The sequence below is a fragment of the Triticum urartu genome, chromosome 7A (genome assembly GCF_056163025.1).
Source record: "Triticum urartu cultivar PI428250 chromosome 7A, HENAU_Tu73, whole genome shotgun sequence".
Lineage (NCBI taxonomy): Eukaryota > Viridiplantae > Streptophyta > Magnoliopsida > Poales > Poaceae > Triticum > Triticum urartu.
Genome location: NC_141879.1, coordinates 17044329 through 17116417, shown reverse-complemented (window position 1 = coordinate 17116417; position 72089 = coordinate 17044329). Strand labels below are relative to the sequence as shown.

The 72089-nt window shown below is 45.7% G+C and overlaps 2 protein-coding genes, 1 long non-coding RNA gene and 2 pseudogenes across 4 annotated transcripts in view; 1 reads left to right on the top strand and 4 right to left on the bottom strand.

Annotated features, from left to right (window-relative positions):
- Nucleotides 1-45343: 45343 nt before the first annotated feature.
- On the bottom strand, nucleotides 45344-46152 carry LOC147957011 (uncharacterized; annotated as a pseudogene).
- Nucleotides 46153-53588: 7436 nt separating this feature from the next.
- LOC125525450 (putative F-box protein At3g17490) lies at nucleotides 53589-55504 on the bottom strand (annotated as a pseudogene). Its single transcript, XR_015610820.1, has 2 exons — nucleotides 55384-55504; nucleotides 53589-55277 (listed from the first exon to the last, which is right to left on the bottom strand). The product of XR_015610820.1 is annotated as a putative F-box protein At3g17490 (transcript).
- A 6221-nt stretch (nucleotides 55505-61725) lies between these two features.
- Nucleotides 61726-62534, bottom strand: LOC147957010 (putative L-type lectin-domain containing receptor kinase S.5). Its single transcript, XM_087535521.1, has one exon. It carries the CDS (start codon nucleotides 62532-62534, stop codon nucleotides 61731-61733), a length of 804 nt encoding a protein of 267 aa, XP_087391647.1. The 3' UTR covers nucleotides 61726-61730.
- A 7898-nt stretch (nucleotides 62535-70432) lies between these two features.
- LOC125521379 (uncharacterized) lies at nucleotides 70433-71126 on the top strand. The gene is made up of 3 exons (XR_015610822.1): nucleotides 70433-70633; nucleotides 70720-70828; nucleotides 70966-71126. It is a non-coding gene; the product is annotated as an uncharacterized LOC125521379 (long non-coding RNA).
- Nucleotides 71127-71325: 199 nt separating this feature from the next.
- The window catches only part of LOC125521381 (disease resistance protein RGA4), a 4961-nt gene continuing 4197 nt past the window's right edge, over nucleotides 71326-72089 (bottom strand). Inside the window, exon 4 of the mRNA XM_087535518.1 lies at nucleotides 71326-71880. Coding sequence (XP_087391644.1) covers nucleotides 71819-71880 — 62 coding nt within the window. The 3' untranslated portion in view covers nucleotides 71326-71818. The remainder of the gene's footprint in view (nucleotides 71881-72089) is intronic.

The window sequence follows — 72089 nt, the reverse complement described above, 5'->3', positions numbered from 1 at the left end:
GAGCGCTTGCTTTACTTGGGTTGCTCTCTTCATTCTCTCATCCTCTCCAGATATAAACAAGACAGCGGTAATGACATTTTCTCTCTGCTCACCGCTGGTCACAGATCCGGCCGGATCCCTTCGGCCGGTGTGTGTAGATGACTAAAAGGTGCATCGTTCACGCGGTCATCGCCGCTGAGGGAGGAAACCCACAGCTGCCGGAGGGGCCCGATCCTCTGCCCGTGCCGTTCTCTCCGACACAGCGCCGGCTGGGGAGGTCCTCCGACCCTTCTTCCTCCCTGCCGTATTGTCCGCAGATCCGACCTGCCGCCGCCGACATCCCGGCGACCCTCAGGTATAAGTTCTTCGAAAGCGGCCTTGCTCTACTACCCCAGCTCCCCGCGTGTCTGCATGTGCATCTTTTTTACTCCCATCAGCTCTTCCAAAGTCACCTAAATTGTTAGTATTATTAGAGTTAAAGCTACTTCATGCATTCGAATCTAGGGCTTTGTTCAAACAACGAAGAAAGGGGGGAAAGTTGTAGCATGAATCTAGGACTTGATTCAAAGAGGAAATAATATGGTAAAAGTAGTAGAGACCGGATACCCAACCGGTCTCTTGGTTGAAAAGGGAAATAATGGGAAAACACAGTACAAACTGGATAAGGAACATATCTATTATTGGTTGAAAAAAGGATAGAAAGTGGCGGCTGGTGGACAAGTCAACAGAGTATGTCCAGGATTAGATTTGCTGCCATCACATAGTAAAAGGTCTCCAGGATTAGATTTGCTGCCCTCACATAGTAAAAGGTCTTAGGATTAGATTTGCTGCCCTCACATAGTAAAAGGTCTCGGGATTAGATTTGCTGCCCTCACATAGTAAAAGGTCTCATGATTAGATTTGCTGCCCTCACATAGTAAAAGGCCTCCAGGATTAGATTTGCTGCCCTCACATAGTAAAAGGTCTCCAGGATTAGGTTTGCTGCCCTCACATAGCGTGAACAAGCTCGGCATCACCACTTTATGCCTCCTTGTAGGTACATTGTGCTGATGCGTCCACTGTCGCATGTCCTTATACCAACCTTTTGCTGTTTTTTTTTGCGGGTAAACCAACCTTTTGCTGTAAGGGCGCATGTAAAATGAAGCGATCACACTGTTACCTTAGGGACATGTCTAATCAGTGTTATTGTTAATCTAATGCCTCCAGTGATAAGATGCAATTAAACTGTGTTACAAATGGCACTCCTGCTGTTTTCCCCAGTATGATAAGTAAGTTGCTCCTTTACGCTGCTGAGTGTCCTGGTGTCCCCACGATCCCATGCCCTTAAACCAACTCTTAGCTGCTATTGATTTACTGTGTCTGGTAAACAAGCAATGCCACCATTAAAGTAATCCCATATCTGAGGAATCTCATTGTTGATCGTAATGCTTCTGGTAACATGAAGCATTGCTGACGTTTTAAAATTTCTACTGTCCTTGCATGATTGCCATGAACATAATTAAGATGCTTCTTTTCATTTTGTATATGTTTCGTATATTCTTATTGACCAGCAACTGTTTACTTTCTATCATTTTGTGCAGATAGGGATATCCATTTCACCTTGTTGCTATTATGACCTTTTGGTGAACTGCACAAAACACTTTTTTTGGAATGAGTGTCTTGTGCAGTTCAACTAAAATGTCACGTGGGCAACATCTCTCAATTTTGGTGGAACTGCACAAAATGGTTATACTAAAGTGAAACCATGCTCTCCTGTCTCCTTGTTTGTGCTATGCAAACATGATGTGCAAACATGAATACTCTACTACAGATGTTGTGACGGTCAAGAGCAACATCTCTCAATTTTGGTGGAACTGCACAAAATGGTTCAACTAAAGCGAAATCATGCTCTCCTGTCTCCTTGTTTGTGCTATGCAAACATGCTGTGCAAACAGGAATACTCTACTACAGATGTTGTGACGGTCAAGAGCATTCGCCAAGTTCTTCGATTGTATGACATGGCTAGCCAAGATGGATTTAATCCCGATATTCACTTTATCAAAAGGCTCTAATGGGTTGGTTCTGAATCTTTGCAAGCTGGGAATCAGTGAGATGTGTAGGCATCTTTGTTGTACTTATTATTCGAATCTTATTTGTTGGTTCTGAATCTTGCAAGCTGGGAATCAATGAGACGTGTAGGCATCTTTGTTGTACTTATTATTTGGATCATATTTGTTGGTTCTAAATCTTGCAAGCTGGGAATCAATGAGATGTGTAGGCATCTTTGTTGTACTTATTATTTGGATCTTATTTGTTGGTTCTGAATCTTGCAAGCTGGGAAACACGGCATGATGATGCAGAGGACAGCAACCATAACAAACAATTCAAACTTGGTAGTATTATCTTTGTGAAAGTGCGACAAATCTGTTGATCGTGTGCGTCCTGAGAATAATAATTCTAATTGTTGTGCATGTTGATCCCGTGGCACTGATAGAACGAGCCAATGCATTGCTTGTTTTAAGTATAAATTTCTATTAAAGCTAATTAAATTTAAGTAAAGTGACCACTAACTCCTGTTATTACAGTACAAATACAGACCCGCTCGTGAACCGACGTGTGGCCGGAGTAGGTTTCTTAATGGAGGCGTTTGAATGCGCCGAGGGTGCTTCTTCTGCCGGGCGTGCAGCAGACGAGGGAGGGGTAGTAACTGTTGTCGCCTGTACACACTCAGCTTACTGTTGAATCCAGTTCCCCAAGAGCTGAAAAACGAACTGCTGCCGCCGCCTACACACTCGTTCACTCGAAGAGCAAGTACAATAGAGCTGAGTCAGCGGGCCATAAGGCATAAACTAGTATATTTCTGCTTAGTTGGAGGAAAGAGAAGAGGAGAGAGAAGGTAAGCGGGCTCTTCATGAAGAGCCAGCTCTAGCACATGCTCCTAGGCACTTTGTGAGAATGAAAGGTGGGCCACATAATAAAAGAATAGTACACTCTTTTGATCTACTATTGTACATGTTGACTATAAGATGGGCTGTAGATGACATGGCACTGGCTTATAGCCAGTAGCTGGCTATACTATTAACCATGCTCGAAGAGACTCCAATGGCGATCCGAGGGGTGAGCCTGCTGGATATGGACTTCAGCAAGGAGTTACTTCGCCGTTCAGTCCTATGGCTGCACCAAGTTGAATGTGATGTACACCAACGATAAGGACTCGGTGAAGCTCTACCTCGCCTCAGTCCTATGGCTGCACTAGGTTCTGGAGCATTCGCCCGTTTCATCGGCAGCGCCGACTGCACCTTCGCTACGGTGGAGAGAAGGAAGAACGCGATGATTCGGCCATCTGGTGCAACAAGCTTGTCGACATCCAGAAGCAATACAAGATCATCAGCAACGGGCAGGAGAAGGACTCCGTGGTTGACCTCGCTGAGACCATCATCGACCCCTGATATGCCAACATGAAAGAAGACGACCTGAACACGTGGGAGGTACCTCTGAATCTAGCCTACATAACCTACGCGGCCAAGGACGCATACGCATGCTACGACATGTACACGCAGATCTTGGACATGAAGGCGTGTCTGCTTCCCGTAACCGACGAGTACACGGACAGCCGCATCGTCATGATCAAGCGTGCCAGGAAGGTCTAGATGTTGTACTTTATCTGTTTATAAGCACCTTTATCATCTGAGTGTTTCATGCATTAGCCTATGTGTCGTAATTATCTGTTTTGTCTGATATATTTCTTTTAAGAACCCATTAACCTGATTGCTTTTTTTAGTGGCTATTTGCTAATGTATGTAAACTAGCTCACTTGTCCATAAAAAAAAACTAGTTCACTCGGCTGCCGTGCTTTGAATCTCCTTCCTCCCAACATATTCCTCTCCTCAGGTGGACCCAGCAGGTCTCTGAATTTTCTCCCACTTTCTTTTTCGATGTAAACTGAGTTTTCTCCCAGTACTTTCCCCTAGAACCAACTCAACTGTCCCACGTCTAGCCTAAAAAATAATAATACCCCATGTACTATTAACTCATCAAATTAAAATGGTATTTTATTTCGTAAGTTGAAAGTTCTTACAAAATAATAATAATTATTATTTATATATAACTTGCCAAGTTAACTACTAGTGATTTCATACATAAGCTTGCAAAGATTTTACTGACGTGCAATCATGTGTTTATGTTTTTATAACATTTCTCCGTCTAGCCCAACATGATATTTTCACCCAGCCCAGCAAGTCCGCGGATTTCGAGAAAAATGCATATGGGATTTAAACGGGCTGCATAGATGCTACATCATTGTTTCACCCAGCCCACCAAATGGACTAAAAAAATGGACTGGCTGACATGTGGGCCAGTAGGTCGAAGCCTAAGAAGGCGTTGGATTTACATCCAACGGCTGGCATTCTTCTTCAATCTCTCGTCTTCTTCCCCCAGCGCTGCCGGAACCGCCTACTCCAGCCTTCAGCATCCAGCGGCGTTGTTTTGCGCTCCTCAGCGAAATGCTACCCCGCCGACGGCCAGGCCATCCCTCCACTCCGCACCTCCTGTTATTCTCTGCCGAGTGTAGGCCCACCCCGCACCTGAACCAGTCAAGTTTCCCACTCCTCTCCGTCTGCGACTCCACTGCTGCGTCTTCCCCATCTCCGGGTCATTCTAGTCTGGGGCCTTGCCATCGTCCACCGCCTCGGTGCGCTCGACGTGGCGTGGTCAACATATGAGAGTCATCGGAAGAGCACTGTACGTGGAGAGACTGACGGCAGGGACCCACGAGGTCCATGATCGCACGCAAGGAAAGTTCCTCCTTATTACGCACTGTACGTGCACTGTACATGGGAAGGGCTTCTGTATTTCGCGAAAAAAACGTCCCCCCCCCCGCTGACAGGTCGGACCCACCAGCTATATCTTCGCACGCAAGGAAGTGCCTCCTTATTACGCACCAAAAAATGAATACCCCCTGCTAGCTGGGACCCACCATAGTGGGTGGTTGACTTGTGGGCCTACTAAGTTGACGAGGACGGAGAGCTTTGTCAACTTAGTCAATATGAACGATTCTAGCTCCAGTGACCGTACGATGTCCATCCAACGGCCATAGTGCTTCTTCAACCTCTGGTCTTCTTGCTCCAGCAGCCCAAAGCAGCACCGGTCGTGCCGCGTGCTCCTGCCTCTCGTGGCCGGCTGTGATGCCGCGGAGGCCTCACCGCCCCCTACTACTCCCACCGCTGGCCCAGGGTATCCCTCTACTCACCCACACCCCCTGTTATTCTGCGGCGACAGCAGCCTCACGCCGCAGCCGAACCAGTGAACCCTCGTACTCCTCTACGCGTGGGCATCCACTGCCGCGTCTTCCCGGGCTCCTCGTCGTCCCCTTCCTAGGCCTCGCCGTCGTCCACCGCCTTGGTGCTCTCGGCGCGGCGTGGTCAATGTGGTCAACGACCGACTTCCATCGGAAGAGTACTGTACGTGGAGAGGCTGACAGCTGGGTCCAAGGCCACAGCCCAGTTTTTTTGTGATTTGCCAAGTAAGTCGCTTTGTCAGGCCTGTTGGGCTGCAAATCTTTCAAGACGAGGAGAGCTTCATTCGGCTGGCCCTATCAGTAATGAGAAATGGGTTGTACATTTTTAAAACACATCAAACCGACAATTAGTTTCAAATATATTTTTTTCATTTTGAGATTTTAAATTACATTAATTTTTATGCGTGGAGAATTTGTTGGATTTTATATTGATATACATTTATTTTTAAAATCAGTTTGAATGTGAGTTGAAATTTCGGGATTAAAAACAGTTTGGACCGCACCGAAATATGCAAAATTTCGTATAATTTTTTAACCATGGCCACAATATGGGCTGTAATGCTAACAAAAAGAATATGGGCTCCAAACAAAACCTTAAGAATTAGCAAATGGGCTATAAATTATTAGAAATAATGGCAGATGGGCTGTATGCTGTTTTCCACAGATTTGAGGCTTTCCTAAAAAAAGGTTGACGCACAAGCAGTGACTGTTGGATGGCCATCCAACGGCCGTCGTGCTTCTTCAATCTCTGCTCTTCCTGCTCCAGTCGCTCAAACAAGCGCCAGCGGGACTGCCTGCTCCCTCCTCCCCGCGGCCGGCTGTGCTGCCGCGCAGGCCTCACCGCCCCACCGTACTCCCATCGCTGGCCTAGCCATCCCTCTACTCACCCACACCTGCTGTTATTCTCCGGCGACGACAGACGAACCAGTAAACTCTCGTTCAGTCGTACCCCCCTCCGCGTGGGAAACAACTGCGAGTCTTCCCTGCCTCCGTGTCGTTCCCTTCCTAGGCCTCGCCGTCGTCCACCGCCCTGGTGCTCTCGTCGCGGCCTGGTCAACATGGTCAACGACCGACATGCATCTGAAGTGGACTGTACGTGGAGAGGCCGATAGCTGGGTCCACGGTCGCACGCAAGCAAATGCCTCCTTATTACGCGCAAAATAATGATTCCTCCACCTGACATCGGGGACCCACCGAAAGGGCCTCGGTATTTCGCGAAAAAAACGTTACCGCCGCTGGCAGCTCGGACCCACCAGCTATATCTTCGCACGGAAGGAAGTGTCTCCTTATTACGCACAAAAAAATGAATACTCCCCTTGTTAGCTGGGACCCAGTATAGTGGCAGGCTGACTTGTGGGCCTACTAAGTTGACGGGGACGGAGGGCTTTGTCAACTTAGTCAATATGCATGATTCTAGCTCCAGTGACCGTACGATGTCCATCCAACGGCCGTAGTGCTTCTTCAACCTCTGGTCTTCTTGCTCCAGCCGCCCAAACCAGCGCCGGTCGTGCCTCGTGCTCCTGCCTCTCGTGGCCGGCTGCGATGCGGCGGAGGCCTCACTGCCCCCTACTACTCCCACCGCTAGCCAAGCCATCCCTCTACTCACCCACACCCCCTGTTATTCTGCGGCGACGGCAGCCTCACACCGCAGCGAACCAGTGAACCCTCGTACTCCTCTACGCGTGGGCATCCACTGCCGCGTCTTCCCCGGCTCCGTGTTGTCCCCTTCCTAGGCCTCGCCGTCGTCCACCGCCCTGGTGCTCTCGGCGCGGCGTGGTCAACGTGGTCAAGGAACGGCTTCCATCGAACGTGGACTGTATGCGGAGAGGCTGACAGCTGGGTCCACGGCCGCAGCAAGGAAGTGCCTCCTTATTACGCGCAAAATAATTATTCCTCCACCTGACAGCGGGGACCCACCGGATGGGCCACCATATTTCGCGAAAAAAACGTTTCCCCCCTGACTACTGTGACCCACCAGCTACACCTTCGCACGCAAGGAAGTGCCTGACAGTCGGGACCCACCTGGTCGAAGCGTACGTAGCGTTGCCATTCTGGTCGCGAACGTGTACGTACATACTGGTCGATGTAGAGGCGTGCACGTGTCGTAGATGTAGAGGCGCGCACGTGTCGTAGTAGAGGCGCGCACGTAGCATGTACACGTACGTACAGCGGCGAGGGTGCAAGAAAGAAAATACGGCCACATACGTACATACGGGCAGGGTCTCGAACGCCTACTCGCGCATACGTACATGGCTGGGTTGGAACGGAGAAACAGCGTCGTCGTCGTGTTCATGGGGAGCCAACCGGCTGGGTCGGAACGGAATGCGTGGTCGTGTTCATTGGGAGGGCTTGGACGGAACAGGCGATGGAAACGAGGCTTGGCGTACCGCACAACGGAGGAAACAGCCTTGTGTTCGACCGGCCACGTTCGAAACGGGGTCCTGTTGATCGGGAGGGGCCTGGCGTACTGCAAAACGGAGGAAAGGGACCTCCTACGGTCGAAACGGGGGTCCTATTGATTGGGAGGGGTGTGGCGTACCGCAAAACGGAGGAAACGGACCTCCTACGGTCGAAACGAGGGTCCTGTTGATCGGGAGGGGTGTGGCGTACCGCAAAACGGACGAAACAGACTTTTGTTGGAGCGCTACGGTTGAAACGGGGGGGAGGGGTGTGGCGTACCGCAAAATGGGACTCCACGGGATACTGTTCATCTCCACCGTCGACCTCCTCCAGCCTCCACGGGCTCCTGTTCATCCAGCCTCCACCGCGCGCTACTCCACCGGCTACTGTTCAACCACCCCTCCACGGGCACCCCTCCACCGTCTACTGTTCATCCAGCCCTCCACACCACGGGGTCCTGTTCAACCACCCCTCCATGGCCACCCCTCCACCGTCTACTGTTCATCCAGCCCTCCACACCACGGGTTCCTGTTCATCCAGAGGCAACGCCACCGCTCACTGTTCATCCAACCCCCCCCCCCCCCCCCGCAACACTCACTGTTCATCCCAGAGGCAGCATCGATTGGCTTCAGTTAGCAGTAGTAGCGAAGGAATCGCTCCATCGGGTTCAGTTAACAGCCATCAATCGATGCTCGGGTTCAGTAACGCGTAGCCTGCAGTGCAATCGCTCGGGTTCAGTTAGAGCCCAACGCCTCGCACACACGCGCGTACGTACGAGAGAAACGCGCATCGCTCTCCCACCATAACCGGCAACTCCCGAAATTTTCCTCCCCCTCGCTTCTACCACGGTTTTTTCCGTCATGGACGGCCCAAAGAATGTCATGCAGCTGCGTCTCCGGCCCGCCCAGGACGAAAAGCCCATTTTCTGTCATGATTTTTTGTCATAGAAGTAGAAGCCCACCACATCTATGATGATACCGGGTTTTGTCACAATTATCGTCGTAGAAGTGTCATATGTATGACAGAAAAAAAATTCGTTCGGCCCAAAATGTCACGGATGTGTCTTCTTTTTGTAGTGAAACCCTAACAAAACTAACTTGATTACATGGTAAATCTCATCCAACCTATCACCGTCCAGCAAGCCTACGATGGAATTACTCACGCATGGCGGTGAGCATCATAAAATTGGTGATGGAGGATGGTTGATGATGACGACAGCGGCGAATCCCCTCTCTGGAGCCCCGAACGGACTCCAGATCAGCCCTCCCGAGAGAGATTAGGGCTTGGCGGCGGCTCCGTGTCGTAAAACGCGATGAAACTTTCTCTCTGATTTTTTTCTCCCCGAACGTGAATATATGGAGTTGGAGTTGAGGTCGGTGGAGGTCTAAGGGGCCCACAAGATAGGGGGCGCGCCCTACAGGGGGGCGCCCCCCTGTCTCGTGGACAGGCCGTGGGCCCGCTAGTGTATTTCTTTCGCCCAGAAATTCTTATTAATTCCAAAAAGTGCCTCCGTGGATTTTTGGGACATTCTGAGAACTTTTCCTTTCTACACATAAAACAACATCATGGCAGTTCTGCTGAAAACAGCGTCAGTCCGGGTTAGTTTCATTCAAATAATGCAAGTTAGAGTCCAAAACAAGGGCAAAAGTGTTTCGAAAAGTAGATACGTTGGAGACGTATCAGCGCGCCTTCCACCGGGCGCGCTACTGATACATTTATTTCAGCAGTGTGTTTTGCACGCACGCGCTGCTGCTAGTTAGCAATAGCGCCTTATTTTGAAGCGCGTAGGTCAACCAGAGTAAGATCCACACCAGAGTGGTACGGTACTCCAATTCTGGAGGTCGTGTTACTTGACCATGACGAACCTACGAACTATGAGGAAGCGATGATGAGCCCAGATTCCGCGAAATGGCTTGAGGCCATGAAATCTGAGATGGGATCCATGTATGAGAACAAAGTGTGGACTTTGGTTGACTTGCCCGATGATCGGCAAGCCATAGAAAATAAATGGATCTTCAAGAGGAAGACGAACGCTGATAGTTGTGTTACTATCTACAAAGCTCGAATTGTCGAAAAAGGTTATCGACAAGTTCAAGGTGTTGAATACAATGAGATTTTCTCACTCGTATCGATGCTTAAAAGTCTGTCCAAATCATGTTAGCAATAGCCGCATTTTATGAAATTTGGGAAATGGATGTCAAAACTACATTCCTTGATGGATTTCTTAAAGAAGAGTTGTATATGATGCAGAAGGTTTTGTCGGTCCTAAAGGTGCTAACAAAATGTGCAAGCTCTAGTGATCCATCTATGCACTGGTGCAAGCATCTCGAAGTTGGAATATACGCTTTGATAAGTTGATCAAAGCATATAGTTTTATACGGATTTGTGATGAAGCCTGTATTTACAATAAAGTGAGTGGGAGCACTACAACCTTTCTGATAAGTATATGTAAGTGACATATTGTTAATCAGAAATGATGTAGAATTTTCTGGAAAGCATAAAGCAGTGTTTGAAAGGAGTTCTTCAAAAGAAAGACCTCAGTAAAGCTACTTACATATTGAGCATCAAGATCTATTGAGATAGATCAAGACGCTTGATAAGATTTTCAATGAGTACATACCTTGACAAGATTTTGAAGTAGTTCAAAATGGAACAGTCAAAGAAAGAGTTCTTGCCTGTGTTGCAAAGGTGTGAAATTGAGTAAGACTCAAATCCCGACCACGACAGAAAATAGAGAGAGAATGAAAGTCATTCCCTATGCCTCAGTCATAGGTTCTATAAAGTATGTCATGCTATGGACCAGACCTATTGTATACCCTGCCCTGAGTTTCGCAAGGGAGTACAATAGTGATCTAGGAGTAGATCACTGGACATTGGTCAAAACTATCCTTAGTGGAATAAGGATATGTTTCTCGATTATGGAGGTGACAAAAGGTTCGTCGTAAAGGGTTATGTCGATGCAAGTTTTTGACACCGATCTGGATGACTCTGAGTCTCAATCTGGATACATATTGAAAGTGGGAGCATTTAGCTAGAGTAGCTCCGTGCAGAGCATTGTAGACATAGAATATTTGCAAAATACATACAGATCTGAATGTGGCAGACCCGTTGACTAAACTTCTCTCACAAGCAAAACATGACCACACCTAAGTACTCTTTGGGTGTTAATCACATAGCGATGTCAACTAGATTATTGACTCTAGTAAACCCTTTGGGTGTTGGTCACATGACGACGTGAACTATGGGTGTTAATTACATGGTGGTGTAAACTATTGATGTTAAATCACATGGCGATGTGAACTAGATTATTGACTCTAGTACAAGTGGGAGACTAAAGGAAATATGCCCTAGAGGCAATAATAAAGTTATTATTTATTACCTTATTTCATGATAAATGTTTATTATTCATGCTAGAATTGTATTAACCGGAAACTTGATACATGTGTGAATACATAGACAAACTTATTGTCACTAGTATGCCTCTACTTGACGAGCTCGTTGAATCAAAGATGGTTAAGTTTCCTAGCCATAGACATGAGTTGTCATTTGATTAACGGGATCACATCATTAGAGAATGATGTGATTGACTTGACCCATTCCGTTAGCTTAGCACTTGATCGTTTAGTATGTTGCTATTGCTTTCTTCATGACTTATATATACATGTTCCTATGACTATGAGATTATGCAACTCCCGAATACCGGAGGAACACTTTGTGTGCTAACAAACATCACAACATAACTGGGTGATTATAAAGGTGCTCTACAGGTGTCTCCGATGGTGTTTGTTGGGTTGGCATAGATCGAGATTAGGATTTGTCACTTCGATTGTCGGAGAGGTATCTCTGGGCCCTCTCGGTAATGCACATCACTATAAGCCTTGCAAGCAATGTGACTAGTTAGTTGCGGGATGATGCATTACAGAATGAGTAAAGAGACTTGCCAGTAACGAGATTGAGCTAGGTATTGAGATACCGACGATCGAATCTCGGGCAAGTAACATACCGATGACAAAGGGAACAACGTATGTTGTTATGCGGTCTGACCGATAAAGATCTCCGTAGAATATGTAGGAGCCAATATGAGCATCCAGGTTCCGCTATTGGTTATTAACCGGAGACGTGTCTCGGTCATGTCTACATAGTTCTCGAACCCGTAGGGTCCGCACGCTTAACGTTCGGTGACGATTTGTATTATGAGTTTATGTGTTTTGATGTACCAAAGGTAGTTCGTAGTCCCGGATGAGATCGGGGACATGACGAGGAGTCTCGAAATGGTCGAGACGTAAAGATCGATATATTGTACGACTATATTCGGACATCGGAAAGGTTCCGAGTGATTCGGGTATTTTTCAAAGTACCGGTGGAGTTACGGGAATACGGGAGTACATATGGGCCTTAGTGGGCTTTAGGGGAAAAAGAGGAGAAGCCACGAGAGCTAGCCACGCGCACCCCATGGGCCTTGTCCGAATTGGACTAGGGGAGGGGCTGCACCCCCTCTTTCCTTCTCCTCCCCCTCTCCTTCCTTCCCCCTCCTAGTGGGACTAGGAAAGGGGAGTCCTACTCCCACTAGGAGGAGGTTTCACCCTCCTGCTGCGCCCTGCAAGGGCCGGCCGGCCACCCCCCTTGCTCCTTTATATACAGGGGCAGGGGGTACCCATAGAGAGAAGTTGATCATTGATCTTTCTTAGCCGTGTGCGGTGCCCCCCTCCACCATAATCCACCTCGGTCATATCGTAGCAGTGCTTAGGCGAAGCCTGCATCGGTAGCATCATCAACACCGTCATCACGCCGTCGTACGGACGGAACTCTCCCTCGACACTTTGCTGGATCGCAGTTCGTGGGATGTCACTGAGCTGAACGTGTGCAGAACTCGGAGGTGCCTTGCATTCGGTACCTGGATCGGTCGGATCGTGAAGACGTACGACTACATAAACCGCGTTGTCATAATGCTTCCGCTTACGGTCTATGAGGGTATGTAGACGACACTCTTCCCTCTCGTTGCTATGCATCACCATGATATTGCGTGTGCATAGGAAATTTTTTGAAATTACTATGTTCCCCAACATATGCATCTATGAGATTTGTGTTAATGAACCCAATATCACCGATTTTTCTTTTCTTCAATTCGGTGATCTTCAATCTGCATAACATATAGTGAGGATAATTATATATACATGCGAGGAAAGAGCTAACCTATATATAGAAACTTAATGACAGAAGTAGTACTTACAGACAGTAGCAAGTGACCGTTAATTTATCAAGGGCCTTTTGATTGAAAAAGTCGAAGAACTCCTCAAATGGAACACTTAACAGATCAATTCCAACGAGATCATGCTCCTCTTTAACTCTCAGCGTCGAAGTATTCATCCCCCCAGACTCTCTGCAGGTTTTCATGTACCAATCATGGAATCTTCGCATCATCGTTGTTAGAGTTCTTTCATCTTTGACGAGAGGCTTCCCGTAATGGTATTTGTGTTCGTCCACCTCCAAGAAATCATAATGTACATCGTTGGGCAGGTAATCTCCAAGATTGGTATTGGGCAAAATCACCGGATGATTAGCAACGAAATTGCTAGAAACCTTGAGCGGGGGGCACGATTGGTTCGCTAGTTCGCCAAGCTAAGCAATTTTTTTCCCAGCTCGTCGTTCTGCTAACCTTTGATCACTGATAATACTTCCCGACCGCCCCACTTCGATATATGACCTTTCAATAATGTGCTCATAGTTGCCTTTCGGCGGAGACTTTGGAGGTTTCTTCAGGGCATCCAGAGTGCGCTTCGCTTTCACGGGATCTATCTTCTCCTCCGGAGGTGGATGTTTCTTTGCTTTCACCCCTTCAAAGAAGCCCCTCACTTCGGCTTCCACGATCTTCGCGTTTTCCTCCACGCTCCTTGATACGTCCATTTTGCATCATTCTTTTATATCAATATTTATTGCATTATGGGCTGTTATTACACATTATATCTCAATACTTATGGCTATTCTCTCTTATTTTACAATGTTTACCATGAAGAGGGGGAATGCCGGCAGCTGGAATTCTGGCTGGAAAAGGAGCGAACATTGGAAACCTATTCTGCACAGCTCCAAAAGTCCTGAAACTCCACGAAACATCTTTTTGGAATTAATAAGAATTTTTGGGCGAAAGAAATACACTAGGGGGCCCACACCTCATCCAGGAGAGTGGGGGCGCCCCCGCCCCCCTACTGGGCGCGCCCCCTGTCTCCTGGACCCCCTGGTGGGCCCCCGGTGTCCATATTCTGCTATATCAGAGCTTTTACCCTGGAAAAAATCGTGGGCAAGCTTACGGGACGAAACTCCGCCACCACGAGGTGGAACCTGGGCGGAACCAATCTAGGGCTCTGGTGGAGCTGTTCTGCCGGGGACACTTCCCTCCGGGAGGGGGAAATCATCACCAACATCATCACCAATGATCCTATCATCGGGAGGGGGTCAATCTCCATCAACATCTTCACCAGCACCATCTCCTCTCAAAACCCTAGTTCATCTCTTGTATCCAATCTTGTATCAAAACCACAAATTGGTACCCGTGGGTTGCTAGTTGTGTTGATTACTCCTTGTAGTTGATGCTAATTTGTTTACTTGGTGGAAGATCATATGTTCAGATCCTTTATGCATATTATTACTCCTCTGATTATGAACATGAATATGTTTTGTGAGTAGATATGTTTGTTCCTGAGGACATGGGTGAAGTCTTGCTATTAGTAGTCATGTGAATTTGGTATTCGTTCGATATTTTGATGAGATGTATGTTGTCTTTTCCTCTAGTGGTGTTATGTGAACGTCGACTACATGACACTTCACCATTATTTGGGCCTAGAGGAAGGCATGGGGAAGTAATGAGTAGATGATGGGTTGCTAGAGTGACAGAAGCTTAAACCCTAGTTTATGCGTTGCTTCGTTAGGGGCTGATTTGGATCCATATGTTTAATGTTGTGGTTTGGTTTACCTTAATACTTCTTTTGTAGTTGCGGATGCTTGCAATAGGGGTTAATCATAAGTGGGATGCTTGTCCAAGTAAGGGCAGTACCCAAGCACCGGTCCACCCACATATCAAATTATCAAAGTACCAAACGCGAATCATATGAACGTGATGAAAACTAGCTTGACGATAATTCCCATGTGTCCTCAGGAGCTCCCTTCTCATTATTAGAAATTGTCCAGGCTTATCCTTTGCTACATAAAGGATTGGGCCACCTTGCTGCACTTTGTTTACTTTATTTACTTGTTACTCGTTACCATTTATCTTATCACAAAATTATCTATTACCTCCAATTTCAGTGCTTGCAGAGAAAAACTTACTGAAAACCGCTTATCATTTCCTTCTGCTCCTCGTTGGGTTCGACACTCTTACTTATCGAAAGGACTACGATTGATCCCCTACACTTGTGGGTCATCAAGACTCTTTCTGGCGCCGTTGCCGGGGAGTGTAGCGCTTTTGGTGAGTGGAACTTGGTAAGGAAACATTTATATAGTGTGCTGAAATTTTCTGTTACTTGTCACTATGGAAACTAATCCTTTGAGGGGCTTGTTTGGGGTATCTTCACCCCAACCAGAAGAGCAAAGAATTGCACCTCAACCTACTGAACTTTATGAAAATATTTACTTTGAGATTCCTTCGGGTATGATAGAGAAACTGCTAGCTAATCCATTTGCAGGAGATGGAACATTGCATCCCGATTTACACCTTATCTTTGTGGATTATTTAAGCTTGCGGGTATTCCCGATGATGTTGTCAAAAGGAAGGTCTTCCCTTTATCTTTGAAGAGAGATGCATTGACATGGTATAGGCTATGTGATGATACGAGATCTTGGAATTATAAGCGATTTAAGTTGGAATTTCATCAGAAGTTCTATCCTATGCATCTTGTTCATCGTGATCGTAATTACATATATAATTTCTAGCCTCGCGAAGGAGAAAGCATCGCTCAAGCTTGGGGGACGCTTAAGTCAATGTTATATTCATGCCCCAATCATGAGCTCTCCCGGGAAATGATTATTCAGAATTTTTATGCTCGGCTTTCTCTTGATAATCGCAACCTGCTCGATACTTCCTGTGTTGGCTCTTATATGCTGAAGACTATTCATTTCAAATGGGACTTATTGGAAAGAATTAAACGCAACTCTGAAGATTGGGGTTCCGACGATGGTAAGGAGTCAAGTATGACACCTAAGTTCGATTGTGTTAAATCTTTTATGGATACTGATGCTTTTCGTGGATTTAGCGCTAAGTATGGACTTGACTCTGAGATAGTAGCTTCTTTCTGTGAATCTTTTGCTACTCACGTTGATCTCCCTAAATAGAAGTGGTTTAAATATAATCCTCCTGTTGAAGTGAAAGTAGTTGCACCTATTACAGTCGAAGAAAAGACTATCACCTATAGTGATCTTATTGTTCCTACTACTTATGTTGAGAAACCTCCTTTTCCTATTAGGATAAAGGATCATGCTAAAGCTTCGAGTGTAGTTCGTAAGAGTAATACTAGGACTTATACACCTCCTGAGCAAATTAATGTTGAACCTAGTATTGTTGTGGTTAAAGATCTCTTGGATGAGGATTTAGATGAGCATGTTATTTATTTCTGTGGTGAGACTGCTAATATTGCTAGACCAGATACTAAGATACAAAGACCTGTCGTAGGCATGCCTGTTATTTCTGTTAAAATAGGAGATCATTGTTATCATGGCTTATGTAATATGGGTGCTAGTGCTAGTGCAATACCTTATACCTTATATCAAGAAATTATGCATGACATTGCACCCATTGAATTAGAAGACATTGATGTTACTATTAAGCTTGCTAATAGGGATACCATTAAACCCTTTGGGATTGTCAGAGATGTTGAAGTCTTGTGTGGGAAGGTTAAATACCCTGCTGATTTTCTTGTTCTTGGTTCCCCACAAGATGATTTTTGTCCCATTATTTTTGGTAGACCCTTCTTGAATACAGCTAGTGCTAAGATTGATTGTGAAAAAGATACTGTCACCGTTGGCATAGACGGTATGTCTCATGAGTTTAATTTTGCTAAGTTTCATAGACAACCTCGTGATAGGGAACTACCTAGTAAGGATGAGATTAATGGTCTTGCTTCCATTGCTGTGCCTCCTACTGACCCGTTAGAACAATACTTGCTAGACCATGAAAACGGTATGTTTATGAAGGAAAGACGGTAAATAGATGAAGTGTTCCTCAAACAGGAACCTATGCTGAAACATAACCTTCCCGTTGAATTCTTGGGGATCCCCCTCCACCCAAGGGTGATCCCGTGTTTGAACTCAAACCATTACCTGATAATCTTAAGTATGATTATCTTGATGAAAAGGAAATATATCCTGTTATTATTAGTGCTAACCTTTCAGAGAAAGAAGAAGAAAGATTATTGAAAACTCTGAAGAAGCACCGAGCAGCTATTGGATATACTCTGGATGATCTTAAGGGCATTAGTCCCACATTATGCCAACACAAAATTATAGTGGAAAAAGATGCCAAACCAGTTAGAGATCCTCAAAGACGATTAAATCCCAAGATGAAGGAAGTGGTAATAAAGGAGAATGTGTCAAATAAAGCTCCTTGAGGCAGGTATTATTTATCCCGTTGCTGATAGTGAATGGGTAAGCCCTATCCATTGTTGTGACGCCCGGGTAACCAAGCTACAGTAACCCTCTGGTAATGATGCCATGTCACCTCGATTACTGTTGATAATCTCGGATTAGTTCGGAACCGATCCAAATTCAAATTTGAATTAAAGTCAAAACAATTAAAGTCAAAACAATTCAATTTTTCAAAAGTCAAAACTAAATTGTTCCTAATGTGTCAAATAATCCATAATAAATGTTGGTGAAGAAATCATCTTTTAATAAAGTACTTAAATGCACTAAATAAACTAAAAACAATGATAAAACAATTATCTAAAATGCTTTTAAAGTAATAAGCAAATGCAAAATACTTTATTTAAAGTGCCAAAATATTTGGGGCTGTGACCTAATTAATAACACCAAATTAGTTGTCGCTTTTAAATTTTATAAAACTAAAATAAAATAAAACAGCAAAAGAAAAGCAAAATAAAACAAAAATAAATGGAAGAAGAAAATAACCCCCCTCTCTCCCCTGGGCCAAGTGGCCCAGTTGGCCACAACCGACCAGGCCGACCCAGGCCACCCCCTTCCTATACCCCCCCACCACGGTAACCCTAGCCCACTACCCCACCACTCGCCCCCCCCCACCCCCACGATCCCCTCTCCCCCGATCCAGCAGATCTGTATCCGGCCACGACCGCGTCCCCGACGCCAATGGCACCCGTTCCCCCTCGCGACCGACACCGCGCCGCCCCGCACCCGGACACCGGCGCCCACCCCGGAGCCGCACCTCGCCGCACGTCTCGCCCTCCTCCTCGAAGCCCACCTCGTCGCGACGCCCCCCCCCCCCCCCCCCGCCTCTGGATCGTTCCACCGACGCCACCCGGAACGCCACCGCCACGGCCACCTCGTCGTCCTCCTCGACACCTCGCCGGAGCTGCCGCGCCGCTGCACCTCGTCACCACGTCGCCGTCGTCACCGTCTCCTCCCCGCGCCCCATTGCCTTGACCCTACGCTCCCGCGGTGAGGCCTCGTCCTCCCCTGTCCCCGCGCCGTCCGCGCCTCCCCTACGCCCGCTAAGCTGCTCGCTGTCGCCCGCGGCCACCCTCGCCATCGTTGCGCCTGGAGCCACGCTCTCGCGGGCGCCCCCGCGCACAACCGACCCTGGCGTCGTCCGCATCCCGGCTCCCTCTACCTCCCTGCCGTCGCCGGCCCCGCCCGGGCTGCCGTGCCTGCCACTGCCCTGCTGGCCGCCTCCGCTGGGGCCCCTCGATGGCTACCGCACCGCGGCCGTCCGTCAGTGGCCTCGCCCCGCCCCCCCCCCCCCCCCCCCCCCCCCGCCCCCTGGTCGGGCTCATCCCCTCCCACTCGGACGACGCCCGTGACCCAGCACCCAGCGCCCGTTAAGGCCCCCAGGGCCCAATGACAGCCGGGGCCCAGCCCCAGAACGTTTTAAAAATAAATAAATAGAAATGAATTAATAAAACTAATAATTAATTAGTTTATTTATTAATGAATTAATTAAGTTAATTAAACCTGTTTAATTAGTCTAATTAACTAGTTAGTTTAAATAAACAGTAAGTAGATTAGATAAATCCTAATTAACCTAAACAGAGTATGACAGGTAGGTCACACATGTCAGTTTATGCCCTGTTGACTACTGACGTCATGCTGACGTCATGATGATATCAGCATACACTATTCTGGATAATGTTAGAATTAAATAATTAAATAAATTCTAAAAAATGATTAAATCTTTTAAAATCAATATAAAATAAACCGTAGCTCGGATGGAAAAACTTTGTATATGAAAATTGCCCAGAACAACGAGACGAATCCGGACAAGCAGCCCGTTCGTCCGCCACACATCCCTAGCATAGCGAACCCACAAATTTCCCCCTCCGGATCACCTGCCGAAAACGCGAAACACCGGGGATACTTTCCCGGATGTTTCCCCCTTTCGCCGGTATCACCTACTACCGCGTTAGGGCACACCTAACCCCGCTCTTTGTCATGTCATGCGTCGTCATGCTTATGTTTGCATTGTATTTACTGTTTCTTCCCCCTCTTCTCTCCGGTAGACTACGAGACCGACGCTACTGCTACCCAGTTCGACTACGGAGTTGACGATCCCTCCTTGCCAGAGCAACCAGGCAAGCCCCCCCACCCTTGATCCCCAGATATCGCCTATTCTTGTCTATACTGCTTGCATTAGAGTAGTGTAGCATGTTACTATTCGGTTACACCTATTCTGTTGCATAGCCTGTCATTGTTGCTACAGTCGTTGATACCTTACCCGCAATCCTAAATGCTTAGTATAGGATGCTAGTTTATCATCATTGGCCCTACATTCTTGTCAGTCTGCCTTGCTATATTGTTGGGCCGTGATCACTTGGGAGGTGATCACGGGTATATACTATACATATATACATACTATACATATGGTGACTAAAGTCGGGTTGGCTCGTTGAGTACCTGCAAGTGATTCCGATGTGGGGGCTAAAAGGACTGGTGGCTCCATCCCGGTAGAGGTGGGCCTGGGTTCCCGACGGCCCCCGACTGTTACTTTGAGGCGGAGCGACAGGGCAGGTAGAGACCACCTAGGCGAGAGGTGGGCCTGGCCCTGGTCGGCATTCGTGGTTACTTCATAATAACACGCTTAACGAGATCTTGGTATCTGATCTGAGTCTGGCCACTGGCCTATACGCACTAACCAACTACGCGGGAACAGTTGTGGGCACTCGACGTCGTGGTATCAGCCGAAGCCTTCGTGACGTCAGCGACTGAGCGGCGCGCACCGGATTGGACTAGAAAGCCTGCACTTGTATTAAGGAGGCTAGGTCTGCTTCCGGCCGCGTTCGCAACGTGCAGGTGTGCATTGGGCGATGGGCCCAGACCCCTGCACGCGTAGGATTTAGACCGGCATGCTGATCTCTGTGTTGTGCCTAGGTGGGGCTGCGACGTGTTGATCTTCCGAGGCCGGGCATGACCCAGGAAAGTGTGTGCGGCCAAATGGGATCGAGCGTGTTGGGTTATGTGGTGCACCCCTGCAGGGAAGTTTATCTATTCGAATAGTCGTGTCCCTCGGTAAAAGGACGACCCGAAGTTGTACCTTGACCTTATGACAACTAGAACCGGATACTTAATAAAACAAACCCAGACAAGTTCCATAGACAACCGGTGATTGCTTTTCCATAGGGCGACGAGGGGAGGATCGCCTAGTAGGATTATGCTATGCGATGCTACTTGGAGGACTTCAATCTACTCTCTTCTACATGCTGCAAGACGGAGGCTGCCAGAAGCCTAGTCTTCGATATGACTAGCTATCCCCCTCTTATTCTGGCATTCTGCAGTTCAGTCCACCGATATTGCCTCTTTACACATATACCCATGCATATGTAGTGTAGATCCTTGCTTGCGAGTACTTTGGATGAGTACTCACGGTTGCTTTTCTCCCCCTTTTCCCCCTTTCCTTTCTGCCTGGTTGTCGCAACCAGACGTTGGAGCCCAGGAGCCAGACGCCACCGTCGACGATGACTCCTACTACACTGGAGGTGCCTACTACTACGTGCAGGCCGCTGACGACGACCAGGATTAGTTTAGGAGGATCCCAGGCAGGAGGCCTGCGCCTCTTTCGATCTGTATCCCAGTTTGTGCTAGCCTTCTTAAGGCAAACTTGTTTAACTTATGTCTGTACTCAGATATTGTTGCTTCCGCTGACTCGCCTATGATCGAGCACTTGTATTCGAGCCCTCGAGGCCCCTGGCTTGTAATATGATGCTTGTATGACTTATTTATGTTTTGGATTTGTGTTGTGATATCTTCCCATGAGTCCCTGATCTTGATCGTACACGTTTGCGTGCATGATTAGTGTACTATTGAATCGGGGGCATCACAAGTTAGTATCAGAGCCGACTGCCTGTAGGAATCCCCTTTTCAACTCCTTGGCCGAAGTTGAGTCTAGTCATCGAAAAACCTTTAGTAACATGGCTGTGTGGCTTACGGGCCCATGTCGCCATTGGGTGGTATTAGGATCTTTTACTCCTCGTCTATACTCTGGGACTCTGATCTCTCTTCTATTCGGGGTAAATGATTTTGCTAACTCTAACTCTAGGTTCTCGTAACTATTTCTCCCGGAGAGCCCTCATTCCAGAAGATCATCTGCTTCGTCAGAAGATTCTGAGGATATCCCTCGATATTTTCCCGAGACCATTATGCTCATCGCCTTTGCAATTCACTGCCACCGATATATCCCTATGGATGTTTGCACGCACTTGTCATTCTCATGATCATTCCTCGTCGCTCTTGTTGTTACAAGATGCCTCGAAATATTCTCCGTTGTCTTAAGAATCCTTTGAGTTTACTGTCTAGCAGTTTTATTTCGCATGAAAACCTTACGGTTTTTCCTCACATTTATCGAGGATCTGTTCTTCTCAATTGTTCATGTGTCTCACAAAATTCTTCGGAATACTTTTCGATCTTTCAAAAATCCTCTGAAACATGTTACTCTTGAAACTCTTGCCTGCTTGCATTATGGTTAATTCCATATGACTAGTAGTCCTCGTTAACATCACTTGTCTTAGTCATTTTGAGCCTATTGATTCAATGTGTGCGTACGCACGCAGTCATCAAGTTATCCTTTTTAAAATTATCTTTCCGGCTCAGGCGTCATCCTGGACATGAGTTGGTTCTTGGCAATTCAAACCTTTATTGATTGCCCAACTAAGTGTTTTCAACTTATCTATCCTTGATCAGAGTGTCTGCTTCTCATCCTTCATTTTGGAAACCACAATTTCTTTCTATTTAAGCATCAGACTAATCAAGTGATTCTTGAATCTGATGCCTCTGCATTCTTCTTCCTCTGATTGAGTACCGATACTCACGTCAGCTCCGTTGTAGACCACAAGACCCCTTGTTGGATAATTATCCGACGGTGTCTTTCACATTCAAAATTCTTGTGGGCCTTTCCTCGGATACATAATGCCTTTGCTAAATCGTATCCTCTACTTTCTCAACCATGCTCTGTTGTCGAGCTGGTATAAATTACTCCTGAAGTCTGTGTTATATGTTCCTAAGATGCCCTCATGGGTTGGACCTATGCCTTCCCTAATATGTGTAAGCTCGTAAGTTATGCGACTTATACTCTACTGACTTTTCATCAGATAAAATTTCAACACTACAACTTCCTCGAAAGCGAGAAGTGAATGAAAAGTTGTGCATTGAAGAAGTGGGAATTGACCCTGAACTTTGTGTTCATGCCCATGGACAAGATGTAGATCTTATCATTAAAGCTTCTCTTAATTAATTATTCCCTTGATATAAGTTCATCTTATATCTAGGATCTGGCCTTTTGCAATCGTGGTCCCGGCCATGTTCACCTTTAAATACCATTTCTCGTGCAAGTTTAAGCACTTGTATTTTGCAGAGCAATACCCGAGTCCAACCTCTACTTTGATCTGTCGTCGAGTATTACCCCCTGGTATCTCGAGATTATCACGGAACTTCATAACTTCTTATGAGTTCTTCATCAAGTGCTACATCCTCACTGATTCCAATTTTTCATGGGCTATCGGTAACACTCAAGGACACCGATAACTGAACCGAGTCCGCATTACAGTTCAACAACTCTTAGTAATCTTCTTTACCTATAAGTCTGTACCCGATCATGTCATTCCTAGCCTGTTGGCTATATCATTATCGTGATGATTTTAACTATGCTACCTGGTCCTTGTACCCGGAGCACCAGTTTCGACGATGAGCTAAGCTTACGTTGCTTTTCCTCGACATATCATTCTGCCTTGAACACCAAACTTGATTCCGAGTTTGTGTCATATCTGTGGTTCCAATAATCTTTTGTTGCATCAATCCTTTTGCTTGATACAGTCGTTGTTCAATTGCTTCTTTGTGGAGTCTCTCGACAAAAATTGTCGTGATCATCATCAACATCTTTGCCCCCTTCCAGGTTATCAGTCGAATTCATGATCATAAGTGCCATCCTTGTCCCTTGGTAATTTGATTTACCATCGACAACATCATTTTCCTTTTCATCACAAACTTGTTCATGTTATGGACACAACTTGCTATCCAGCTCGTACTATGTTCTACCTTGAAGTATTACCGTCTTTTATGTCAAGGGTGTTGTGAGGATTGCTCCACCTCTTAAGAATTCCTTGGTATAGTGATACTTCTCACCATCACCATTCTTTCTTGGTCCTCGTGTTGATTCGATCGGTGCTGTTTGGATTCTGCCCTTCCAGCAACCATATTGCCTTGAAGTTAATGCTCGGCCGTTCACCCTTAGACTATTGATTATTGAATCACCATTCTGACATTGGTTGTGCAACCCAACCCATATTTCGGGTGCACCTTTCAACCAATGTTTAATACTGTATGTTTTCCTCGAAGATACATCATTATATCAATTGATCTGGCAAACATTACCTCCTTGTTTACATTATTGAGGAGATCCATCTTTTGGAAATCTCGATGAATTGTCGCTGAGACCATCAGCCACCTCCTCATCCTCTCTTTGATTTAATGATGAACTCTTGTTTCGGAACTCGCTTCCATAGTTCAATTCCCGAGAATCTTACAATGTCATCTCGACAATTTGTGTTGCACCTTTCTTCTCACGCATCCTGAGTCTGTGTTATCCTAACACCAATCAGATCTGAATCCCGGTCAGATATGATGGTTGGAACATATTTCCAAGAGTTATAACATTGGCCTATATATATGACCCGGCAAGATGATGTCATGCCTAGCACACCTGGCCGGAGGCCCTATTGTTATAGTTTCCTTTTTAGCAAGATTATCCATTTCTCCATGAGGAAATTGTAAGACTTATTCTACAAGTTGTTCCTAATGGATCCTTCCTATATCCAAAGTCTGACCCTTGCTTGAAGACCATGTCAATGCTATCTCAAAGCATGTCTGTGGCACTCCGATTTTCAGCAAGAACATTTGAAGCACAAATGCTAAATTTTCCTTATCAATTACCCTAACACCGTTGTATGGGTAATGTCATGAAATTTCTCTCACCTTATCTAAAGAGTTTTCTACATTATATCCTGTCATGGATATCATGCTCTGCTTGTCCTTGGGAAGGATATACCCTTGAAATATGTGTTTAAACATATTTTCCTTTCCATTGTTCTATTTAAATCTGATAATCACATTTTCCTTTCCATTGTTTGGTTTAACCTTTCTTGTGATCTATATAATCTAAGCAGTAATATTCTCCTGCTTTTGTAAACACCTCGGTGTACAATTCTGTCAGAAAGACCTTGTTACTTTTGTTGATGACATTCTGGTAACCACCGATGGACGAGAACTTTGCCTACTGGTCTGCCTCGTTCAACGAGCAGGAAGATGGTTCTCTTCGTCCCTCGCCCTTGGTACCGATGTTGTTGCCGACATAACCGACAGACTATCCTCTGACATGCCTTGCTTACATGATCGTGCAAGATGTCACCCACCTTCCTACTTTTAGACCACATGGTGGGCCCATAACCCACAGTTCCACAGGATCGAAACCTAACTCTCTTGTACACCTTGATGACAAAGTTATCCCTTGCTCTTGGTTTCGTAGGTAATTCGTGACCCACCTTCCTAGTGATCTATTCTGGTATTAGACGCAATACTTATTCTCGTTGCTTTGAACCCCTTTCCACACTCCGTTTCAGGAAACGAGCGATTGCATGACCGCTCGGAACTTCTCATGCGAAATTCATACTTTGCTCTTCACATATTATTAAGTTCCAATTTGAGAGTTACTTTCCGCCACCTCCCCCGATGTTATCTACCAGATAGACAACCTTGCAGAGGTCCGTTCTCCCGGAATACCCACCCTTTATTCTTTCGTAAGTACGATGGAGTTCCCGAAGAAAAGATGCCGACTTCATCATGATGACTTGAAGCAGAGAAATGAAGACATGAACAAAAGGGATCAACCTCTTCTAAAGGGCAGCCAAGACCGAGAAGACTCGTTAGGTTTTTCGCTACCAGCACCTTCCCCCCTTACTCCACCGCTTAAATCTCGGGACGAGATTTCTTGTAGTGGAGGAGAATTGTGACGCCCGGGTAACCAAGCTACAGTAACCATCTGGTAATGATGCCATGTCACCTCGATTACTGTTGATAATATCGTGTTAGTTCGGAACCGATCCAAATTCAAATTAGAATTAAAGTCAAAACAATTAAAGTTTTCAAAAGTCAAAACTAAATTGTTCCTAATGTGTCAAATAATCCATAATAAATGTTGGTGAAGAAATCATCTTTTAATAAAGTACTTAAGTGCACTAAATAAACTAAAAACAATGATAAAACAATTATCTAAAATGCTTTTAAAGTAATAAGCAAATGCAAAATACTTTATTTAAAGTGCCAAAATATTTGGGGCTGTGACCTAATTAATAACACCAAATTAGTTGTCGCTTTTAAATTTTATAAAACTAAAATAAAATAAAACAGCAAAAGAAAAGAAAAATAAAACAAAAAGAAATGGAAGAAGAAAATACCCCCCCCCCCGTCTCCCCTGGGCCAAGTGGCCCAGTTGGCCATAGCCGACCAGGCCGACCCAGGCCACCCCTTGCCTATAGCCCCCCCACCACGGTAACCCTAGCCCGCTACCCCACCACTCGCCCCCCCCCCCACCCCCACGATCCCCTCTCCCCCGATCCAGATCTGGATCCGGCCACGACCGCGTCCCCAACGCCAACGGCACCCGTCCCACCTAGCGACCCGACACCGCGCCGCCCCGCACCCGGACGCCGGCGCCCACCCCGGAGCCGCACCTCGCCGCACGTCTCACCCTCCTCCCCGAAGCCCACCTCGTCGCGACGCCCCCCCCCCCCCCCCCCCCCGCCCCCGCCTCTAGATCGTTCCGCCGACGCCACCCGGAACGCCATCGCCACGGCCACCTCGTCGTCCTCCTCGACACCTCGCCAGAGCTGCCGCGCCGCTACACCTCGTCACCACGTCGCCGTCGTCACCGTCTCCTCCCCGCGCCACATTGCCTTGACCCTACGCTCCCGCGGTGAGGCCTCGTCCTCCACTGTCCCCGCGCCGTCCGCGCCTCCCCTGCGCCCGCTAAGCTGCTCGCCATCGCCCGCGGCCACGCTCGCCATCGCTGCGCCTGGAGCCTCGCTCTCGCGGGCGCCTCCGCGCACAACCGACCCTGGCGCCGTCCGCGTCCCGGCTCCCTCTACCTCCCTGCCGCCACCGGCCCCGCCCCGGGCTGCCGTGCCTGCCACTGCCCTGCTGGCCACCTCCGCTCCGCACTGTGGCCGTCCGTCGGTGGCCTCGCCCCGCTCCCCCCTGGTCGGGCTCGCCCCCTCCCACTCGGGCGACGCCCGTGACCCAGCCCCCAGCGCCCGTTAAGGCCCCCGGGGCCCAATGATAGCCGGGGCCCAGCCCCAGAACGTTTTAAAAATAAATAAATAGAAATGAATTAATAAAACTAATAATTAATTAATGAATGAATGAATTAAGTTAATTAACTAGTTAGTTTAGATAAACAGTAAGTAGATTAGCTAAATCCTAATTAACCTAAACAGAGTATGACAGGTGGGTCACACATGTCAGTTTACGCCCTGTTGACTACTGACGTCATGCTGACATCATGATGACATCAGCATACACTATTCTGGATAATGTTAGAATTAAATAATTAAATAAATTCTAAAAATGATTAAATCTTTTAAAATTAATATAAAATAAACCGTAGCTCGGATGGAAAAACTTTGTACATGAAAGTTGCCCAGAACAACGAGACGAATCCGGATACGCAGCCGTTCGTCCGCCACACATCCCTAGCATAGCAAACCCGCAACTTTCCCCCTCTAGATCACCTGTTCGAAAACGCGAAACACCGGGGATACTTTCCCGGATGTTTCCCCTTTGCTGGTATCACCTACTACCGCGTTAGGGCACACCTAACCCCGCTCTTTGTCATGTCATGCGTCGTCATGCTTATGTTTGCATTGTATTTACTGTTTCTTCCCCCTCTTCTCTCCGGTAGACTACGAGACCGACGCTGCTGCTGCCCAGTTCGACTACGGAGTTGACGACCCCTCCTTCTTGCCAGAGCAACCAGGCAAGCCCCCCCCCCCCCCGATCACCAGATATTGCCTATTCTTCTCTATACTGCTTGCATTAGAGTAGTGTAGCATGTTACTGTTTGGTTACTCCTATTCTGTTGCATAGCCTATCATTGTTGCTATAGTCGTTGATACCTTACCCGCAATCCTAAATGCTTAGTATAGGATGCTAGTTTATCAACATTAGCCCTACATTCTTGTCAGTCTGCCTTGTATACTATCGGGCCGTGATCACTTGGGAGGTGATCACGGGTATATACTATACATATATACATACTATACAGATGGTGACTAAAGTCGGGTTGGCTCGTTGAGTACCCGCAAGTGATTCCGATGTGGGGGCTGAAAGGACAGGTGGCTCCATCCCGGTAGAGGTGGGCCTGGGTTCCCGACGGCCCCCGACTTACTTTGAGGCGGAGCGACAGGGCAGGTTGAGACCACCTAGGCGAGAGGTGGGCCTGGCCCTGGTCTGCATTCGCGGTTACTTCATAATAACATGCTTAATAAGATCTTGATATTTAATCTGAGTCTGGCCACTGGCCTATACGCACTAACCAACTAAGTGGTAACAGTTATGGGCACTCGACGTCGTGGTATCAGCCGAAGCCTTCGTGACGTCAGCGACTGAGCGGCGCGCGCCGGATTGGACTGGAAAGCCTGCACTTGTATTAAGGGGGCTAGGTCTGCTTCCGGCCGCGTTCGCAACATGCAGGTGTGCATTGGGCGATGGGCCCAGACCCCTGCGCGCGTAGGATTTAGACCGGCGTGCTGACCTCTCTGTTGTGCCTAGGTGGGGCTGCGACGTGTTGATCTTTCGAGGCCGGGCATGACCCAGGAAAGTGTGTGCAGCCAAATGGGATCGAGCGTGTTGGGTTATGTGGTGCACCCCTGCAGGGAAGTTTATCTATTCGAATAGCCGTGTCCCTCAGTAAAAGGACGACCCGGAGTTGTACCTTGACCTTATGACAACTAGAACCGGATACTTAATAAAACACACCCATACAAGTTCCACAGACAACCCAGTGATCACTTTTCCATAGGGCGACGAGGGGAGGATCGCCGGGTAGGATTATGCTATGCGATGCTACTTGGAGGACTTCAATCTACTCTCTTCTACATGCCGCAAGACGGAGGCTGCCAGAAGCTTAATCTTCGATATGACTAGCTATCCCCCTCTTATTCTGGCATTCTGCAGTTCAGTCCACCGATATTGCCTCTTTACACATATACCCATGCATATGTAGTGTAGATCCTTGCTTGCGAGTACTTTGGATGAGTACTCACGGTTGCTTTTCTCCCCCTTTTCCCCCTTTCCTTTCTGCCTGGTTGTCGCAACCAGACGTTGGAGCCCAGGAGCCAGACGCCACCGTCGACGATGACTCCTACTACACTGGAGGTGCCTACTACTACGTGCAGGCCGCTGACGACGACCAGGATTAGTTTAGGAGGATCCCAGGCAGGAGGCCTGCGCCTCTTTTGATCTGTATCCCAGTTTGTGCTAGCCTTCATAAGGCAAACTTGTTTAACTTATGTCTGTACTCAGATATTGTTGCTTCCGCTGACTCTTCTATGATCGAGCACTCGTATTCGAGCCCTCGAGGCCCCTGGCTTGTAATATGATGCTTGTATGACTTATTTATGTTTTAGAGTTGTGTTGTGATATCTTCCCGTGAGTCCCTGATCTTGATTGTACACATTTGCGTGCATGATTAGTGTACGATTGAATCGGGGGCGTCACAATTGTGTTCCTAAAAAGGGAGGTATTACCGTTGTTCCTAATGATAAAGATGAATTGATCCCACAAATAATTATTACAGGTTATAGGATGGTAATTGATTTCCGTAAGTTAAATAAAGCTACTAAGAAATATCATTACCCTTTACCTTTTATTGATCAAATGCTAGAAACACTATCCAAACACACACATTTCTGCTTTCTAGATGGTTATTCTGGTTTCTCTCAGATACCTGTGTCAATGAAGGATCAATCTAAAACTACTTTTACTTGCCCTTTTGGTACTTTTGCTTATAGACGAATGCCTTTTGGTTTATGTAATGCACCTGCTACCTTTCAAAGATGCATGATGGCTATATTCTCTGATTTTTGTGAAAAGATTTGTGAGGTATTCATGGATGATTTCTCCGTTTATGGATCCTCTTTTGATGATTGTTTGAGCAACCTTGATCGAGTTTTGCAGAGATGCGAAGACACTAGTCTCGTCCTGAATTGGGAAAAGTGTCACTTTATGGTTAATGAAGGCATTGTCTTGGGGCACAAGATTTCCGAGAGAGGTACTGAAGTCAACAAATCCAAAGTTGATGCTATTGAAAAGATGCCATGTCCCAAGGACATAAAAGGTATAAGAAGTTTCCTTGGTCACGCCGGTTTTTATAGGAGGTTCATTAAGAACTTTTCTAAAATCTCTAGGCCTCTGACCAATTTATTGCAAAAAGATACTTTGATGATGATTGTGTAGAAGCATTTGAAATACTTAAGAAAGCTTTGATCACTGCATCTATTGTTCAGCCACCTGATTGGAATTTACCTTTTGAAATTATGTGCGATGCTAGTGATTATGCTGTAGGTGCTGTTCTATGGCAAAGAGTTGATAAGAAATTGAATGTTATCCAGTATGCTAGTAAGACTCTTGATACTACCCAGAGAAATTATGCTACTACTGAAAAAGAGTTCTTAGCAGTTGTGTTTGCATGTGATAAGTTTAGACCTTATATTGTTGATTCCAAAGTTACTATTCACACTGATCATGCTGCTATTAAATATTTTATGGAAAAGAAAGATGCTAACCCAAGGCTCATTAGATGGATTCTCTTGCTCCAAGAATTTGATTTACATATTATCTATTATCTATTAAAAGTAATATATGGTGAAATTAGGTGCAAGAGAAATAGGCTAGAAAATTCTACGTTAATCAAAAAATACTAGCCCTTGATCTGGTGGAACTCTTAAAATTAAGATTATATGACCATTCAATCTACGTAATATATATAACATGGTAGGCCTAGAGCACTTACGTGACACATGTACACGTGTAAATATATTCAAGCAGAACAATTGGTAAGGAAAAAACGTACATATCTAACGTGCAGCCCTAGAAAAGGAAATAAACTATACTCTTAAAAAAACAAATAATAACGTGGGTACAACCCTAGCCTAGGAAAGTAAACAAAGTGGATTCTCTACTACTAATAAACAATCAAACATTATCTTTTCTACGCACACCCAAGCAAACGTCCGTGGACACATTACCACCACAGGATTAAGCCCAGACGACTCATCTCTATCTCTACTACTAATAAACAATCAAACATTATCTACGCACACCCAAGCAAACGTCCGTGGACACATAACCGCCACAGGATTAAGCCCAGGCGACTCAATCTAACAGCTATCATTAATCTAATCACGATCTGGTGTACGCTTAGCAATTTACCTAGGCTGACCATACTCCACCAGGCTGAAAACCTCCGCGTCCGCAACCCTGCCATATATCGCGCGACCAGAAAATAAAGGAATAAATTGATTCGCGTGATTTGTGGCCTGCATGCAGCAGCATTATCATGGATTGGTTCGGTCTACTCAGGTATTAATGATGAATTAAAAGGGATGATTGCGTACCATGCAAGAAAAGGAAAGATTGGATGGAGAAAAGATATAATGAAGCGCATGGGGCACGCACTAGGAAAGAGCGAGGCGGATGCATGTGATTAAGGGCTGATTAATTACGCGGACGGTTTGCATTTCTGGATCATCTGAGGATCACAAAAAGACTAATAAACCTGACTGGAGGAGTGCTAAAATTACAGGCCTGCTATTCAAGTTACATTGTGAAAAAATCACGGATCTACTGTTCACGTCACTATTCGAGGAAAATGACACCTCTCAGCGCACGAGCGATAGGGTTTCACCGCCGCCGCCGTCCCTTGTGCTGCTCCGCCCGCTGCATCTCCTCCCCGCGTGACTCTCTGGCCCTCCAGGCCTCCATGTCTACCTTTCTTTGCCCTTGCTCGCCGTCTCCTATCCTAGGTCATGGTTCTTCCCCGGTGTATCGATGTCGTTGGCTGTCGATTCTGCCGTTTCGTTCCTGCTGTTTGTGGGTAGGTGCTCCTCCCCTCGCCGGCGGGCGGCCTCCATCATCAATCGTCTGTTAGTGCTGGTGATCAGCTGCATGCATCCAATGGAGAAGGGACGGCGCAACCATTCATGTTCTGGAACACGCGTAGCAATAATCCACCCCAAAACCAGTCGAATACGAATGCAACCTCTAGGTACATTTTTTCTGTCTCTCTCTAATATTTTTCTCTCTCGCACAGTAACATATTTGCACCTTCGGTCCTTTCTTGCTGCTAATCTTCTTTCCGAGGCGAGCGTCCACGCAATATAAGACTCAGTTGAACGATGAACATTGTCAGAAGCGTTTGATTTTCTTTGTGCATTTGGTGGCTGGATACAAATTTGATATTATTACCAAACTCAGTTTATTGTTTGCTTGCAGTTTACGTATTGGTTTTGCCATGCAAAACATTCTATCTTGGCAACATTTTTTTGCGGGAATAGGCAACATCTTTTTGTTCAAGATGTACGTGGGTGTTTTCTACCGTTTTCCACTTCCCTATATGAAATATGTTGCATACATTATCCCTAGCAGGCTTAGGCAGAGAGCAACGTATATCTCTACTGTGATCAATAAAGAGTACAGCAGCCCAAGAATATTACCCGCATTATCAGCTCATTAACCGCATCTTAATGTATTTTGTACCTCCTCTTTCACTGCTATCGAATATTTAGATTGTCATTAACTAATGCCCATACCATCTTAAGCTATGAGCAGACTCACCCAGGTGATTATTTCCTATCTGCTCTTGCCTATTCATTATCTATACTTTTGAAAAATCTAAGTTATTTTTTTCTCTCACGCAGTAAGTTTTTGACTTGTTGAAGACAGAAGGTATAGCAGCTCTAAGCCTGATGTAGTATTGGCGTCTAATGGGGCATTAACAAGCTGTGTATAAAAACTAATTTTCTTTCTTGGTGTCAGCTCTGAGAGGGACGAGCATCAAGTTGTGAACATTTTTATTTCAAAACTTTTTTTTGTTGGTCAGTTGTTTCCATAAAGAATTAGGCAATGTTGTTTTTCATGCATCAACTTATTTTAGTGGAGCTGAGCATTATGAGGATTTGTAAAGGCTTTGGGGTTGCTAATCTGAACAACCATTATGATAAATGGAATTATGTTCATTCATTTCTTTTTTGAGGAAACATGTGCTTTTATCATATAAAAGATCTACAATAAGCATCACTGCCCAGCGTCTGGATAGCTCGGCTATATCTGTTTGGGTTTGTCCCTACTAATTAATTGGACTAGCCCCTTTAGTCCATGTATTTGTATCATCCATCTAGCAAATGAGTGCGACTGGCTTATTGAAGGCGGCCGAAGAAGCACATCCACCTTACACCTCGGCTCCGGCTGCCTTGGCTATCTTGTGAAGTATGGATTTGTATCCTTGTAAGACTTCTTTCTATATTGCTTTTCTTGGTTTGATTTTTGTGGTGTCTATCTTACATGGTATCAGATGCAGCTAGGAAAAATAAATGTCGCTCCATGCTTGAAAACGCTGGCATCAAGAAGCTCAATTAGGATATAAAATAACATACTAATCAGTCGTGCGTTGCACGTGCATGCTTACTAGTGTTAAGAAACAACTAACGTGTAGACCCAGACGTACATCCTTAGCCTAGGAAAAAAAATTGGATTCTTTAAAAGAAAAAAAACTCAACTAAAGTAATATACGGTGAAACTAGGTGCAAGAGAAATAGGCTAGAAAATTCTACGTTAATCAGAAAATACTAGCCCTTGATCTGGTGGAACTCTTAAAATTAATATTATATGATCGTAAAATCTACGTAACATATATAACATGGTAGGCATAGAGCACTTACGTGAAACATGTACACGTATAAATATATATTCAAGCAGAACAATTGGTAAGGAAACAAATGTACATATCTAACGTGCAGCCCTAGAAAAGGAAATAAACTATACTCTTAAAAAAACAAATACTAACGTGGGTACAACCCTAGCCTAGGAAAGGAAACAAAGTGGATTCTTAAGAAACAACTAAAGTGTAGACCCAGACGTACATCCTTAGCCTAAGAAACAATAAATTGGATTCACTAAAAGAAAAAAGAACTCAACTAAACTGTAGGCCCAATGTAAAAATCCATAGGGAAAGACAACAACTTGGACTCCTAGATTAGAAAATAAAAACTAAGTTAACCGGGAGCCTGGAAAAGGGCAGCCACCTTAATTGGTAAAGGTGCAGACGTATCATCTGCGAAAAAAAGTGCATACATCTGCAAATATTTTAGGTGGTTCAACAAAAAAATGCCAGTTAGGCTTATAGCATAGGAATATTTTTAGACATCCTCAACGAATAAACTGGTATATTGACGGGCTATGTAAATTTATTTTTCTCGCACACAAACTTAAATTTGTACTCATTAATATACGCCATGTCAAAAACCCAGACTCTGTACAAAGTAAATCATTTGGCTCGTATTACACACAGTGAAGTTGGTCGAATTACACAACTAATCTGGTTAACCCTAGAAATGGTAACTCTTGACAATTAGACCTATACTTTTTACTATTATCTGTTAACATTATTTCTCATTTTTTATGATGTTAGTTGTATTCAGGTGTATTTCTTTTCTTTCCTCTGAAGTGTCGATTCTACTCCAAATCCTACTGCGTTAACTGTCTCGGTAACCACAACCAAGAAACACACCTACGTTAAAGTACAGAGGATTTCGAGTATTAATGGATCATAGTTCATAGGTATTCATGACTATAAACATTTTTCCCGATATAGCTTCACGGAACCTAATTATTAGTAGAAATCGACGCATAAATATTCAGATTTTCACATCAAATGTCATTTAGGAACTATGTGAAATATAATTTGTGTGGTAACTACACCCACTAATCTAATATATGCCACATAAAAAATCGTCTATCCCACTATTTGAAGTTAATTTTTTTTGCACTGAAGTAGTGTCATGCACAAACGACACATACAATCATTGTTAATCAGTACGGTGTATTCGACAATCCTTGATACACAAATCAACTATAGTATGTGGTTCTGATATTTATTTCATGGTTCAGATGTCTATAGAATGGCCACATCTATACCATGAGTCCGACTTCAAGACAACGCGATGCCCTCAGAGATAGTTACAACATTTGTCACCTGTAAACACACAAAGTAAAACTAACATATGGCCATTGTGCTGTAACATGGCCATTGTGCTGTAAATCATATTCTTATTTTCCTTTTGTTCTTACTCCCTCATTCTATAAAGTAAGTCCTAATATTTTTAGGATGTCTCAAATAAAAAGACCAGGTCACACATAACTCAGGAATATTACACATAGACACATCTACAACTAATATATTAATATGTCAATCTTGCACAATATTAGCAAATATTTGATGCATGGGGTCTGCTTCAATTTTTAAATCATTTGGACATCTAAGCAACTCCCCGCAAAAGACAAATTTAGGGTCTGTAAAAAAGTTTATTGTTCATGCATTGTTCTGACCTGATTTGTCTTTCTTGCCGAGAGCTGCTAAGATGTCCAAATGACTTGAAAATTGGAGCGGACCTCATGCACTAAATTTTCTACCATGCAAATAAATTGGAATTTTTAGATTTTTTTTTTGTTATTTGTTTTGACCGGGTGCAAATGAGCCTGGGCACCGAAACGCTACACTCATGTACAAATGCATATCTTTCTTTGAAGAAACGGCCTTGAAACAAACCAACACATTTAAAAGCATAGAAAATGGTACAATTATAAATTGCAGAATAGGACTGATTTGAAAATTTAGTACAATATGCATAAGAAGCAGAGACATGATTCCTTTATCATATATATATTTATATATGGAAGAAAACCAACAAACCAAAGATAAAACTATGTCTGCAAAACGATCAAAGTTGTAAATGTGATCACATTTGGTTCCAAATGTCAATAAATAAATCAAAGATGTATACTCATGATAAATCTTCAAAAAATCTAGCCCGCACATCAGGCGGGCCACATTGCTAGTTGATAGAAAGGGAGCTGAGAACCCCGTTGCAGATAACTTGTCTAGGTTAGAGAATGTTCTTGATGACCCACTGCCTATTGATGATAGTTTTCCTGATGAACAATTAGCGGTCATTAATGCTTCTCGTACTGCTCCTTGGTATACTGATTATGCTAATTACATTGTTGCTAAATTTAGACCGCCTAGTTTCACATACCAGCAAAAGAAAAAGTTCTTTTATGATTTAAGACATTACTTTTGGGATGACCCACACCTTTATAAAGAAGGAGTGGATGGTGTTATTAGACGTTGTGTGCCTGAGCATGAACAGGAACAGATTCTACCTAAGTGTCACTCTGAATCTTATGGAGGACACCATGCTGGATATAGAACTACACACAAGGTACTACAATCTGGTTTTTATTGGCCTACTCTCTTCAAAGATGCTCGTAAATTTGTCTTATCTTGTGATGAATGCTAAAGAGTAGGTAACATTAGTAGACGTCAAGAAATGCCTATGAAATATTCTCTTGTTATTGAACCATTTGATGTTTGGGGCTTTGATTATATGGGACCTTTTCCTACCTCCAATGGTTATACACATATTTTAGTTGCTGCTGATTACGTTACTAAGTGGGTAGAAGCTATTCCAACTAGTAGTGCTGATCATAGCACTTCTATTAAAATGCTTAAAGAAGTTATTTTTCCAAGGTTTGGAGTCCCTAGATATCTTATGACTGATGGTGGTTCACATTTTATTCATGGTGCTTTCCGTAAGATGCTTGCTAAGTATGATGTCAATCATAGAATCGCATCTCCTTATCATCCGCAGTCTAGTGGTCAAGTAGAGTTGAGCAATAGAGAGCTCAAATTAATTTTGCAAAAGACCATGAATAGATCTAGAAAGAATTGGTCCAAAAAACTTGATGATGCATTATGGGCCTATAGAACTGCATACAAAAATCCTATGGGTATGTCTCCATATAAGATGGTTTATGGAAAAGCGTGTCATTTACCTCTTGAACTTGAACATAAAGCATATTGGGCTATTAAAGAGTTCAATTATGACTTCAAACTTGCTGGTGAGAAGAGGTTGTTTGATATTAGCTCACTTGATGAATGGAGAACCCAAGCATATGAGAATGCCAAGCTATTCAAAGAAAAAGTCAAACACTGGCATGATAAAAGGATACGAAAGCGTGAGCTTAATGTAGGAGATTATGTATTATTATTCAACTCTCATTTAAGATTTTTTGCAGAAAAACTTCTCTCAAAATGGGAAGGTCCTTATGTTATCTAGGAGGTCTATAGTTCTGGTGCCATAAAAATCAACAACTTCGAAGGCACGAGTCCAAGGGTGGTAAACGGTCAAAGAATTAAACATTATATTTCAGGTAATCCTATCAATGTTGAAAGTAATATTATTGAAACCGTAAACCCTGAGGAATACATAAGGGACACTTTCCAGAACGTTCCAAACTCCGAAAAGGAATAGGTATGTGGTACGGTAAGTAAACCGACTCCAAAACAACTCCAATGGCAATTATTATCAGTTTTGGAATATTTAAGAATTTTAGGAAGAAAGAAGTAGTCCGAAAGGGACACGAGGCCCCCACGAGAGTGGAGGGCGCCCCCCCCCCCCCTACTGGGCGCGCCCCCTGTCTCGTGGGCACCTCTGTGCCTCCCGGACTCCGTTTTCTTGCACGTTACATATTTTGGTCGGTAAAAATTCATTATATATACTCCCGAAGGTTTTGACCACCGTATCACGCAAATATCCTCTGTTTTTGTCTCGAGCTGTTTCTGTTTCATATCTAGAGCATCATGGCGTCTCCAGGCGCTCCCAAGGACAAGTTTTTCGAGAGGGTTATCCACCCCTATCTCGCGGAGGTGCTGCAACACCCTCAAACCATTGAGATGCGTGAGGGGGTGCTGCACATCCGTGATGTGGAGGGACCAAGGCGTTCCGGGAGCGTGGAGACAAAGCTCGAAGCCGTGGACAGCAAGTTTTCAAGTGTCAAGGGATGGTGGAACATGGACTCAATGCCAACCAGATGATGATCACGGAGTTCACCAACAACCACAAGCTGGATGCCAAAGTCATTGGGGAGACCATCTTCAAGCTTCAAGAGAAAATCGAGCACCTCCAAGCCCAGATCTATGACCTGCAAAACCAGAACTGTGAGTATGAATATAGATTCAAGAGGATGAGTTTGGCTACAGATTTAAGGATCCCGGAGACTCGATCATCCTTCTATGATGGAGAGCCTATGCCTTGGAAGACGGACGACAAGCCTACATCATCAACAACTCCTACTTCACCACCTCCGAGGACATAATCACATGGGTATGGGCACTCCCCTTGGCAACTGTCAAGCTTGGGGGAGGTGCCCCGTTATCGTATCACCATCACACTCTTATCTTTACCATTTTATTTAGTTCGATCCTTTCAGTAGTATCTTGATCCAGTAGTTTGAAGTTTTGATATCAAGTAGTTTTGAGTATTGCATTGTGATCTCTTTTTGTAATCGAGTCCGTGAGTCAAGGGCTTTGATATGTTGCGATGATCTTGAGAAAGTAGAAAGAATAAAAGTGTTCATATTGATCTTATGGATAGTGATAACTTCACACATAGAAAGTATGAGGCATAAAAATTGTTGAGAGTTGATGAACGTAGTTTTGGTCATCGTTGCAATTAAAAGGAAGTGATAAGGAAAGAGGGGTTCACATACAAATATATTATCTTGGACACCTTTTTAAAATTGGGAGCACTCATTAGGTATGACATGTTAAAAGAGTTGACGTTGGACAAGGAAGACAACGTAATGGTTTATGTTTTCGAGATCTCAGTTAAAGTATATTGTCATTGACCTTCCAAACATGTTGAGCTTGCCTTTCTCCCTCATGCTAGCCAAATTCCTTGCACCAATTAGAGATACTACTTGTGCTTCCAAATACCCTTAAACCCAGTTTTGCCATGAGAGTCCACCATACCTACCTATGGATTGAGTAAGATCCTTCAAGTAAGTTGTCATGTTGCAAGCAATAAAAATTGCTATCTAAATATGTATGACTTATTAGTGCAGAGAAAATAAGCTTTGTACGATCTTGTTGTGGAAGTAATAAAAGCGACGGACTGCATAATAAAGGTCCACATACAAGGGGCAATATAAAGTGACGTTCTTTTGCATTAAGATTTTGTGCATCAACCCTAAACGCACATGACAACCTCTGCTTCCCTCTGCGAAGGGCCTATCTTTTACTTTATGTTTTTACTTTATGCTTGAGTCTAGGTGATCCTCACCTTTCCCTTTTTCATTTTATCCTTTGGCAAGCTCCTCGTGTTTGAAAGATCATGATATATATATCCAATTGGATGTTAGTTAGCATGGGCTATTATTGTTGACATCACCTAAAGCTGAATACATTGGGAGGCAACACAATAAGCCCCTATCTTTCTGAGTGTCCGGTTGAAACTCCATAACCACAAGTATTGCGTGAGTGTTAGCAATTATAGAAGACTACAAGATAGTTGAGTATGTGAGCTTGCTGAAAAGCTCTATTGTTGACTCTTTCTGATGTTACGATAAATTGCAATTGCTTCAATGACTTAGATTATAGTTTGTTAGTTCCCAATGAAGTTTTTGAACCATACTTGACATTGTGAATTGATTGTTACTTGAGCGTAAGAAATCATATGATAAAATCTATATATGTTGCTGTTATAAGAATAATCATGATGCCCTCATGTCCGTATTTTATTTTTATCGACACCTATATCTCTAAACATGTGGACATATTTTTCGATTTCGGTTTCCGCTTGAGGACAAGCGAGGTCTAAGCTTGGGGGAGTTGATACGTCCATTTTGCATCATGCTTTTATATCAATATTTATTGCATTATGGGCTGTTATTACACATTATATCTCAATACTTATGGCTATTCTCTCTTATTTTACAAGGTTTACCATGAAGAGGGGGAATGCGGGCAGCTGGAATTCTGGCTGGAAAAGGAGCAAACATTGGAAACCTATTCTGCACAGCTCCAAAAGTCTTGAAACTCCACAAAACATATTTTTGGAATTAATAAGAATTTTTGGGCGAAAGAAATACACCAGGGGGCCCACACCTCATCCAGGAGAGTGGGGGGCGCGCCCCCCTGTCTCCTGGACCCCCTGGTGGGCCCCCGGTGTTCATCTTCTGCTATATCAAAGCTTTTACCCTGGAAAAAATCGTGGGTAAGCTTACGGGACGAAACTCCGCCGCCACGAGGCGGAACCAATATAGGGCTCCGGCGGAGCTGTTCTGCCGGGGAAACGTCCCTCCGGGAAGGGGAAATCGTCACCATCATCATCACCATCGATCCTCTCATCGGGAGGGGGGTAATATCTATCAACATCTTCACCAGCACCATCTCCTCTCAACCCCTAGTTCATCTCTTGTATCCAATCTTGTATCAAAACCACAAATTGGTACCTGTGGGTTGCTAGTAGTGTTGATTACTCCCTGTAGTTGATGCTAGTAATTGGTTTATTCGGTGGAAGATTATATGTCAGATCCTTTATGCATATTATTACTCCTCTGATTATGAACATGAATATGCTTTGTGAGTAGTTACGTTTGTTCCTGAGGACATGGGAGAAGTATTGTTATAAGTAGTCATGTGAATTTGGTATTCGTTCGATATTTTGATGAGATGTATGTTGTCTTTCCTCTAGTGGTGTTATGTGAACGTCGACTACATGACACTTCACCATTATTTGGGCCTAGACGAAGGCATGGGGAAGTAATAAGTAGATGATGGGTTGCTAGAGTGACAGAAGCTTAAACCCTAGTTTATGCTTTGCTTCGTTAGGGGCTGATTTGGATCCATATGTTTAATGATGTGGTTAGGTTTACCTTAATACTTCTTTTGTAGTTGCGGATGCTTGCAATAGGGGTTAATCATAAGTGGGGTGCTTGTCCAAGTAAGGGCAGTACCCAAGCACCGGTCCACCCACATATCAAATTATCAAAGTACCGAACACGAATCATATGAACGTGATGAAAACTAGCTTGACATAATTCCCATGTGTCCTCGGGAGCTCCCTTCTCATTATTAGAAATTGTCCAGGCTTATCCTTTGCTACATAAAGGATTGGGCCACCTTGCTGCACTTTGTTTACTTTATTTACTTGTTACTCGTTACCATTTATCTTATCACAAAACTATCTATTACCTAAAATTTCAGTGCTTGCAGAGAAAACCTTACTGAAAACCGCTTATCATTTCCTTCCGCTCCTCGTTGGGTTCGACACTCTTACTTATCGAAAGGACTACGATTGATCCCCTACACTTGTGGGTCATCAAGACTCTCGTATGGTAACTTCTCTAGAGGCTTGAGAGATGGAACGAATATGTATTGCCTCCCGCCTTTGGCTATACTACTAGACGCCGGCCGAGCAGACGGAGCGGCTATGACTGTCTTCTTTCCTTGCTTAGGCGGAGGAGAAGGACTACGACGCGCTGGAGCAGCTGGAGCGGCGGCAGGTCTCTTCCACCCTTGCTGACGAGGCGGAGAAGGAGGAGGCTGGCTGCTCGGATGTGCCGGCGCAGGCGGAGAAGGAGGCGGAGTGCCGCCACGCGCCGGAGAAGGAGGCTGAGTGCCCTGGTCACTCGCCGGAGGAGGAGGCGGAGGAGGAGGCGGAGTGGCCTGACTCGCCGGAGGAGGAGGAGGAGGAGGCGGAGGCATCCAGTTCGGAAGGTTGATGAGCTCCTTCCGCCATAGGCATGAAGTCTTCAGAGCAGAACCCAGCCGAGTCTCCCCTTCACCGGTAGGGTGGTCAAGCTGGAGGTACCGTCACCCTAGCATATCCTCCTGGAATTGGACGGCAGTGAAAAGTTGCGTCGGGTTCAGGAGGTCGAACAGAGCCGACAGCCGCCTTGACTTTGAAGTTCTGCCATTGCGTCATAAAGTGGCAATGTTGAGACTCCATGATAGCATCCACGGGGTAGCTAGCAGGAGCTGTGAAGACAGGCTCCAGCTGAAGCAGCTTGGTGGAAGCCACGCTGCATCTCCGCTGAGATGGCGGGGTAGCTTAGGGGGTAGCTTCGGCAGGTCGCTTGCTGCGAACTTCTTCTTGGTCCTCTATCGCTTGTACCCTTGCGTGCAGCTCCTGCAGTTGGGTCTGCTCCACTTTCTTCCTCCTCTCCTGGCATTTGTAACTGCCTGCATCCGGAAACCTAGCCTTCCACGAAACGGAGCCTTCCGTGCCTCATGTCCGTCCATGGTCCTCAGGATTCCCGAGGGCCATTGTGAGCTCGTCGTTCTCTCTGTCTGGAACGAACGTCCCTTGCTACGCTGCATCAATATACTGCTGAAGCTTCGTGACGGGTATTCGCAGTTGCTCGTTCGTCCAAACGCACTTCCCTGATACAGGGTCCAAGGTTCCGCCAACCCCGAAGAACCAAGTCCGGCAACGGTCTGGCCAGTTCAATGTCTGTGGTTCGACCCCTTTATCAACCAGGTCATTCTCAGCCTTGGCCCACAACGGCCGGGCTTTGAGGTAGCCACCTGACCCCGTGCGATGGTGAAGCTTCTTCTTCGCCGCATTTTTCTTGTTTGTCGCTGACATCTTCTTACTCTTGTCCGATGTCTTGTGGGCCACAAATGCGGGCCAGTGATCTCTGATCTTCTCATACCGGCCAATGAATTCTAGTGTCTTATCTTGGTCGACAAATGATGTTTTCAGCTCATTCTTCCACCTCCTGAATAGTTCCTCCATCTTCTTAAGAGCATGAGACTTGATAAATTCCTCTTTAACTGGCTTCTCCGGATCCCCCTCTAGCGGTAAGGTGAAATTTGCCTTCATCGCGGTCCAAAGATCATCTTTCTGCATATCGTTGACATAAGACACCTCAGGGTCTTCGTTCTTAGCCGGCTTACACCATTGGTGGATGCTGATCGGGATCTTGTCCCTAACAAGAAACCCGCACTAAGCAGCAAATGCTTCCTTTGTTCGGATGGGTTCAATCGGTTGGCCATCACGCGCAATTGCTGTGATCTCAAACCTTTCATCCGAGCGCAACTTTTTCTTCGGGCCTCGTTTCTTTACCAAAGTTGTGCTCGATCCGGAGGGCTAGAAAAAAGAAGAAACACGAGAGTTAATTAATATGTGTACATACCAAAATAATGAATGCATCAATTAGCTAGTCAGCACAGGCTTAACTAATATATATACCTGGCCGGACTCTATTCGGTCACCGTCATCACAGTCTCCTTCTTGCACCGACATTGGCTCACCGGAGCGTGCTTCTTCACCATGTCCTTCCAGACCATCATTGTCATTAAGATACAACAAGACATCACCTCCGGCTGCGATTATGTCCTCCAACACCTCTTCCGCTTCCTCGTCTCATCCGTGCTCCATTGTTTCTGCAAATATTACAACATGGCAATTATTATACAAACATAAAGCAGGTGGATATATTAGTGACAAACGTAGACCTAGCTACCTAATCACAACAAGGAATCATATTAGTGGCCTCGGCGCTTCTCTAGGGTTTGGGGTGGCCTCGGCAACGCTTCAAGGGTTCGGGGTGGCCTCGACGACAACGCTCTTTTAACTTGTTAAATTTGGGTGGCCTCGGCAACGCTTCAAGGGTTCATATGCAAAAGCCATGGATTTCTTCAATACTTTGACACTAGCTAGGCAACCTCTCGACCCCTCATCCCCTCGACGACCCTCGAACCCTCGATCCTCGACCCTCGGCCCCTCGATGACCCTCGAACCCTCGACCCTCGACCCCTCGACCCTCGAACCCTCGGCGACCCTCGACCCTCTACCCTAGCTAGTTCCCGACCCTCGCCCCCTCAAACCCTCGTCGACCCCCCCCCCTCATGTCGAAGTTATCGGGGAGGGAGTATATCGACCCCCCACCCTCATGTTGAAGTTATCGGGGAGGGGGTATATCGACAACGACATACCCGATAAAAAATAAGAAGACGAAGAAGAAGAAAAAAGAGGAGAAGAAGAAAGGAATAGAGGAGAAGATTGAAGAAAAAAAGAAGAAAAAAGAGGAGAAGAAGAAAAAATAGAATATTTTCTATTTTTTCTTCTTCTCCCCTATTACTTTCTTCTTCTCCTCTTTTTTTCTTCTTTTTTCCTCTTATTATTTATTTCTCCTCTTCTTCCTCTCCTCTTCTTCTCCTTCTTCTTCTCCTTCTTCCTCTTCTTATTTTCCTTTTTCCTCTCCTTCTTTTTCTTCTTCTTCCTTCTAGATAAAACTTTTCTAAAAATGTAACTTTTGCATATATAAAAGTTTTTCTTCTTCTTCTTCTTCTTCTTCTTCTTCTTCTTCTTCTTCTTCTTCTTCTTCTTCTTCTTCTTCTTCTTCTGCTTCTTCCTTCTTCCTTCTTCCTAGCTAGATATATAAAACTTTTCTAAAAATGTGATTTTTGCATATATAAAACTTTTTGTTCTTCTAACTTTTGCATACATAGATAAAAACTTTTCTAAAAATCTAACTTTTGCATATATGAACATATATACACAGAGAACAAATATACATATATACATTTTTATAAAAATGCAAAAAAACATAAATAAAATACATTTATACACATACACACACATATACACATATATGCACATACACACACATATACACAAAAAAATACATGTATGAAAAAAATGCAGGGCAGGGGCGGCGGGGCGGCGCGCGGCGCCAGCGCAGGGCAGGGGCGGCGGCATGGCGGCCGCGCAGTGCAGGGACGGTGCGCGGCGGTAGCGAAGGGCAGGGGCGGCGGCGACGGCGGCCAGTACAGGGAGGAGGAGGAGGGGATCGGGGTTGCGCTCATAGCGAGGTGGCGTCGGTGACGAGGAGCGTGCTCGGGGGCGCCAGACGGCGATGGCGCGCTCCGGGACGGGGGCAGGGGCGCGCGGGCTCGGGGACAATGTCGGCGACGGCGATGGAGACAGCAACGACGAGGCACGGGCGACGGCGACGGCGCGGCCGGGGGCGACGGCAGGGGCGGCGGACGGCGTCGGGGCAGCCTGGCGGCGTCGAGGAGGTCGGCGTCGTCGGGGGCAACTAGTGATGAAAACCAAAATTTTCACAAGTGTTTCTTATATAGCAAACCCTTTGGTCCCGGTTGTTGGCACCAACCGGTACCAATGCCCCCCTTTGGTCCCGGTTGGTGGCACCAACCGGAACCAAAGTTTCGGCTACTGAAAAGAGACCTTTGGTCCCGGTGGTGCCACCAACCGGGACCAAAGGGGGCATTGGTCCTGGTTGGTGCCACCAACCGGTATCAATGCCTCCCTTTAGACCCGGTTGGTGCCACCAACCGAGACCAAAGGCTTTGTACTGGCTCAGTGCGGTGGGAAGTTTAGTCCCACCTTGCTAGTTGAGGGGCTCCCGCACCAGTTTATAAGAGCATCTCCAGCCGTTGGCCCCCCAGGAGGCGCTAAAAATTGCCCCCTGGGAGCGCACCGGCGCTAAACCACGCGCTGGGGGCGTGATGCCCCCTAGTCACGGCGCCCATGTATTTTTGAAAATTTTAAACACGGCGCAAACACGGCGCAAATTCAACGCAAACTTTAGCGAGTTAGTTCAAATTTAAACATATTTTACAAAAAAGGAAAAAAACTACTAGGCTGCTCCTCGCCGTCTCCCTCGCCGCTCCTCGCCGCCCGCCCTTGCAGTTCTACATGCTGAGGAGGCTGTAGAACCACATGTAGTCGCCGCCGCCGTCGTCGTCGTCGTCGTCGCCGCCGCCGTCCCTGCTGCATCCCTCCCCCGGTTGGCGCGGCGGGTTGGACGGTCCGAGGGCTTCCTCATCGTCGTCGCTGTCGAGGATGACGACGTCGTGCTCGTCCTCGAGCCCACGTTTGCGGGCTTCTATCTCGTCCAGGGCCCGGCGCTGCCGTACCATCTCGTCGCGGAGGTAGTCGTCCCGCGCCCACTGTAGGGCGTCCTCGTCGGAGAAGCCGCGCCGGGATATCTCCTCGTACTCCGCGGGGAGGACGGGCTCCGGCTTGGGCTCGACGAGGACGAAGCGGCGAGTGGGGGGTGGAGTCGCCGATGCGAACGCGGGAGCTGCGGGTGCGCCCGCTGACACGCGTGTCCTGGGGTTCCGGCTTGACGGGGCGGAGACAGGGAGAGCCGGACGAGTGGCCGGACAAGGAGGAGGACGCCCCGGGCCACTCCATGCGCCTCGGCGTCCACGAGCTCCCACGTCGGCGAGAGAAGGACGGGGGAGCGGGGTAATCGAGGCGCGGCGTGTTGCCGCCCTCGATGTACTCGAGGACGGCCTCCAACGTACGGCCGGGCACGCCCCACCACCGGCGCCGCCCCTCGGAGTTGAGCCTGCCGGAGGGCACGACGCCGTTCGTCGCCTCAAGCTGTTCGGCGTGGCGGCGACGGAAGTAGGGCTCCCAGAGCGGGCTGTCGGGGGTGTACCGCGGGCCTTCCCTCGCCGCCCGCAGCAGGGACGCACGGATACGTGCGATCTCCCCACGCCGCGCCGCCCCGGTGGGTGGTGGTGGCACCGGCACACCGCCGGCGCTGATCCTCCACTGACCGGGCACCCGCATGTCCGGCGGGACCGGGTACTCGGCCTCGAAAAGGAGGCGAGCCTCGTCCTCGTGAAGATGGCGGCGGCCGAAGCCATTCGCCGCCGCGCAGTCGCCTGGGAAGCGCTCGGCCATTCTTCCGAACTGGAGACGGCGAGAGGAGGGAAGGGAGGAAGGGGGAGAAATGGGCGCGTCGGCGGTGGAGGCTCTGTGCGTGTCTCCGGCACGCTGGGGTCGGCTTATATAGGCGGAGGTGCCGCGTAGTACGCGTGGCCGCCGCATTATGCGTGGCGGGCGAGGGGACGCGCGCCGACCGGCCTTCACTGCGCCGCCCGTGAGGCATCAAAGGAGGCTGACTGGCGCGGCAGCGCGCGCTGCTTTGGCATTGGTTCACCGCGGGAAACGAGGCGATGAGGACGACGAAGCGGCGAGAAGAGAGGCAAGTCGCTGGCAAGGAGGGCCCGCGGCTCTTTGCGCCAAAAACGATTCGTCCGGCGCCCCCGAGCGCCCCCCGGCGCGCTGGATTCGGGTTGGGTCCGCTGGCGCCAATTTCGGCTCGAGCCGGCGAAAACTGGGCCCTTGGGGGCGCGACTGGGCCGATGTTTTGGCGCCGGCGGCCGAAAAATCGCCTGGGGGCCTTGTTGGGGGCGCGGCTGGAGATGCTCTAAGCGCGGCTGCGCCTCCCCTTTCGAACTCCTCACTATTGCAGGCCTTCTGTCCTAAACTTGTCTCTCTATCTGTGGGCCTGTTGGGCCTGCTGCGGGCCTGAATCCTGGCCCAATGGGGTTTCTAGTCGTATTCAGGCCGTGGTGGCCCAGTAGGTGGCATTTTTTTGTTTTTTTCTAGTTTTTTGTTTTGTTTTTTGCATTGTTTATTTTCTTTTATTTTTTAATTCTTTTTGCTGTTAGGTCACAAAAATTATAGACTTTCTGTTAGTGCCATTAATTTTCAAATTTGAATAGTTTAAATTTGAATTCTTTTAAATTAGTGTGAATTACTAGTTTGTGAATAACTATACTAAAAAATTAGATTTTTGAGTTATTCTTTTTCCTGCTGTTTAATATTATTGTGTTTTAACATTATATTAAATTTGGTAATTTTTAGGTTATTTTAAATGTCTGTTTTAATGAAGAACATATTTTGTTATTTTATTTTTCTATTAAAGTTTTTAACAAAAATTTTATTTATGAAAATTCTTTTTGCCATTAATGTTTTGAACAGAAAATACTTTGATAATTTTAGTTGCATACATTTTATATAATTTTAGTTTAAAAAATACTAAAGGTTTATAAAAGCTTTTTAGTTGATTCCTTTTGCTATTAGAGTTTTATAAAAACTTTTTAGTTGATTCTTTTTGCTATTGAAGAATATTATAGTTTTGTTTTAGTTGATCATAACATAATATTTTAATTATTTATTTTAAGTTCATTCTTTTTGCTATTAGTTCATTTTTTTGCGCTAAATGACCCTGAAATTCAAAAGCACTTCAAATGAACTATGAAAAGGTTTAAAGTTGGCATGGTATCATCATTTCACCCACATAGCATGTGCAAAAAAGTTGAGAGGGTTACGGCAAAAACTCGATGAACTTCGTGTACAAAAAGGACAATCTCTTTCGAAGTATCAGGGTTTCATACGAAAACTCATCTGTTACAAAGGGATTTCATTTTTTTGAACTTATTTGAACTCCAGACTTTTTGTGTGTTCAAAATGCACCATTCAAAGCCACATCATCAATTTTCAACCCTTTCACCAAAGTACATACATAGTTCAAATTGAACAACATATAGCTCTCGAGAGCATCTAGTTAAACCATACATTGAAACTATGTAAAACCTTTCAATGCAACAACAAATGCGATCATAATCACAACCAATGTAACAACTGATCCAACGGCATAATGATACCAAGCCTCGGTATGAATAGCATATTTTCTAATCTTTCTAATCTTCAACCGCCTTGCATCCATCTTGATCTTGTGATCATCGACGACATCCGCAACATGCAACTCCAATATCATCTTCTCTTCCTCAATTTTTTTATTTTTTCCTTCAAGTAATTGTTTTGTTCTTCAACTAAATTTAACCTCTCGACAATAGGGTTGGTTGGAATTTCAACCACCTCCTACATAAATACAATCTATGTCACGTTGGTCAGCATAATTGTCATAAACAATAAATGAACCAAATAGTTATAAAAAGATAATATATACCACATCCGAAACATAGACAGGATGAGGTCCGGCGGGGGCGGATACCAAAACCATCGCACTATGTAATAACAAGGAATAATAAAAGTAAGAAAAATAGAAAAGTAACTATCTGAAGTAAGAATTTTTTTTCTTTCACTAAGAAGATAAGAACAAGAGGCTCACCACGCTGGTGCCGGCGACGAGATCGGCGCGGGCGATCGACGGCGGTGAAGAAGGGGACGGGACGTGACGGACCGCTAAACCTATGCAAATCTCGGAGAAAATGGAGCTTGGAGGTCAAGCTTCGATAGGAGAAAACTTAACTAGTGTGGCTCGGGCATTTCACCGAACACCTCATGTGCATAGGAGGTGAGCTAGAGCACCCAAATGCTCTCCCCTCACCGGCCAGAAAAAACAGAGCACTGTGGAGTGCTCTGCTGCGGCGAGGGGGTATATATAGGCGACTCATCTGTCCCGTTCATGCCTCGAACCAGGACTAAAGCTCACCCATCTGTACCGGTTCTATCCACGAACCGGGACCAATGTATGTGGGCCAGGAGCGAGGGCCATTAGTCCCGGTTCATGCGTGGAACCGGGACAAATGGGTCCGAACCAGAACCAATGCCCACGAGGCCCTGGCCGGCCCCCTGGGCTCACGAACCGGGACGTATGCCACCATGGGTCCCGGTTCGTGAATGAACCGGGACTAATGGACTAGCCAGGCCCGAACCAAAGCCCTGTTTTCTACTAGTGCGGGAGCGCCACGGGAGAGGTGGGGAAAGTGTAGTATCATTAAGGGCAACTCTAACTAAACCCCTATGCGGCGTAAGAGGAGGAGGATTTTGATTTTTCCTCCTCTAACCGGCACCTAGCCGATCCCCAGTAACTGTTAGCGGAGGATAAATTATCCTCAGCCACACCATCCGCCCCTAAATTTACTGCACCGAACAGGCTCTAAGGAAAAGCCGCGCCTCTTTCTCGACCCCCCACCGTGGCACTCCCCTGTCACTGCCTCTTCGTCGGTGAGTGCCTCCTGGTCCCCGCCATTACCTCGTTGCCTCCCTTGGCCCTCGCCGCCCTTCTACCTGACGCCGAGCCTGTTTGTTCCCCGTCACCGTCCTTGGAATCGAGATGAATCGCCACCTCCATCGCCATAACCAATTCATCGAATTGAATCACATTTTCTTCTTCTTTGGCGGCCGCCGCATCTATCCTTGCTTGCGCAGCGCTGTAGGTTATTACGACGCTTCGCCACCTGCCGGTTTGGCCGAAACGACGACGGTTGGCCGGTTTATCACCACTGCAACGCAAGTGTTTGACGGATTGCCTGGGTGAGTTTTTTCGTTTTGAATCGAGCCGTTTGGATTGAACGAGTCATTTGAATTGTAGATGAAGAGGTTGATGGAGATGTTCTTGGATTACTCGTTGTCATCCAAAGAGGAAGAAGACACAGAAGACTTTGAAACCATTTTAGGCATGATTTTCAATGATGATATTAGGCGCCCTAGGAGAGGATCGCAGTTTAGCCGCATACACATCAACCGTGATAGAGCGGAGATCCATGCCAAGATCATGAGAGACTACTTTGTTCCAAATTCAACCTATTCGGAGAAGTACTTTTACCGGCGCTTTTGAATGCACACAAGTCTTTTTCTAACCATTGCCCCAATGTCAAGAACCTGCTAGGAAAGATGTGGACAGAGCCTTCGGTGTGCTTCGGAAGCGCTTTGCAATTGTTCGTGGCCCTGCCGAGTACTGGAGCTCCAAGATTCTATTGAGATCATGAATTGTTGCATCATATTGCACACATCATCATTCAAGATGAGAGAGATAGACCTGAGAACTTTCGGTACACAACCAACGGGACTCCGGTTGAGCCAGAGTCGTATGATACAAATAGGATCCTGGCATTCATTGAAGAGCATCACAGGATTGAGAACTGACAAGTTCATGCTCAGCTCCAAAATGATTGATCTTACTGAGCATCACTAGCAATGTCATAGCACTTCCTAGTTGTTCTATCACATATTCTTTCCTACATTTGGATCATCCGGTGTGTTTAAATTTGAATAATTCAATTTGTAAACTATGAATTCAGATGGTAAACTATATTCGTGATTTGCTTGAACATTCATATTTATGTTTAGTTTCCATATGTATGCTAATATGTATATTCAATGTATAATATAATTGCTAAGTTTAGAAAAACAAAAATTTACTTCGTATATATAAGGGATCGGCTAGGTCTGGCTAAAAGTTAGTGGAGTGAAAATACTCCGTTAAGGGTTTACTCCGTTGGATCCTTCACTATTTTTAGGGGATCAGTTAGAGTTGCCCTAACAGACAAAAGTTGAGCTGAAAAAGACAAAAGAAGATCTAAAAAAAGAGATACCGCTGTCTGCCCTCCAGAATCAAATATCTTTCCGGGTCAATTCAAACACATTCTGGTTGCTGCACACTGGCCATGAATAAGGTCTGGTCATGCTATTTTGGAGCCCTCTTCCTAGCCTGTAGCCACCACTCTTTTGCAGTCTGCTGGGATTGGAAAGTCAGCAGTTGTCCATGTACATGATTCCATAATACACATTCTGGTTGGTGGCAGCTCTCCTTTCAGTCAGACCACAAGGGGAAGGTGTTGTTATTACGCCAACACGCTTGTTGAATATTGTCAGCCCTAATGAACCTCTAAAAATATATATCTGGCATGTTGTAGTAACATTTACATGCATCCACAAAATTCCTCTGCTAGTGAATTTGATGATCAGGTGTACACGGCACAGATGCAGGGGAGGCAAATTTGGCTACACTGTCTAGACATCTCTTTAACAAAACTGCCAGCTAAGCTTTATTTCGACGACATAAACATGTCAGGCAGATTCCTTACTCCTCCTGAAGACATCTCTTGAGGTTAACCATGCCAAGTATCTGGAAGTCTAGTGCAGAGTCCAAAAAGTTTTTTCTTTCAGAGAACACACGATCTTCGTCGGTCGTACTAATAATATTTCGCAAGGCGGTCGGGTGATACTGGGAGTGTGTGATGCTCTTCCCAGGCCCTGGACAGAGGTGTCCGTCTGATTGCCTGCCTTTGTTGGTGCCGCCTGCAACAAAATTGACATATACCTGATGAGCAGTGCTCCCAGCTTCCATTCTATAGCTATTTCTGTTGTTAATCTTTGCTGGAGAATTCCACTTTGGATCCAACGAACTGAAAACCCTACAAAGGTAGTAACAAAAAATTAAAACCACCAGACCAAGATTTATGTAGCTGGGATTCAGTCCTCTGCTTGTTGTGGCAAATGTTCAGACCGAGGGCAAATGAATTGCCAGCTCTTTATAGATTTAAAATTGCTGCACATATTGGTCACTTCACTGGTTAAAACTACCGTGGTCCAACGCAAATCATAAAAGCAAAGTTTCTGTTCGTGAAATCGCCATTCAACCGGGGTAACGATGCAGTTTCAGGAAATTGCATGTTCTCCAAGCAACCTACAACAGACATCGTGATCTCCACCTGCATGCTGCCCCAATCAGAAAATTATGGTGTATATTAAGAAGTCACTGGGTATCTTCAACTGTTTTGTTAGTCACCTTGAATGGAAAAAAAGGGGGTGTACTTTCAGGCCATGTTTGAAATGAACCGGGCTGTGGTTGAGATCATAGCAAGGACAAGAAGAGAAGAAGAGATCACAGCAAAAATACAAACAGAGCGATGAACTTAAATATGCAGGGGAAATCGAGAAAATATATTCTGCTTTGGTTGTTTTCTTTTTATTACAATCATTTCCCCCTTCCTTGTAAGTCTAAAGGGCATACTAACATCTGTTGAGTTCAGAACTCTCTTGGACTTCATTGGGTTGGACTGTATAATGGGTAACTAATCTGCTATAACATGTCAATTATTTTCTCTAAAATAAAACATGTTAGTTCTTCTCTCAATTCTCAAAGGAGCTTCTACCTCGATGATGACAAGTAAGGCAGAGCTGCTCCCTGCTCAAAGGTTTGCGGCATTGTAATGTTCAAAGACATGGTAATACAAAGTTGCTTCACCCAAGATGGGCCACACAGCCACAGAGTATGCACAAGTATTACATGGCCTACCAATGTTGATGATAAAATAAAACTAGGAGGACAGCCCCAACCGAACAGACACATTAAAGATCTTTTATCTTTCACAAGCATGACCATGTGCTACTGCATTAGCTTCCTTAAGTTATCTTCAGAAACTCCCTGCCCATCTAGTAACATTCCTCCTATATAGCTGCAGCCCTGGTTATCCTCTGTATAGTCCGGATGACCTCATCCCAATCAGAATTGACCATCATTATATCACATCGTAACCGAAAGAGTCCGGTGCTTTCTTCCTTGTATTAAAAAATGACACAGGTTGCCCCCCAAAATCGGATCTTCATCGAAGTCTGACCGTGTCAATTTTAAGTTTTAGCCATATGCCTATAGCTGGCCTTGAGTCCAACAATATCTTGTGATGCCACTCTTCTTTTTCTGCACAACTTAGAGAAATTTGCATGTTGATAGCCATGGCAGATCTAGCATGAACATGCATCGCATCATCACTTACATGCTACCTGTTCCCGCACCAAATATATGTGCCAACTTTCTCAACAAAGATATTCACCGCTAGTGGCTAGTGTACAACAGGGGAGGCAAATTTGGCTAGACTGTCTAGAACCAAGCAAGTAAAACAAAACTTAACAGAACCCGCACCTTGAGTTAGACTATGTACCCATGCAAAAATATCAGAGCGAGTCTGCTGCAGAGTCCAAAAAAGTACCTTTTCCCTGATGATTCTATTTTTTCAGAGAACAATTGATTTTCTTCTGTCAAAATATTTCTGGCAGCTGGGTGCTACCTGGAGTGTGGCATGTTCTTACCAGGCACCTGAAAAGAGGTGGCCTGCCTGCGAGAAGTTTGCCGTATATATGATGACCAAGATTATGTATGTTCACACTGATAAATGAATGGTCAGCTCTTTACTAGCAATCAACTCTTACATGCATCTGATTCAGTCCATGCAAGTTTGAAATAAATACAACATCATTTCTGAAGCAGCTCGGATATTTTCTTTGAATTAAATGGCATTCTTGAATGATTCAACTCGACTTTTATCAGTTCATATTTTCCATTCTCATTCTATAGTCTTAAAAGTAAACCATTCAAGAATCAGGAATCGTCACATCACAAATATACGGAAACAACGCTGGTTGAGCCACTCAAACAGGGTAGCAACGCGGCCAAATCAATCAACACAGCGGACACCAAGAGGCCTTATTTTTTGTGGTCATTCAGCTGTGTTGACACACAAATACCCTGCATGTCGATGAAGCGCATCTCTATAAAATTCTTGTTACCACTGTAAGTAAAACTCTGCTGTACTGATTTCTTTCAACTGCATGCTGCTATTCATACAAGAGTACGTACTCCAATTTTGTTTTATATTGCCATTGATGCAATTTCTCTGTGACTAACAGATCAAAAGCTCTAGTGAATTCACTAGAAAGAGCAAACACACATAAAACGAACTTGCTCAAAGGCAGTGTTTTACTGAATGAATAAGGTCAACTAGACATCACACCAGTAACCAGTCGGATTGAACCTTTTGGTACACTAGCAGGTTCACAATCTGCAGTAGGATTTAGGGTAACCATAATAACTGATTGTTAGAGAAAGGAAGACTGATTACAGTATCATTTATGCTTCATCTGTAGTTTGCCAGGCATTGTTCTGAACTGGAAATCAAGCAAGCACGAGCATAAGCACCAGCAAATTCAGTGGCATGATTCAAGTAGATTCAGAAGTACACAGACGAATAGTTCAGCCAACAGAGAGTCTATTGTTGGAGGAAGCATAGGCGTGGCTTGAACTTAAAGCTACTGCCCATTTGCATCTGCTAATGACTCTGAGAACAGAGGAACATAGGGTAGAAACCGTTTCGGTTTTGTAATGCCTTTCTCAAGATTAAGGATACAACCAACTTTCTGATGTTGCATATCATACGCTACCAAGGTATCACCTCCAGATGACATCAAGAAAACGGTGTCGCAATCTGGATGAATCGCAGCCACCGTGTACTTCTCCCCAATCATGCCCATAAGCTCACTGATATTGGCAGAACGCTTCAGAACCAATTCTTTACTGTCACGATCCTTGAGGCACCAAAGTATTATCCCAGAACCTAGGATTTCATTACCCCTGCGACACTCCAATCATGGCAGATCCTCGGCCGTACGGCACAGGGATAGTCTTCCACACTTCCCCCTCCGTGTCCACCACCATCAGCACGTACTTGTTGTTGAAGCCCATCAGGTTGCCAATCAAATACATCATACTGCCGACGAAGACACATTTACTATGGAACGGCACCACTTTCTCAACCATCCTACCACTCCTGAAACTCCATGCTCCTGTCCGCGACGAGTAGATGTTCACTCCTGTGATGTAAGTTCCCGGAACGGCCTGCTCAAAGTGAAGAACGTAGAAATGGGATGAGACTGCCGGATCAAAAGCAAGACCTGTGGTACAGCAATATCTGCTTGCGGGCACAGGCGGCCGAGGGGGCAGCTCCACCCACCTCCCAGTAGCGGGATTGCACACTAGAAAACGGAAATCATCCCAACTTTCCATCTTCTTCTTGAAGCCACAGTAGAGAAGGAGGCCATTGCAGGCGTCCAACTGGGTGATGCCGCCGTACTTGTTATTGTGCAGGTAAGGGATGGAAAGGTCGAACGGGGCTGCGCCGTCACCGGAGACACTGGCGAAGTGGTGGCCGAGCCTGTTGTTGATGGTCATGTAGAAGAAGCCAGCGAGGGTCTGGGGCAGCTTCTTGCGGTTGGCGGGGTCGGCGATGAGGTCGCGCCAGGGCACGGAGACGCACTTGAAGCGGTGGAGGGATCTGACGGGGAGGCGGGAGAGGATCTCCAGGATGAGGTCGTCGGTGAGCAGGGGCAGTCCGGCCGTTGGCCCAGGATGGATGTCTAGCCAAGGCTTGGTGCCCCTCTCCAAGAGCTCCCCTTTCTCCGCCTCCTCCATGGAAGGGCCTGGGCAGGGGTCAGATCTGCAGATGGAGAGAGGGAATCACGAATGAGGCCGAGGAAAATCAGGTAGTAGCAGCCGGTGGTGGTGACCTCTTCCTCGCCGTGGTGAGTCGGGAAAGGTAGTACCTTGGGCTGGTTTAGGGCGGCGACGGGCGGCGGGATGCAGCCGGCGGCGACGAGCTTCTGGGAGCGACACAGACAGGAGGACGATGTGGACGCTCAAGATTTCTTCTCCAGCCAGCCGGACTGAAACAAAAAAGCCCAGTCCGGTTGGAGGTGTCCCTTTGGGCTTTTCTTTCTTCTTGCCCCCTATAGTCTGACTCACTATTTTTTATCCTTCGAAATTACGTGCAACAATGCCTCATAGAACTACAAACGAGCTACAACTACAACTCATTCATAGATTTATTTATTCATATATTAAATGAGCTAAAATTAGCAAATGAAAATCACATATACTGCAAAGTAATCTATCTACTCCTTGTCCGAGGGGATCAGGATCACCCCTTCGCCGGAACGACCGGCCTCGCGGTCATTGACGGCGTGAGGCATCTGCGCATCCTCGTCTACACAGGTCTTCTTCGACTCTCGGTCATGAATGAAGATCCTGCGGCGGTTCGTCGACATCACCCGCTCATCCTTCATGAACTCCAGAATGGCGCGCATTTCAGCAATGAAGGACGGGCCGTCATGGAGCTCCACGAGGGTGGCAGCGCTCGCGCGCTCCGCCTTGAGCCGCACCTCCCCCACAAGGTGCCCCTCCAACATTTGAGAGGCAGAAAGTGCTCCCACACGGCCTCCATCAAGAGGTGGGTGTGATGCCAGCCCGCCAACAACGTTGTCGCCATCTCCAACCTGGGCCCAACCGGGTCGACCGCCAAGACCACCTTCTCCAAGCCTTCCCCCTCCTTGTCCAAGCCTTCTCTAGAGGGGTTTCTCCCCCACCGGGTTTGAACCTTCCCTAAACCTGTTTTTCATGTTTCTTTAGTTTTTTCTTCTTTTTATTATTTTTCTTTTTTCTTTTATATTTCTATTTTGTTTTTTTCCTTCCTTTCATTTTTTCACATTCACAAACCTTTTTAAAAAATTTAAACTTTGTTTTTCAGATCACTAATATTTTTTCAATTCATGTACTTTTATGAAATTGTGAACAATATCAAAATTTGTGCACATTATTAAAAACTTGTGAACATTTTTCGAATTTGACAATAATTTTTGAATTTGTGAAGAACAATTCAAACTCGCAAAAATACCTTTAAAAATCGTGAACATATTTTTCAAACTTGTGAACATTTTTTGGAATTGAAAATATTTTTCAAATTATTATCAGTCCACTATGCACTGGAGTTATACAGGACGGCGGTTTGACCCACAATGTTGTATGATGTTGAGTATTGACCGACTAAAAGGCGACATGTTCAACAACTAGTTGGGAGGAGATGCGTATGTTGAGATGGATGTGTGGCCACAAGAGGAAGGATCGAGTCCGGAATAATGATATACGAGGTAGAGTTGGGGTAGCATCAATTGAAGAGAAGCTTGTTCAACATCATCTGAGATGGTTTGGGCATATTCAGTGCAGGCCTCCAGAAGTTTTAGTGCATAGCGGACGGTTAAAGCGTGCGAAGAATGTCAAAAGAGGTCGAGGTAGATCGAATTTGACATGGGAGGAGTCCGTAAAGAGATCTAAAGGTTTGGAGTATTACTGAAGAACTAGCTATAAACCGAGGTGCGTGGAAGCTTGCTATCCGTGTGCTTGAAGCATGAGTTGGTCGCGAGATCTTCTGGTTTTCACCTCTAGCTACCCCAACTTGTTTGGGACTAAAAACTTTGTTGTTGTTGAAAATATTTTTTAAATTCATGATTTTTTTTTGAATTAGTGAACATTTTAATGGAATTCGTGAATAATTTTTTAATAATCATGAAGACTTTTGAACAACAGCGAACATTGTTTGATGTTAGTGAAAAAAGTTTGAACTCACGAACATTCTTCTAACTTCATGGACATTTTTTGACTTCATGAACAGTTTTGAAAACTGTGAACATTTTCCGAATTCATGAGTATATTATTTCCAAATCGTGAATATTTTTGGAAATTTGTGGACTTTCTTTTCAAATTCGTAAAAACAAATTAAACTCGTGAAATATTTTTAATCCACATTTTTTGTAAAAAAGTTTGCAAACATTTCCTGAAATTCATGAACATTTATTGAATTCATGACATTATTTTCAATTACACCAAAATTTGTTTTGAAATAGGTTACTTTTATGAATACAAGAATTGTCCTCAATATTAAAAATGTTTTTTGAATGCACGAACATTTTTTGAATCCAAGAGCATTTTCAGATTGTTGAAGATATTTTAAATTCGCTTTTACAAAAAAAACCTGAACAGTATGAAGCCAAAAATCCAAAAAACGAAAGGGAAAACAGGGCATATGGCCGGCCCAAATCATGCAAGGGAGGTATGGCGTTTGTGGCCTCTCGCACGGGGGCGGTCTTGTTCGGCCGAAATCACTAATTAAGGAGTACTCTTTGCGGAGATCGCTCCAATTTTCCCAGTTTGGGACAAATGGTGCGCTGCATGTGCGAAACTTGTCGCAACCTGTGAGTTTTCAATTTTTTTCGTAGATCCGTTTATTCAAAACATTTTATCTCTTAAACCGTGCGTCCAAATCTCGAACCGCTTTCGCCGTTAGATTTCTCGCGTCGAGATTTTCAAAACTAGATCCCATGTTGATAGGTTTTGACGAACTTTTTTTTTATAAAAAAACCAGACGAAAAAACCGACGAAAAACCGAACCGAAACACGGAGCAAAACCGTGCCTCTCCCGAAAGAAAAAAGACAGAAAACGCGTTTTTTTTCTTTTCCGAAAGAGGCACGCCCGTGCCTCTCGCGGAAGCAAAACCGTGTCTCTCGCGAAGGAAAAAAAAAAGAAAACCGTGACTCTCGCGAAAGCACAACCATGCCTCTCGCGAAAGCAAAACCGTGCCTCTCACGAAAGGAAAAAAAACAGAAAACACGTTCTTTTTTCCGTTTTCAAGAGGCACGGCCGTGCCTCTCGTGAAAGCACAACCGTGTCTCTCGCGAAAACAAAACCGTGACTCTCGTGAAAAAATGCGTTTTTTTGCCTAAAAAAATTATTTTTTTCGAAAATTATTTTTTGTCGAAAAGCTAGGGAAGACAGGTGGAAAATCAAAACGTCAAAAAAAACCCGGGAAAAAGCCGAAAACGCGTGCTGAAAAATAAAAATAAACAAAACCCGGAGGGAGCGTCCATAACACAACATGTGGCGAATGGCTGAGAGCGCGTCAAGTGGCGCTGATCGTTGCGAGGCTTCAGAAGAAGCGCTCGTTAATTAGTTGCTCCCCTGTTCGGCGCCTTCTGCGCCGCTTAGCGTTCACGGCGCTCGCGTGGCTCGCCTACCGGGCCAGCCCAATAACCTCGTCTAAAATCGATCGTGGTAGAAAAATACTTGCGGGACGTGGGATTCGAACCAGCGTACGCGGCCGAAAGAACTGCACCAGGACCGCGTAGCTGTCTACAATCAAAAACCAAACTATTTAATACTTCTCCAAGTACCGCATTAATATCAATACACCTAAAAAACAACATTAACATAAATTCTGTACCATATAAATCATTTCAAAAAAGAAAACATAAAAATGAAAAAGAAAATCATAGATTTGTAATAGAAGTTCAATTTTAAAAAACGTTCAAATAACTCAAAAGAACTTCATCGAATTTTGAAAAGAATACGAATTTGAAAAAAGTTAATCAATTCTGAAAAAGTGCATTGAATTTGAAAAGGTAGTTCAATGATTCTAAAAATATTTCACAAATTTGAAAAAAGTTTATCAATTTTGAAAAATTTCGTCGAATTTGAAAAAATAGTTCATCGACTCAGAAATAGTTCACAGATTTAAAAAAGTTCGCCGATTTTGAAAAAAGTTCGTCGAATTTGAAAAAGTTCATCAGATTTGAAAACTAGTTCATTGAATCTAAAAAAAAGTTCATCAGATTTGAAAAAAGTTCATAGAATTTGGAAAAAGTTCATCACGGAAAAAAAATTCATCAAATTCAAATAAAAGTTCATCGAATTCGAAAAAAGTTCATCGAATTAGAAAAAAGTTCATGCATTTTGAAAAGGAAATAATTTTATCTGTTTGAAGGAAACATCGTGAATTACAAAAATTAAAAAAAGGACAGACGAAAAAGAAAAAAAGAAATGAAAGGAAATAAGAGGCGAAAGAACAAAAAAGGAAAAACATCTATCTAATAACGTCAAGGTGTTGTGGCCTGGTGGTTATCGCGCCTCAAAGTATACTCGGAGGTAGCCGGATCGAAGAAAATGATGGGCCGGCCCAAATTGCAGCAAAGAGGTGAGGCTGTAGGCGCCCGCTTGCTGAAATGCAATGTAATGGGCGCCTACAGCGCTAAATAGGAAATGCCTCTCGCACGGCCAGGTTGCAAAATAGAAGTTGTATAAAAAAGTTGCTAAATAGACGACTCCTTTTTTATACCTTTTTCTTACTCTTTGAAATTTCGCCTCATGACGCTTCATGAGGATGTCAACAGAGGTACATCATGGATTACATAAGAGAAAATTCATTGTGAGACTCGTAAGAATATTTTGCCAATTGATGTGCCACTTGATTTGCTTCTCTCAAGCAGTGATGAAACAAAATACCAGTAATCATATGTGCTCTAGTAAAACTCCTTTTTAATCTAGCGAACTCTATTCTAAAATGGAAAACATACAAACTAGCCCAGAGACCACCGCCTTCTTCCCACCTCCGGGACTCAGCGCCGCATCGCCGTTGGTCCCGGCTCGCTCCTTGTAAGGAGGTCGCGGGCGCAGTAGCCACCAGCACCGCCACCACCGTCGCATGCGCAGGCCGCACCCTGCAGCATCGGCGGCAGATTTCTCAGAAAATGTCCACAGATTTCTCAGAAAATGTCCATGCCTTCGGAATCTCCTAGCTTGCTATGACGCAGCTCAACTTCTCCAGGAGCATGCCAGTTTTCGCAAGCTGCTGGAGGTCTTCATCGTCTGCTGTGACGACTGGTTCGTGTCCTCTGCGGTTTAGAGATTTTTCCGTCTGAATTTTATCACTGATTAAGGGACTAACTTTGCACTGGAATTTCTAACAGCTGGAGATTGAGCGAGGCCACCGCCCCCTTACAAGCATACCAGGCTCAGATTGCCAAGTCTACACACCACTGTTCAATTTTAGTATGAGTGTGAATCGACATGCTAGCTGCAGGAATTCTGACATGGTAAATTTCTTGCTTATCATCCTCTGAGCTTCTCATTAGCATACCAAACAGCTCGTTTGATAGTAGTTACTAGTTCAAATTTGTGTCCCCGGAATACTTCAAACGGCTTCAAGCAGGATTAGTCCAATGGAGATGTTGGGTGGCGCGCTACCGGCGCGTGGTGGGAGAAGCCGGTGTGCGGGTACTTCGCCAGGTGGGCACGATTGGTCGGCATGGCCAAAGGGTTGAAGCAGAGGTGAAATTGTGTCGAGACGGTGTGGTGGTGCGGCGGCGGCTGGCAGGTTGGGTGTCAATAGCTTCCGGTCCTGAAGCTTGACCTATTTCGAGCGACCATAGGTTCAGGCAAGTCAGTAAGTTACAAACTAGTAGCAAGATGGTATTTCTCGAGCCCTTTATTTGTTCAAGAACAGTGCTGGAACAAGGTGTACGGAATATATAAGAATTGAAGATGTTGGCTGTATTGAAAAGCTTGAGAATTCAGGTACCGTCAGAAGCTTCACTCATTTTCCATGACAGCCACAAAGATTTGGACAGGTTGGTAAGCTACAAACTATCACCAAGTTATTATTTCTCAAACCCTAAATTTCTTCAAGAATAATGGCAGAGCCAGTCAGCCAGAAAATACACACAAGGGGTCAAACATCGAGCACAACAAATTGAATGATGGTCATGACTAACAATTTTTAGTTGAATCGCACACGATGTTTCGTCGCAGTTGAATTTACCAATAATTGCTTCTGTCTAGAATCCTATTGCAATCTCTTTCTTAATTAGATCAACAAGCAATCTCATAAAAATATGTCTTTCATTTTATCTGAGAGTCTTATTTTGGTATATTAAAAGTTTAATTTATAGCAGGGTAAAAGGACAGAAAATGGACATGCTAAGAAATCGTCAGAGCATTGGTTTGATAGGTCATGTTTAAGTGATTAAAAAGAACTGATACATGTATAAAATTATTCGGCCAGAAAACAAACAAGAATGTAACGTACAACTTCACAAGCACACCATAGTGAACACTCAACACTCTCAATACAATACTACAACTTTCCACAATACTCACCCTCATGAGGAAGTAGAGATCATGGAGCAGAAACTGTTGTGTTGTCGAGCCCCTCCCGTGAAGAGCGACCCGACGTCTGATAGCTCCATCTCCTGCTAATTGCCGCCCGAAGGCCAAAGAAACATAGGCTTATTCATTTATCATGGTGAAGTTCCAAGACTTTATCTGGTTCAGTTGGGTGAAGTTGCCAGTGGAACCTGCAAATACCAGATATATCTTGTCCTGCAGAAGCTGTGCTAGATCAATGTAGATATCTCCTTGGTAGACATACCGCCCACGGATGCTATGTTGGACTAGAAATACTTGAAACAATTTCGATGTGCCGTGGTACCTGATACTAACCCATACATCAGACCCACTTGAGAGAACGATGGAAACATTACTAAGCGGGTACTGCCGAATAGATTTGATGCTGTTGATGTCAATGCCGACATGGTTGCCATCAAGGTCATCCTCGTAGCTCTTCCTCGTGTCAAACTCGACGGCTACAACTGGGTCCGTATTCGTGCCGTCTGTCGTGGCATTGCATATGCCAAGCCATTGGCCACTGTTGTTGCTAGGCAACGATGGATTGTTTGTGAGCACAAATGCCATACCTTCTCCAGCCCCATTCTGACCGGGGAGGATGTTGAGCAGGAAATCAGTCCTGAACGAGGTCGGCGCCATGCGCTTGCTGTTCCACAGCTTGAGGGCCTCCCTTACATAGACCACTCTCATTGACTGGTGGCCCATGTTTCCGGTACTTGGGGTGATCTGCAAGGCACCATCTGCAATTGTTGAGCCTGGGCTGAAACTAAAATCATCCCTATTGATTGTGTTGAAGTTAGGATAAGTAAATTGCAGGCAACTACTGGTTCTACTGCCTAGGGTTAGGATGACAACAGCTGCAGTAGCTATACAGGAAAAGCTCAACTTGGTATTGGGCATTGTCATGGTAAATGGTTCCTATAGCTTCCTGCAACCTTCTCAAGAAAGAGGAGTATTTATACACTCCTTGTGCTTCACTGCTTCTCAATACGGTGGAGGGGAGGAGCTGACAAAGTACTTGGAGGAGACATAGTCAATGGGAATCGTCAGGACAAAGCCTGGGATAATATTTGTGCAGCTGCAGAGAAACAACCCATTGTTAGACTAAGAAGCGGTGCGGGCAAAATGTTGTGACATATGCTACTCACCAGCAATATGTTTGACTATGCGATTTCTCACCTTCTTTTCACAAGAGAGGGATGAAAAGAGGGATATCTGAGAGGATCAACAAGGTATGTTTAACAAGCGGAACAATGACATTAACATAAAAAAAAACATCGATAGGTGGAAGAAAACTTATCTATCACAGTATGATAGTGCCAGCTATGGACTTGGGTAGAAATCCCTTTCATCCAATAATTCTTTATATTGGATTCCTTGTCAATGCAGAACTTGTCTCCAGGAAAGCTCTTACAATTTACAAGTGTACCACATGATCCAGTCAAAGAAAATAAGTATTGTCACTCAACTCATTTAATATATTTGTAAGTTATACTTCGACGAGACATGGCCAATGGGAATCATCATATACAGCCGGCAACAATCGTTCTGCAGTTGCAGAGAAATTTACCAACGGTTAAATTAATAACCTGTGAGACAAGATGTTCAGAGTAATATGTTTGACTATGCAATCATCTCCCTTTTTTCCCCTAGTGGCAGACTAAAAGAGAGGCTTATGGGAGGAATAACGAGGCTGTTGAATGAGTAAAACAATGTAACATACAAAAACGCTAAGAGGTAGAACAAATTGATCAGTGACAACTTGATGGTGCCATACCTCTTTCTTTTTTTGTGAGTGATGGTGCCATCCCTCAAGTAGTCTCCACTGGCATGTAATAATGTGGAACGTTGAACTTGATGATCTTATTCACGCGCTTGATTTGGACTTGGTGCTTTTGTTTCTGTCTTTTATGCCGGTGTGGAGATCTTGACAAAATTTTGATTGCCCTACACTTGGAGATGTTATCTTCTAAACAATCTCTTAAGGGGATAAGTTCATGGTTTGGATCTGACTCAAATAGGCCTTATCTGCACTGCTCTTTATTCCATCATATGTTTTTTACATGGTCTACCAATATTGATATGATAAATTTGCAAAGTTGACAGCACCATTTACATGCTGCCTGTGTTCCCACACCAAATATATGTGCCAATTTGCGCAAAAAGATTAAAAAAATTGTTTCTTCTGAAGGCATCTCTTGAAGCCAACAATGCCAAAATATCTGAAAGTCTACTGCTGACTGAAAAAAATTCAGAGAACAAAAGATTATCTTCTGTCAAAATATTTCCTCAAGGCAGCTGGGTGGTACCTGGAGCGTGCTATGCTGTTCACAGGTACCTGAAAAGAAGTGTCCGTCCTGCGACCAGTTTGCCATATATGATGAGCAGTGTTCCCATGTATATTAGACCAGTATTATGTATGATGAGCAGTGTCCGTCTGGGATTCAATCATCTTCTTACCATGGCAAATGTTCAGACTGACAAATGAATGGTCGGCTCTCTATGGCATCTGACCAAGGGTGATTGTTGCAGATGGTGGCCACTTGTTACAAGCTGCCGTGATCCAACACGGATCTTAAAGCAAAGTTTCAGCCTTTGACAACCTACAACAGCCGTCGTGATCCCCACAACACTCTGGTTATTTAAACTGAACCCAGCCATGGTCGAGAGATCAGAGCAGGGTCCAAAGAGAGGGGCGAACTTTCAAAATATGCAGGCAAATCGACAAAGTAGATTCTGCTCTAATCATTTCCTTTTTTCCATTTGTTGTTATCAAAGTATTTTGACCATTTCTCCCCTCTCATTGTAATTAATTCTAAATAAACGGCTTTGCCAAGATCTACTCTGTATTCTACACTCGCTTGCACTGGACTGCGGATAATTCATCTGTTGTAACAAGTCAATTCTTTTCTCTACAAGGGAACTCCCGAAATTCCAAAAGGAGCTTCTGCTACAAGGAGGTGCCTTCTCCACTGAGGAAGTTAACAATGGATCCCTGGTCATAAAGCTTGTGAAATTGCAATATTCAGAAAGGTAACAATACAAAGCTGGCTGCTTCATCCAAGATGGTCCCTGAAGCAGAGCGAGCCAATGCTGAAACAGAGCAGCCAACAAGCGGTGAATCAAGCGGCGATGGAGTGTTAGAAGGGAGAGAGAGGATTGGTGGAATAGTTTGTTGTATTGCCTGAGCCTCGTGGGCATATATATAGGAGTACAATGATCTACTTGGAGTACAAGATAAGCCAGGACAAATCCTAGTCTATCTCGTCTTTCCTAATAATCACGATACTCAACATCCCTCGCAGCCACAACGGTACTGACGCAAACGGTGAGGCTGGAGAAGAATCTGAAGGCAAGCTGACAGACCCCCCCCCCCCCAGTCGTAAGGATTGATCCATCGCGGAGTCGTGGCTGGAGTGAAAACCCGACGAGTTTGCTCAAGCAGGCGGTAGCCGTTTGTGCTATTTGTCGATGTAGCCGAGAGCGTGGGTGGTGGAGCCGGGGTCGAGGTAGCCGTGTGAAGAATGCCGTGGTCAATGTCGAGTCGGGGTAGCCGGTGTCGAGGAAGTCGCCGTGGAGCCGCAGGCGCAAGGAGACGCCGAGTTAGTCATGGGTGCAGTGGTGTCGAAGTAGTGGTGCGCCAGGAAGTAGATGATGTTGACGACACGTCATGCCGGAGTTGCCAACCCCGGGGACACATAGTAGACGAAGGCACGCGTCGGTGTTGCCAGCACCGGGCATGCGTAGACGGACGAACACGAAGTTGACGAAGCGCCGCATCAGGCTTGCCAGGCCCGGGGACACATCATGGACGAAGGCACGCGGCGGTGTTGCCAGCACCGGGCATGCGTAGACTGGGACCTGCACGAGCTGTACGCCATGTCGAAGAAGTCGGAGAGGCCAACAGAGAAGGACTCAACGACGGTTGCGGCGCCAATCGGCGCGGGGCCAACGTCGCCCGCAGTTGTCGGAGTAGATGAAGCGGTCAGGGTAGATGACGGCGAAGCTGGCGACGCGCTGGTGTTGGACGAAGACGAAGGGGGTGGACGGGCGGCTGTGGCGGCTACGGGGGTAGTGGCGGCGGTGGCCGAAGAAGAGCGTCGACGGCGGCCCCGTTGCTCCTTTGGTCAAGCCGATCGCTCGCGAGGTCGGGGACGCCGGCGCCGCTCGATGGAGGCGGGGTGACGGCGGAGTCTGAGATGAGGCCGGCGACGACGGATGGCGTGGGACGTCGTGCGGACGAGGTTGTCAGCACCGGCACCCGGGCTACCAAAGCAGCGCCGGCGCCCGGGTAGCGAGGCCCAAGCGACCAACGGAGCAGCGGCGCCCGAGTTGAGGCAGCAGACGAGCCTGACGCAGCCGTCCCGACGCAGCCGAGGACAAGGCCGGCGAGGTAGACTGCCGGGCCGCCGTGCAGACGCGGTGGAGACGGGTAGCGTGGATCGATTGGCGGCTGACGCGCGAGCGGCGGCTATGATTGGCCGCCGCATGGCGCGAGGCCGTCGGGTGTAGGCGATGCAGGTGTCCCGGTCGGAGCAGGGCGGTGACGGCCGATGCAGGGCGACGGGCGGGCCGGCGCACGGACGACGGCCTTGAGGGCTGCTTGTGCCGGGTCAGTGAAGTAGCCAGTCGGTCGCGCCGGTGTCGGAGTAGAGGCGCGGGGAGTCGACGGCGGCGGCGGGCGACGCAAACCGATCAAGCATAGATCGGAAAACCAAAAAGAAAAACGTCGATCAAAACGATCGGCGAGAGAGGAAAAAACCCGGAGTAAGGGCTCGGGAAAAAGACTCTCTAGGGCAGCCGGCCAACACGGCCGGCGAGCGAACCCTAGGTACGGGCGGCGCGGCCCCGGTGACGGTCATGGAGGCAGACCGCTCCGAGGGCGGCGCGGGGTGTGGAAGCGGCGATGGCTAGGGTTTAGGATCGAGATAAGGTTGATACCATGTTAGAAGGAAGAGGGAGGATTGGTGGAATAGTTCGTTGTATTGCTTGAGCCTCGTGGGCACATATATAGGAGTACAATGATCTACTTGGAGTACAAGATAAGCCAGAACAAATCCTAGTCTATCTCGTCTTTCCTGTGCAATGTCGGAGACGCGTCAATTGTTGCGGTAGTCGGCTCTTCTCCGACGTGTTAGTGGGATTACCTCGGGTTGTTTTGTTGCGGTGAAGTCGGAGCTGCGGCGGCGGCCCCTGTGGCGACGATGACATGCAGCAGGTGGTCTGTTCGGTGGTCTTGTGCGGCGCCAGCCTTGCATAGTTCTTCTTTGAAGCCATCTTTCAGAGTCGGAGGTGCGTTTGTCCTCGGCGAGAGGGGCTGAGTTTGGCGCTGGCCTTCTTATTTATCCACATGGCCTCTACTATGTGGGTTGGGTTGACGTTTGTCTTCAAAGAAGTCGGAGTCGCTTGCTCAAAGATTAGGGAGGGCGATGATGCCTGAAGTGATGACGATGACATCGATATGTGATGTTGACAAGACCCTTTACGTGAGGTGTGTGTAGTGTATTAGTGAGTGCCGCTCAACGGTTTGTGACGGTTTTCGTCCGGTTTTCCATTTATTAACCGGACAACTCTCTTCTACTTAATTAATGGATGAGGCAAATCTTTTGCCTCCGTTTCGAAAAATAATAATAATCACGATACTCAACATGGAGGATGCGTCAATCCAGGGCAGGTTCAGGCAAGAGGCTACACCACAGTTTAGACTGACAGAGTGGGTCTACCAGCGATTGGGTCAGCTGGTCCAAACGATCCTTCAAGTGCAGGAACTGGCTTGGGGAAAACGCATCGTGTACGATCTGTAACTGAAGAAAGAGCTCTGTTCTGCATCTTACCTTGCCTCCTTCCTCTATATTCCCATATATCTTCACCAAAATGTACCCCAAGGCCAGAATATTACTTTGAGATATTTAAATCAATACAAGAGCTTCTAGTTTCGACAAAAAATAATACTGGTTTGTTCTCAGAAGCTGATTACAAAGACGACAAAACATTTAACTAAAAGGTCTTCTGAGAAGCTGATTGTTCAGATTAAGAGACTGGCCGAAATCAGAGAAACTCTAGTGCCCTTAACAACGGAAGGGCGGTTTGGGTGCACCAGCAATGCCTCCTGGAACGCAGAAACGGCATCATCGGAGGCCCCATCAAGTCGGATCTCCTGGAGGTATAGCACGTGCTCCATGCCAACTAGTACAGTCTACAGTGTCGTGACAGTAGTACACACGGAGACAGAGTGTTTCTAAGTAAGTTGGGCATAGCCCCTGCCTCGAACCCTAGGTACGCCGCAATGTTTTCCAAGAAGAAACACCAAAGAAACTCCAGAACCGGGAATAGTCCCACCCAGTATAGCCCTTTCATCAGGGATTCTAATCACATCGAATCACAGGTGGACGAGGGAGGGAAGCGCTCCAAGAAGAAGAACCACCCCAGTTGATATCTCTTCAACAGACAGCTCAAGGAAGCGCAGGCAATGGAGACCAGCGATCCAATTCGGAACTCTGCAAAGCTACCAGTCTTGCAAGCAAAGTCGCTCGATGTGTTGAAAAGAATTGGATGATGCGGCCATCTGTTGATTATTGCCAACCTCATATTTCTCGCCGGAGATGCACAAGCATTTGAGGTTACGGAGCTTTCCAATGGAGCATACCAGAGCATCAACCTTTGTCGTCCCCAAAGTAGAATCTGCTTTCAGCCTCACTTGCCTCAAATTGGTCAGCTCGCCAAGACCCATAATACACTTTAGTGAGTTCACTTTTGGGGCAAACACTTGCAGAGTAAGTAGTGATTTCATATTCTCGATACCTTCAGGCAATTCTGCCCAATGTGGAAGAACGAAACAGGACAAGCGGGGCAAATGAACTATATCTGAAGGGATACTCTTTTTCAGTACACTATTTTCTATGTCCAGCGTCTCCAAGTAAACAAGCCCACCAAGTTCAGGAAGGAGCTCTATCAGCCAAACTCTAACCATCAGATATCTCAGCAGAAACAAATTGGCTAACATCGGTGAGGTACATGTTGATGCAGGAGTTTTGGCAGAAAGGGGAGGCTCAGTAGCGGCAGTATGCAGGGTTGAGGGGGAAACTATAAGGGGAGTTCGGCACTAGTTGTCGAAGGAGTTCTTGATCCTGCCACCCTAGAAGCTATAGCTTGCCGGGAGGCTCTCTCTCTCTCTTGCAAAGGACTTGGGCATCCAAAACTTTGTTGGGGCTTCGGACTGTCAGCAAGTCGTACCAGATATCAACATGAGTGCACGGGTAACATATGGAGCAATTATCAATGAAATAAACCTTAAGGCATCTACCTTTTATTGTAACTTTCTTTCGAGAGTCGTGCTGTTAATAATGAAGCACATAGCTTAGCCAAGTTTTCACTTTGGAGAGGTCCGGGTCGCCACGTTTGGTTTGGCGCATCCCACGACCAAAGATGTATCCCACACCATGTAGACTTTGATGAATACACTTGGTTTCACCCCTAAAAAAATATTAATAAGAGAAACGACAGAGGACGAGGGTGGTCGGATGGACAGGGAGGTCCTATTTAGAGACATGTGCGCCTAGGACGCGAGAATGCGCACACCCCCGCGCGCGCCTTGTTTCCTCGACCCATGTGTGGGGCGGGACGCCCCCCCCCCCCCTGTTTCCATTTTTACTTTTCCTTTTTATTTTCTGTTTTTCTTTTATTCTATATTAAATAATTTAGCATTACAAACATGTTCTAAATTGCAAAAAGGAATGAATTGTGAATTGTCAAAAACAGTTATTGAATTGAAAATTGTTCATGATTTCAAAAGAATGAGCATTTTTTGAATTCTAATGAACACTTTTTATTTTGATGAACAATTCTTTAATAATGATGAACATTTTTTTTGTATTTCACAAATAAAATTTGAATTTGATGAACATTTTTTGAACTTGATGAACACAATTTGTATTCAAGAACATTTATAAAAACAATGGATGAACAAATTTTGAATTTGATGAATTTCTTTATTTTGATGAACAATTTTTTGAACTTCATGAACACAATTTGTTTCAAGAACATTTATAAAAATAATGGATGAACATTTATAAAAATAATGGATGAATTTCCCGCTCTGTCTTGCCTTCCAAGACCAAGAAGGACGCCTTCGGCGACGGCAGGCCCTTCCAAGACCAAGAAGGACGCCTTTGACGATGGCGTCGACAAATATATACCAGCCGTGAGTTGACAATGTCGCGACCACTAAGGGAGGAGGTCGGCTCGACACGACGAACACAACATTTGAAAACCAAAATCGTAATGTTCGCTAGAATTAAATTTTAACATTTTGGAATGACACCTCCTTCCGAACCCCCATATGATATTTCCCCTACAAGTATAATCCATTGTTGTTGAAGCCGAAGCTTAGCGAAACTTGTAATAAAGTTAAAATTAAAATTCTGAAATCGAAATATATGGTCTAAAATATATTGCAACATCGTCCCCAGTTTTGATCCTGGTTTTGTGCCTAGGTGGCGCCACATCAGCGAGGCTGGACATGACCCCACCTGTCATCCCCATCCCCATCGCCGTCTGCTACCTCCCCCTTTGGATGCACTCGCCAGATTGGACGCGGCCAGCGGCGGCGCCGCCCACCCGCGGCCAACCACCACCGCAGCAAGTCGCCGGCGGATCCCGCCTCGCTGCTCTGCGGCCCGTCGAGGAGAGCGAGAAGATCCTCGGCTCAACCCTCGCCCGAACCGGCGAGGTAAGCCGCATCGGCCTCCTCCGCTGCTGGCGGCGGCGACACCCGGCTGACCACGGCCTCTCTCCGTCGACCCATTTCGCAGACGCGATGGGCACAAGTACGGCCGCCGACGCCTCCGCAGGGCCGCGCTCGATGTACCGCCGGCGGCAGCCTTCTCCGGAAATGTCTCCCCCGTCGGGATCGAGCTCATACCCTCAGCCAGCTCCGTTCACCTCTCGACCGGACCACGGTGGCCTCAGTCAGCTCAGTCTTCGACGCTGATGATTTTGGTATTTAGGTACGAATCTGTTACTGTATTTGTGTTGTTCTAATTCCACTAGGTTGGTTCAGGAACTAATAACCCTGCAGCACTGCAATTTTCAGCAGGCCAGAGATTCAGACAGGGGACCAAACTTGCTTGGATTGTCGCGACTTGGGAGCATCGGTGCTCAAATTTAAGTCTCCACACTGTCGAGCAAATAGTGCGTTGCAAGTACGGTTCAATTTCATTGTGATCACCAATTAATGTGCTGGCTCGACATAGCTTTTGCTTATCATCGTTTGAGCTTCGCATTTCCATACCTAACAGCTTGTTTGATGGTAGCTACCACTTCAAATTTGTGTCCTCAGAGTACTTCAAACAGCTCCGAGCAAGGATTAGTCGCATGACAATGCTGGATGGCGCACAAGGTTCTGATGTCTCTGATGCTGCTTGGGGTAACTCCTGTCCAGCAGTTGCAGCCGACTTCCCGTCAGAAACTTCGCCCATTGCTGTTTACCAGCACGCAGCTTCCGACAGGTCAGCACAAAACTAGAACCGAGCTGTTTTTCTCCTGGACCCTTTCTTTTTTCAGCCTTAGTTTCCATGCTAATTATCGTATACTAGCATGGGAAATCAAATTGTTAAAAGGAAAGCAACAAGAAAAGCTGTCCACAGAATGCAAGAACAAATATTATTGTCAACAACATAAAAATAAGATGGTCTTATAACTGAATGAAGGATGATTATAATGTTTTGTGGTACAGATGCCGAAGTTAACCAGGGCCACATATACATCCAACAGTATACATGGTGAACTTTGTTACAGCAGAAAGCCACCGAATTGGCATGCATGAAAGTAAACAGCACAACTACAAATTAATAAGAGAAAAATTATTGAAAGCACTTGATCATCTTCAGGAGATAAGTCCATAAGCTATAGCAGTCTGGCACACCCATGTAGCAAGCAACAACACATGGGGATTCACCATTAGTATGTAAACATGCCAGGGAATCACTAGACAGACCAATTGCCGAAGCGACGGCTACTTAAAACATCAAATGCCAACCTGATACTCAAAGCAAACCTAAGTACTTTCCCGACTCTCGAGCAAGATTGACCCAAGCTTGCAAACACGGGTACTGCAGACAAAACAACACCATCATCAGGGATCGGCCAACCGAGGCACCAATAACTCACATCCACTTCTTCGATGGAAAACCTCAGTTTCCATTGGAGACAGCAACTGCTAGCCCAGGCACTGTTTGTTTTGTAGGCCTCGTTTCTGCATACCAGTCAACGACTATAACCATTGTGACAATAAAAAACAGATAGTAGGATATTCTAAAGTAAACAGGGCATTTGTAGATTTCCATATGGCCCAAACTAAAGCAACATCTGCAACAGCCATCAAATTTCTAACATTTCCAATGAACTTCAGAACCCAACGGCACAGACAGTTAAAGGAAACAGGAATAGGCTGAATATTCAGTG

Excerpts from the sequence above, each read along its gene's own strand:
- LOC147957010 (XM_087535521.1), bottom strand. The coding sequence starts at position 62,534 with ATGACAATGCCCAATACCAAGTTGAGCTTTTCCTGTATAGCTACTGCA.